Genomic DNA, 61,199 nt, shown 5'->3' with positions numbered 1-61,199 from the left:
AGGGAGCACCCAGAGCATATAAAGGATGAGAACCAGGAAAAGGATGTGTGTCTCCTGGGACAAGGGTGGCTCAGCAGGTATGTATGCCTTGGCTTTGCTTCAGCAAGAGCTGTGGTACAAAACTATGGAAGTGGCTGAAGTGGTGCTGCTGAGGAAGGGGTGGAAATAGAGGTGAGGTTTTGTACCTGGAAAACTACTTCAGAGCTAAATCAGAGCATGCCGGGTGCTGCTGACAGGCATCTTGACAGAAGTGTGCAGCAGAGGTAAAGGACAGCAGCTTTTTCACTGTATTGTTCGTTTGTGCACATGTACACGTGCCTATACACAACAAAATTCTGCTTTATGACCTTGGTTATCGGTGAAATGTGGCCGCATGCACCTCAAGATCCATTTTGTTCCTGTCAGCCGTTCCAACACCGCTGGTGGTGGCATGGAGCTGTAGATTTTGGGGCACTCGGGATCCCTATGGATGGGTTTCGGCATGGCACACACTGCCATGCCCCTGCCACATGCTGCTGGTGGTTTCTCACATCTCTCCGAGCCCGATGCCTCCAGGAACAACCTCCTACCCTCCCCAGGCATCTCTGCTCACCTGCCCCACACAGACATGGGCCCGGATCACTCTTGAGACAGGACTGGTGTCCTCCAGCATGCTGCTGCCCGCTGGCTTCTGTGGAGAGCTGGGACCATGTGGGTCAAGGGTTCCTGCAGGGGAAGGGACCAGCTTTCCTCCCAGAGGATTCGAAGCCCCTGCTCCCATCACATACACATATTAGCTCGAAAACCAGCTCCTCGCACAGTAAGAAGTGGAACAGGCATCTGGGTCTGTCTTTGGGCCACCACCACCTAGGTGCCTTTCAAGGGCTCCGATATCAAGGGACAACCGTGGGCACCTCAGCTGGGAGTGCAGAAGCAGGGTCTCACTGCACGGAGAGGTCTCGCTGGCGGAGCTTAAGTGTTGGGCACAGCTGTATGGGTTACCTGGACCCAGCCAGCCGTTGTAGCGTTTCTCATGTTTCTGCTGCACGCACTTACTGCAGCTTGTTAGGGCAAGGGCTCACTTCACCCACACTCCCACGCGGAAGGCACAGAAGACCTCGTTGCTGCAAAGTGCTCTAATGCCAAGGATGGTCTCACCCACGGAGGGACGTACAAAGCCACCATAATACAGCCAGGAAAAGCCCATGTCTGGTGTCCTCCCACATCGTGGCAGCTCAGCTCTCCACTGCCCACCATGAGGTTTCACCTCCCTGCCTCTGCCTCCACCTCCCCAAACACCTCTTTGTCTCCTGCTGAGGGAAGAGGCTGTTCCTTGGATGGCTCCATGTGCCCCGTGCTCTGCATGCTCACCCTTCCCCAAGGCAGGTGAGAAGGATGAGGCCTTCCAGACCCAGCTCTCCATTCTCACCTCTCACCAGAGCCAGGACACCACGCTCTGGCTGTCCCAGCTGTGACTGCGGATGGGTCTGACCATGCTTTTCTCTATTGTCACACTGGAGCATCCTTTCCCCTGGTAGAGCTAATGCTCTTTTTGACTGATCCAATGAAGTGTGATTTTGCTCAGGTCAGTTGTACTCTGCCTTGCACCAAAATACTGACATGAGCTTTCCAGAACACAGGCTGCACCTTGAGTAGACAATAAGCATAATAAAAAGGCAGCTGGGGGTGAAAAGCAAAGCAACTCACTCTTTCACTTCACTGCCAGGAGAGGGCCTGCAGGGAGCTTTCCTCTGACACTCCAACCCAGCGGCTAAACTTAAAATATATTGAGCCAACAAGCAGCCTCTGGTAGTTGTTTAATAATGACCACTTAAACCCTACAGTGCAGATAAAACACACCTCTTCCTCCCCACGCACCATGCAGTGGCAAGACAAATCTCTGTAGGACATGTGCCTGCTGCAGCTCCTTCTCCTCCAGAGCTTGCAGCTCTGCTTCGCGTGCAGCCCAACGTCCTTCCCAAACACACCTCCCGGCTGCACAACCTCTGGCTGCCGGGACGGCAGCGTGGAAGACAGGCAGCACAGCCCACCCTCCCAGGCCAGAATGTCCCCTGCAGTCACATCAGGAGAATAACGCTGTGTCCCCAGTTCGTCACAAGCACTGGGATGGGACCAAGCCAAAGAGGTGTTTGAGGTTTGCTGGCAAGGCTCTAGTTTGAAGTTACCACAGCCCAAATCTTCCCCAGTTGAGAGCGAAACCCATTCCTGGGGTCTGACTTCTTTGGTGGAAAGCTGCTCCCCCAGTGACGTGAATGACTCATTTCTAGGTCTTCTTTTTCTGATACATTTACACTGGAATTTCTAATGGCTGCTGATTTGTGTCATGCCCTGTGCCCACAGCCTTTTCGTCCACCAAGCCAACATTTCTGCAATTACCCTTTGTTTGCACAGTTTATTTAATGAGATGCCTGGAAGGCCCCTAGGGACTTTCAGCTGGTTCCTGCCCCCATGCAGACCACATCACTGGTAAGGCTGCAGGATTCCAGCCCGTTCAGCTGGAAGTTCAGCTGGCACTCAAAAAAACATCACAAGCTCCAGTCTGCCCCAACAGAGCTCAAGAGAACCCAGCTACGTTGCTGCAGCTGATGTAGCCAGAGCTGGGGGGCTGCTGGCCATGCCCCAGGGACAGCACCAACCTCTGACTCTCACTGCTAGACCTGCTCTGGTCCCCCCGAGAGTCTGAAGCACTGCCTAGCCTGCACCTGCTGCAGGCTCCTCCTGCCCTCCAGCCTCCCTCCATCTTCAGTTCATGGCATCGCCCAGTCTGCCAGGCTCCCCTGTCCTATTAACTAGTGCCCTCCCATCCCAAGCTCTTTTGCACCCGCAACTGCCCCTTCCTCTCCCTTCTCCTGTTGAGCTTCAATGCAAAGGCACCCCTCTGGTGCAAAGTGTAGGGACACTTTTGCACAGGGGAAATCCTCACAACTCCCAGGACATCACTGGCCTCCCCTTCTGCCAGTCCCCATGGGCCACCTCCTATTTCATCTGTGCATACCTGGTCGATGCATAACCCCCATTCCAGCTGGCCAGGCTCCTCAGCAAGTTCAGAGCACAAGCCCTGCACCAAATGCCAGTTTTTATTAAAAGATCAGTGACATTTTCATACATGTACATGTATATGGAAATTTGCTAGTTTCATTTATAAAAGGGCATATTCAAAGAACATTTGCTGAAGGCTTTCGCCAAAACACCTTTTACGATCACCATTTTGTTCTGTCAGGCCAAGGAGGCTGCAAGTATGAAGGCGAAAAACTGCTAACAATATCTTACTTTGGAAGAATTACTTCTTTGGTTATGATAATTTTTTATTTTCAAATTTTGCTCTCTGTAAGAGTTTCTGTAAGATTTTACACTATTCAGAGGTTTAACTAGCAAAACTAGTATCATTATGTAAACCTTACTGTGCCTCTGTGTCATCTCAACACTCAATACACCAAATCCTGCCATAAAAATGTGCTAAGCAATGAGCATGAGTTGGGAACCTGATCTTATAATCAGAAGAGTCCACTCTCTAACAGGATCTGCCTTTGGCATCATCTCAATCAGAAAGGTGTTTTGTTACTTTATTGATAAAAAGAATATTCTCTTGATCTTGTAACTCAATCCTGAAAAGGGTTTCAGAGACATGCAATTCAGCTATTAGTGATAAGCACAACAGAAACACCCAGAAGGAAATTAAGTATTGCTTAGATAGCATGCAATAAACATACAGGGCCATGACATGAATTATGATAAAAAAAAAGAGATAGCAAGTGCTACATACTCAGTGAATGCTTTTCATCCTGGGCACTGAGTGGGTCAATCCCTGGTGAAACGTGACTAGATTACTAAAGACCATGATAGTGCACACACCTGAAATCTGGTCCTCCAGAACTGGGCCTGTGCCTTCACAGCCATCACATCAAAAGCCTAAGTGGAGAACTGACTCATGCACAAGACACAACATCCAGCTCGAGGCCAAGGACACTGTGCTCTGCTTAACAGGCCATGCTATCTAATACACACTCTTCCATCAAAAAGGAGGGGTAGCAGGGGAGGAAGGTGAGCAAAAATCCTTTTACAATTGAAACTGCCAGACACATTCAAGCTGTCAAACAGATCTAGGAATTACAACAAAGGTGAAGGAGGAACAAAGCTAGGAGTTTGGTTTTCCCAGTGAAGGCTGGGACAGGATCAAAATGGCAAGAAGGGAGTGAGGAAGACAACGGAGCAGCAGGGAAGAGGTGGATGTTGTAACAATCACACACATTGCTGCAGCCATGAGTCTCATGCTCCCTGTGAAGGAGGAACGTGCAGAGCAAAAGGAGGAAGGCCAATTCCTATTTCATATTCTGCGTGTGAATTCTAACTTTACAGACACATTCAGACCTGCATGATCTCAGCCCGAGACTTTTCTTCCTATCCCTTGTGTTAGGAGCAGAGGAGAACATATGGAAATATGACTCGTGCACAAATCAACACAGTAGCACTGTCAGTCTGCAGGTAGCCTCGCTTCTGTGAACTTGAGGCAGGAACAAAAACAGGAAAGAAAAAAAAAGTCTGAGAAAAGAACAGAAGAAACTGGGTAAAAACCAGGTACACACATGCTTCCCCAGGAAGCAATGCAGTATACTGCAATCAGAGATGGAACAATGAACCGTAGCTCAAAGGAACAGCTTGAACAGTTCAAAGTTCGGCTGATGTGCAAATGTTATAATCTGCTCTCGTTGTCTGCAAATTGTCCAGCTCCAGCCAAAGTTCTGCTATGAACTAAGGGGAATGTGTGTTTTCAGTTGTATTCTTGAACAAAGAATCCTCCTGCTCATCACTGCAGAGCCAGAAATGTTATGAGCACACACAAGGCAATACAGAATGTAACCCTTTTCTCCAGTTCTCAATCTGTCAAACGTCACTCCTTTGCTTTGCTTTCGTATATTACATGTAGCAGAGAGCTTTCTCTCTAGGAATGAATCAATCTTAAGGCACAGGTGGAACAGATTCATTTTAGTATTGACTGACCCATAGCTACAAATGCTGACAATGATTATCAGCACTTCTCGAGAAGTTATCTACTCATTTCATTAAATCTCAAACAGCATTCATGCCTTGACCTTCAACATCACCCTTTTCTTTAGGAAGAAAACTAAATCTACCAAGTTATGTAGACTTGAATTTTTTCTAATCATTTACTATTCAATTCCTGAAAAGGTGTTAAAGGGTTCACAGGTCCCATGTCAGTATTTTAGTCTGCTCAGCAAAAACGTGGATAATTGGCTGTGTTGTTAGGGCCTGGTAACAAAATACCTTGAAGAAATGGTGCTCCTTCCACAGGTTCCTGTGGAAATGCAAAGATTCTGGGTCTGGATGTGTTACAGACTCCTTCCCCCACCCAAGGAAAATGACAAAGGAAAGGCTTCGAAAGCTTCCAGGCACCAGCACTGTGACTCCTACTGAACAACGGCAGCTCGTGTCAGAGAGAAGATGCTAAATGCTCCCAGGCAGTGGAGGTGGTCAGTCATGGCTCCTGCGACTGGTGCACAGTGGAGGCAGAGGTGCTGATGAGGTCCTGAGGAAGGCTCTCGCGTGCTTCCTGCATCCGGCGCCGTGCCCTCTGGAAAGCCTCTACAACACAGCAGATGACAGAATGCATCAGACAGCCTCAGGGAAGGGATGAGTCTGTCCACTGAACATCAGCTCTCCTGGAGCAGGAGTCTCACTTCCTATTACTAAGTTCCACCAACAAAGCACTTGGTCCTTGCTGCTCTCTTCACTTATTTCTAGCACTGTCTTTGCTCTGTGCATAATGGAATCAGACACAGAGCCTGTGCATCAGTGCTACAAGCTATGCTCAGTGCCAGGCGAGACTGGGCAGCCCAGCCTAGGCTTTGCCCTCACAGCACGGTTATCGCTCCTGCCTGCTGAGGGCTGATGCCTCCTGAAGTTTCCAGCTCAGGTCTGAACATTTAACCTCTGCTATGGACTCAGAGAGCTCATGGGGGGACAATTATCCCCATGGTAATGGATTCTCTTGAAATATCCTGTCCACTCTGTAAAAAGGGGGCAAAAGTGAGCCAAAGGCTCGCCAAGGAGAATGACACTGAAAGCCCTACCCAAAACGTTGTAGACAGAGCTCTGCTGGCTGAAGCCTCCAAGCCGGTCCAGTACACTCTGCACGCGCTGCCTCAGAGCACTGGTTTCCAGAAAGGCTCTGCACAGAAGTACAATAGGAGGTCAGGCCTACTAAAGCACAGCACACAAGATGGAGCTCGTACTCACTTTGCTGCACTTACTTAGACTGCTGCAGGCAGTAAAGCCGGAACGTGACACTCCCTGTTGTCTCTGTGCGAAAACCAAAGCGGCTCAGACGCTCTCCCTGCAAAGATGGTACAAATTAGAGTAACCACAGCCTGCAACCGGCTGCAGCAAGCTGACCCTAGCAAAAATGAGCATGCCCCACCAAGAGCATGCACTCCTGTGAGGACAGTCTCTACCTTTCCCGCTGCACATAGAAAGCGAGATCAGAAAGAAGGGCAGATGGTTCCAGGCTGTGCTGAGGGCAGGAGTAAACACTAGCAAGCTGATAGTGCAGCGCTGGAGGAAGGTTTCAACAACTGCACCATTCCCACAAAAAGCTGCTACTACGATCAACTTGCTCGTTACACCAGCAAGCACCTCTGCAGCTTTCTTAAGAACATAGAATTTCTGCCTGCCTTATACCTATCAGCTTCTGGCTTCAGGAAACTGTTCCAGCCACAGTACAGCCCAGATTCCTTACAAAAACACAGGAAGAAGTCTATAGCTGGTAACAAATGCTGACCTGACAGACACTTCCTGGACAGGGCCAGCACAGGCAACGGTAAGTCAAGGCTTTGGTCCGCATTCACCCACTTCTCTAAGTTGCACACACCTCAGAAGGCAGAGGGCTCTGCCTCAGCGTTTGCCCATTCCTCTGTTCATGATCACAAGTCTCACAAAGGAGACATTTCTTTAGTCAGAGGGACAGGACCACCAGCTCATCCTTGTTCAAATCTGGTCCAGGCTGTCCACAGACACCTGAAGCCAAGAGCATAATCTACCATTTCCCAGCAAGAGCAATGCCCTGCAGCTAAGCCCACCTTGAAGGTTGATGGTATCCTGACGTAGGTTATGTCCTCCAGCTCAGGAGATCCACCAATGAAAAATCTCCTCAGCTCAGCAACTGTCCCCAGCTCCACAGGGCGCCAGGTAGGGATGGTGAGCATGTGGAGACCTGACCCAGGATAATAGGACAGTTTAGCAGCTATGACCAACAATCTATTCAGAGTCACAGAGGACAGCATAGTAGATGGATACCTGCTGACCCAAACCACAGTAGAATGGAAATGGAAACTCTGCATGGTATCTCTGTAACATTTTCCCAATGAGTCAGCCCCATACAGTCACACAGCCAGCGTTGAAAGTACCCATGAGGAGCATCTCCTTACTACATATGGGTGTCAGAATAGTTGTGACCCTCAGATTCCACGTGGGACAGACAGGGCTACAGCTACTGTAAAGATGGATATACAGCATCATCCCAGAGCTTTATCACGTGAGATCTTGTGACGGAACCACTGAAGGAGCAAGGAGAGCAACACATGATGCGTCTCAACAAGGCAGAATGGTACAGGATGCATCAAATCCTTCTTTGCTGCCCCACAGACAGCTAACTATCCCCTCCAGCATGCAAAGGCAAAGCCTCCCCATGACCAGCTGAATCCATTCCCAAGAGAATCACTCAACTCATTCTCCCAGACAATTAATATAACAGCCCAAGTATGTTTTACCTGGAGATGCTGGCAGCACCAAGGAACCATATCCTTCAACGCGATACCTCTGCCAGAAATCCAGGGAGAGGACCTCAAAGTAGAGAACAGGCCACTGAGGGAGACTGTCTGCAAGGAAGGGCAGCAGATCACAGCTTTGTGAGGGAGACTATCACAGAGAAAAAAAAAAAAGCTAAACACCCAACTCCACTAGTAGGAAGTCCTTTCTGTATTTCTTCTACAATGACTAACCTAGATGTATGGGTGATTATTTTCCCTTGTAAAAGCTGAACCCTCAGATTTGAGAATTATTGAAAAGATGTTAAACATTCGGGAAAATGTTTTGAGAGCAAGTCCAAACTGGTTCCTCAATTATCTTTGAGCAGACAAGACAATCTTTTGTGAATGATCTGCTGCCAAACAGGGGAACCTTTTTATCTGTGACCTTTCCCACCATTACTGGAGGATTATTAACTTGGATTCTCCTACAGGTCTCCAAGCATTTCTTTTTTCCACGGTGAAACAAACTCATTGTGTTTATTCTAGGCTGAAAATCCATTAGTATTGGTCGAATACTCAAATCCAATGCATACATTGGATTCAAGTGGCAAGGCATGCTGCAAAGCTGTCCCTAGCAATTGCAATCCAAAGAGCAATGGGGTCGGTGAGGAAGCAGCAGTAGCATAGTAAAGCAGCAGGAACAGGCAGCAGAGAAGCCCAGCTTGAAACAGAGCTGGAAGTTTCAAAGTGACATTAACTATAAAAAGAGTACACAGGTCACTGAGTGTGTCTACAAACGTAAGACTCAGCAGAGAGTTTTAGCTGTGTACAAAAAAAGCTGCCTGTTTCTTTTGCTGCAGTGTCCCAGGGCTCTACGCAGTACACCACGCATGGCAACACAGACCAGCATGCCAGGCATTTTGAGACAGACAAGCTAAGATCCAAGCAGTTTTGCAATTGGATAAAGCTGGCTACAGCCTGGAAGCAGGGCAACATCAATGATTCCATACAAATGCTATTGCACTGCTGGGCAGGGCAAATACAGTATGTGCCCAGAGGTTGTGTGGTGACAGGGTGAACATTTGCTGAATGAGCAACTTTTCCCTTTGTTTAGATCTGTCTTTTCATATTGGTGAGGGACCAACAACATGCCAGACAGCATGATGCCTACACTGCAATCAAAAGATTTCAGTTTTTCACGTTTCAGAAGAACAAGGGAACACACCTTCCAATTCGTCTCCTTGGGTGAAAAACATTTCCAAAGTGAAGGGGTAGCAGAAGTATGCCACGTTATCCTAGAAAAGGAACAGGACAGAGATCAGATTCCTGGACAAGAGAATTCACCACTAGCATTGCAGGGGGCACAGAGAGCAGGGAGAAAAGAACTAATGGTGGAAAACAGGTAATGATGCCCAAACAAGATCAATTACACCACACTAACAAACACCTGACTGCATGATGGACCTGCATACACTCCCAAGTGCCATGTTGATGGAACAGGCTGTTAAAAAGAATGAAAAAGGGGAAAGAGTAACACACCTCAAATGACAATTCAGCCAGTTGTGTAACTACTACACCACCACAGTCTTTACAGGAGTCAAGCAAAATACCTCAAACAATGGTATTACTGCAATGTTTTACGATAATTATTTTTGTAATATGCAAAATATCTCACACAAAAGACATTAAAAAGTTGATAAAATTTGGATTTTGTAAGAGAGGAGTTGGAGACAGCAATGGAACCAACCTCCCGATAGGAGGGGTTCATTTTGAGAAATCAATTTAGAGACTGTGTGCATTCCTGTCCCAGGCAAGTGAGAACAATGCTTCATTAACTCTGAGCATTTGAGAACACAAAAATCAAAGCCCCAAAGGCAATCAATCAGCCAGAAGGAAGAAAAAAGTGAGGTTCCAGAAACTGCTTTGAAGCAGTTTTGGTTTGCCTAGTTTTATTTGGACACAGTGGCACCCTGAAAAATGGCAAGTATAACTAGAATGAGGAGAATCCTAAACAGGCTCTGCCCTTGAAAGGAGCTCTCAAGTCAGGACCTTTGCTGAATATATCTGTAGCTTGTTACACATGTTCCATTTCAGAGAATGCCTGTTCAAACTGCTCTGCAGGTCTGAAAGCATCCTTACCCAGCCCACTGTCTTGGTGGCACAGGTCTGTGTCACTCCTGATAGCTGCTGGAATGCAGGGCTTGACCACTCTGGGAGAAAAGGACAACATGAGCACAGTGGTGAATGCTTTGGGTAAGAGGGAGGACTCACAAACCAGAGCAGCTCAGAGTCAGTCCCAGATGACTGGGATGACAGATAACATCACCCACACTGAATTTCCCTAGGTGTGTCCCACCGTGACTTGTTCCAGGCAATGGCTGCTCCTCAGAATGCCCTGAACTGTTGATGAAAAGCAGCAACTCCATCTTAAAAGTAGAACCTTATCTAAATGTACTGAGTAGCACAAGTGGTACCTCTTCGGACAAACATCAGGATATAATCAGAGGGGAGCCAGAGCCATAGCTTCAGGGGAATTAAACATGCAGCAGGATGTGCATGTTAGTGTTGGGAACCTTATTTATTGGTCAAAATTTAAAATGCTAGTGTCAGCACAAAACATGAGAACATGATGGTGAGCACTGAAATCAGACAGGGTCATTGCTGAGATGGAGAACACAGGAAGGGTATTCTCCACAGTATAAGGAAAGAACTTTGGGTAGACTGCTGGACATCATCACCACTGGTTGAGAAGTCAATGGACCTCTCCCAGCCTGATTTGGAAGAGACGAGAGGGGAAGATACTACTTTCTCCCAGATATGAGATTAGTTCAAGCAACTGAGTTCTACAATTTTAGCTCTGAAGACCTCTGACTAGATCCCAGCGCCGACATTAACTTTTACTGACTTTCAGCAAAGCTGATCTGACGGACCATGCTTCATTCCTTAAACTGCTGTGATATGGCTGGAAACGCGAACACTTACGGTTAGGTAGCTCCAGGAAGAAATGGACATAGAGGTTGTCATACTCATAGCCTTGAGCTGAAACTGAGAAGAAGAGATAATGAACTTCAGCTGCTCACTTCCACACAAACTCCTCCAGTACCCACTGTAGACTTTTGGAAGAGCCAGCACCAGTAACCTCATGGACAACCAGTTACTGCTGGAAGCTGGGAAAGCCAGGATCTTCAAAGTAACAGAATATGACCCTCAGAGAAGATTCCTTCTCTAGACTAGCCCTGTTATCATATCACTAACCAGATTAGGGAGGTCACACATTTAATTTCTTTCTTTGCTATAATCTCTATTAACTTCCCAATCTGCTCTCCTTTTTTCAGATCTCTATGTCTTCCTGGAACAGCTGCAGTATTTGTAACCTCCAATCTGTAAATGCCACTCAAGGGGTTAGTCCACTGTCCTGGTTTCAGCTGGGATAGTTAATTTTCTTCCTAGTAGCTGGTACAGTGCTATGTTTTTGAGTTTGGTATGAGAAGAATGTTGATAACACACTGATGTTTTCAGTTGTTGCTAAGTCTTACGAGGAGCGGCTGAGGGAACTGGGGCTGTTTAGTCTAGAAAAGAGGAGGCTGAGGGGAGACCCTATCACTCTCTAGAACTACCTGAAAGGGGGTTGTAGTGAAGCGGGCGTTGGTCTCTTCTGTCAGGTGGCTGGAGATAGGGCAAGAGGAAATGGCCTCAAGTTGAGGCAAGGAAGATTTAGGTTAGATATTAGGAAAATTTTTTTTACTGAGAGGGTTGTCAAACATTGGAATGGACTGCCCAGGGAAGTGGTTGAGTCACCATCCCTGGAGATATTCAAAAAGCAAGTGGACAGGGTACTTCAGGACCTAGTTTAGTGGGCATGGTTAATGGTTGGACTCAATGATCTTGAAGGTCTTTTCCAACCTAAATGATCCTATGATTCTATGACCCTTCATAGCCTCAGCCATCCCAGCAGAACCAGATTTGCCCCTATAGTCACTGTTTACAATGAGGACTCACCTATTTCTCCATTCACAAAAAGCCGCAGTGTACCAGGAAGAGTCTGTAAGAACAAGCAGATAAACAAGATAAAGAGCTCAATGACCACTGGTGGAACCTCATACATCCCCTCCCAACAAGGCCTCACATGGATACTTCAGAGATGTTTGTACATGAATGACTCACTCTGCTGGCCATGTAGGAGTCATGACTTCTCATATCACTTTCCAGAAGTGAACAGTGACTCTGGAGACAGGCTCTCTAGAGAAACCAAATTCCTAGACCACAGAGGTTTACTATTCTGTAACACAGTCTCTTACAGACTTCAAGATGGTTATAAAATGTAGTGAGAAGTCACTTGCAGAAATCATAGTCCTGTTTCTTCTGTAGTGTTCCTGCACTTGTCTGAGGTGGGGGAAGCAGGGGGAAGCATAGGATGAGCTGAGACACTCTATCCAAGTACTTCCTTTCTTCTTAAAATATTCTAGTCAAAGGCCTTCAGACAATTCATGCAGTCTCACAGAGACTGCAGCATTCAGCACACTCTGCTGCTGGTCCAACAGATGCAGGATGGATCTCTGCAGGTCCCATATCCATTGCAACCTGTCCCTTTTGAAACCAATTTTCCGTTGGAAGCCACAAGGTAAAAGTTGCCAACACCCAGAATGAAACAGTCTTTGGAGACTGTGGTACAAATGGCAGTCGTGCTAAACAGGTCAACAGTCTCCAAAGGCAGCAGGGCTCTAGGTCCCTGCCGAGTGCCGTGGGTACTTACTGTAAAGGGAACTAGGCCTTAAGCCTCATTGTTTCTAAGACTATTCATATCAGACATATAACTAATGATTACAGATTACTTTAGATGTGATTAATAGAATGCAGGTGCTTATAAAACAATATGCATAAGCATCATTTGTCCTATGTGTAGCCCCCACCATAGCTGGCTAAAAACCCAGTCAAGCTGAATCAACAGAAGAAGGATCATACATCTTAGACCTAAAACATGGGAGTAAGTGATTAACTTTAGAACAAGATAAATTAATAGAATAGCCTAAGTGATTTTCAGAAATTCAAAGGTGATCTTTGATGTGTAAGAAGATAAGTGACTGTGGTGACCCAAGACCTTCTGCCTACGACCACTAACTTCAGAATAACCAGGACACAAGAATTGATGAGATAAATTGATGAATGACAATGACATGGGAACCGAGATCAGCTGGAGAATTACAAAGATTTTGGACTGGGATAATGGGTGGTAAAAGGTATATAAGACTGAGAAATTTTTGGAAGTTTGCCATTTACTGTGGTGGTGGCCCAACTCTGAGTTGTTAATAAAGCAAACCTAGAGAAATCCATGGCTGAAAATCCTTTAACACTCACCGTTTCAAATTCGGAGCCTACGAGACCGCTGAGGTATTCCTTGTGCCGACTGTACAGCTGGAAACACAGAACAAGCAGATTAGAAAAAGTGTATTTTTGATTATGTCTTTACTTATGGCGAAAATTGAAATGGGCATAACTTAAAACCAGTTTAAATTGTTGACAGGCTTAGCATACCAGTTTTTTTTAATTGTTATAGCAGATATAGAGAATTGTATTGGGTTTGCGTGGCAAGGTTTTGGTAGTGGTGGGGCTACAGGGGTGGCTTCTGTGAGAAGCTGCTGGAAGCTTCCCCTATGTCCGACAGAGCCAATGCCAGCCGGCTCCAAGATGGACCCACTACTGGCCAAGGCTAAGCCCATCAGTGATGGTGGTAGTGCCTCTGGGGTAACATATTTAAGAAGGGGATAAAGTTGATGCACTACAGCAATTGCAGCTGGAAAGAGGAGTAAGAATATGTGAGAGAAACAACTCTGCAGACACCAAGGTCAGTGAAGGAGGAGGGGGAGGAGGTGCTCCAGGCACCAGAGCAGAGATTCCCCTGCAGACCGTGGTAAAGACCATGGTGAGGCAGGCTGTCCCCCTGCAGCCCATGGAGGTCCACGGTGGAGCAGATATCCACCTTCGGCTGGGGAGGACCCCACGCCAGAGCAGGTGGATGCCCAAAGGAGGCTGTGACCCCATGGGAAGCCTGCGCTGGAGCAGGCTCCTGGCAGGACCTGTGGACCCATGGAGAGAGGAGCCCACGCTGGAGCAGGTTTTCTGGCAGGACTTGTGACCCCATGGGGGACCCATGCTGGAGCAGTCTGTGCCTGAAGGACTGCAACCCATGGAAGGGACCCACTCTGGAGCAGTTCGTGAAGAATGGCAGCCCGCGGAAAGGACTCATGGAGAAGTTTGTGAAGGACTGTCTCCTGTGGGAGGGACCCCACACATTTTGTCAACTTTAGGTGTCTACAGCACTAACAATTACATCTACATGAGGGTCTGAGCTCCCTCTGTCAAATCAGGAGAACTAGTCAATATGATCAGTGGAGGCCAGTCCTTACATCTCTGAACACGTGCTGCTCGCGTTCCTCCTCCTCTGGCTGCACTTGGAGAGACGCATTCTCAATGGTGTATTTCCACACCTCTCGCTTCTCTCCATCCAGCTCGATCCTGCAGAGCCCCAAAACACATGGGCAAAACTCCCCCATTATGCAGAGAATAGGCACAGGCAGCAAGAGCATCAACTGTGCCATCCTGACACAGCAGTCCCCCCTCCACCAGGCCTGTGCAGTAACACAGGGGCGCTAACAGCCCTCTCCTCGCTCCCAAGTGCCTGCCGGCATCAAGGACTCAAAAAGGAAGACTTGCTTGTGTCCAGCATATGCATAACCTGTAGCCCTAGGGACTGGCACCAAAGCCCCACACATCACACACAGAGTGACACCACACACAAGTACATGATAATCTTGTCTTAGGAATCTCTGGAATAAAACTAAAAAATATCCCTCGATTTAAGTGCTGATCTACTGCCTGAAGGGTGACCAGGAAACAGCCATTTCAGCACTCTGTATCAGCCCCACAACAGGTATCAGCCCTGTCCCACTCACCGGTAGGCTCCTTTGGTGCCAGTAAAGTCAGGCTTCACTGTGATCACCCCATTGCCATCCACCTTGATTGTGCAAAGAACATGTTCATACTCCCTGTGACCAAGCCTAATGGAAGACATCAAGAAGCACAGTCTAAATAGACAACACGGACACTCTTGCTCTGGAACAGCAGAGCTGGTAAAGGCACATGGGGGTACAGAAGGGAACAAATACACCCATACTTTCCTACATTAGTTTAAGAAGCCTTTTGGAGGGATACACTCAGTTACCTCCCAACGGAGGAAAGAGGCAGAAAGAAACGCAGCCCAAGCTAGTGAGCTCTTGGAATTCTCCCCCCTTAACTAATGAAAGAAACAGGAGATTTGAGTAAGGAGAGAAGATGGGTTTCCTTCTAGGAAATAAAGATTACTTCAAGATTTTACTTACTTCCCATAAGGTCCCAAGTCCCCCATGATGTACATAGTCTGGACAGGAGTGTTAATCACATGATTGTTCTTTATAAATTCTTCTGAGGGTTCCCAGGTGATGATTTTTGACTTCAGAGAACTTGCTTCGCTGTCAACAATAGAGCAGCACAAGTCACAGCTCACCTCAGTAGCCCAGCACAGGCAGAACTGAACCCCCATGTCCTGGTTTCAGCTGGGATAGAGTTAATTTCTGTCTAGTAGGTGGCATTGTGTTATGATTTGGGTTCAGTATGAGAAGAATGTTGATAACACACTGATGTTTTCAGTTGTTGCTAAGTAACGTTTAGTCTAAAGTCAAGGATTTTTCAGCTTCTCATGCTCAGCCAACAAGGCTGGAGGGGCACAAGAAGTTGGGAGGGGACACAGCCAGGACACCTGACCCAAAGTGGCCAACGGGGTATTCCATACCATAGGATGTCACATCTAGTATAGGAATTGGGGTGAGTGGGGGTGGGGCGATTGCTGCTCGGGGACTAACTGGGTGTCGGTCGGTGGGTTGTGAGCAATTGCATTGTGCATCACTTGTATATTCCAATCCTTTTATTACTACTGTTGTCATTTTATTAGTGTTGCCATTATCATTATTAGTTTCTTCTTTTCTGTTCTATTAAACCATTCTTATCTCAACTCATGAGTTTTACTTTTTTTTTCCAATTCTCTCCCCCATCCCACTGGGTGGGGGGGAAGTGAGCAAGCAGCTGTGTGGTGCTTAGTTGCTGGCTGGGGTTAAACCATGACACCCCTACAATGAGGAGTCAAACTGCCAGATTCCAAGTGCAACACAGCTCAAGCCACCAACTTCCACATACCAGGCTGCTCCGCAGCTGGGGCACCAGCACCAGGAAACCTGCACTAGCAAGCTCCGAGCCTCAATTGGCACTCACACTGGCCTATGGTCTTGTCTTCTCCTTCTCACATTGGCCATCCTCTCTGCCAGATACGATGGTACCTCATGATCTGAGTCAGTTACCTTCTGACAGTGCTGGAAGAGAGAAACAGACAGGAACTACCTTAATGATAACAGGACATTTTTCCCAAACACAGCTCCACTCTTGGAGAAGAACAGGTATGTATGCACCCACATGAAAGAACAAACTGCTAAAAGACTGCAGAACTTATTCACTGTTCTTGTGGCAAAGTACAGCGGAACTCCACCCAGCAAGTTACCTACAGAGCAATGCTAAAAAGCCAAGTGCCTCCAAGCTGCCCCTGGCCATCATTCTGAAATAAGATCTCATCCCAGGTCTGGGGCACCAGGTGAAGCTGCTTTGCAGAAGCAGTGCGTCCTCCTGCATACAGGATACCTGGCTTGCGTCTGCATTGCCAAGAACCAACAAATGTTCCTAACAAATGCAGTAGGCCTGGTGGTTTTGACAGTCGCCGCTGTATAGATTATGCGTAACTAAGAGCTGGTACCTCCTCTAGGTTGGTGAACCGGTCATGATCCGTGTAGGTGAAGATGCGATAGTTCTTCCGACCTCCAGCCTTCTCCAGTTTCAAGATCTCCTCATGGTACTGCCGGTCCAGGGGAGTCTGGCAGGCTGACTCATTTTGGTACAGATCCACCTCAAACTGAGAGCACCACAGGTAAAGCGCAAAAGCTGCCTTTCCCCAGCCTTGTCTGAGCCACAAACGCTTTTCAGATGAGATTTCCAAAGCCACCACCGAGAGAGGCAATATCCGTCGGGAATCCCTGCAAACCTGAGCTCCGGAGCGGCTCCGGCCCTACTCAGGCGTGCGACGGCCGACAGCACCCGCCGATGCCCACCCAGAGGGGCTCGGGCACAGCAGCTCACCCCGAAGCAGGAGACCCTACAGGGAAGCGGGGAGGGGGGCCGCCGGGGGGCACAACGAGAAGGAGCTCCCGCAAGTCCCCCCGCCCCCCCCCCCGCGGCCCGCCGCCGCCGCCCCACCTGGCTGAAGAGCTTCTCCTGCCACGCCACCTCGGCCTCCTCTTCCTCCTCGTCCGGGGGCCGCCGGGCAGCTGCGGGAGAGGGCCCGGTCACCTCCGGCGACGCTACCGCCGCCCTCCCGCCCTCCCTCCCTCCCTCCCTCCCCGGGCGCCCCACGTACCGGTCGCGGCGCGGTCGGCCAGGCCCAGCAGCTCGGGGCCGCGCGGGCCGGCGAGCGGCGGCGGGGCCTGCGGCAGGAGGGGCCCGGCCGAGGTGACCCGCCGGACGCGGACCCTGCGGGGAAGGAAGGAAGGAAGGAGGGAGGGCAGGGGAGGGCAGAGGAGGGAGGGAGCGTCAGGGCGGGCCGCGGGCGAGGCGCGGGGGGGGCGAGGGCGGCCGCTCACCGGACGCGCAGGTTGCGGACGGGGTCGCGGGAGCGGTACACGGCGCCGCCCGCGCGCCACAGCGGCTCCGCCATGGCGGGCCGCGCCGCCGCCTCACCACGGAGACGGGGCGGCGCGGCGGGCACGGCGCCCCCCCCGCGGCCGCGCCCGGCACAGCGCCCCCCGCGGCCGCGCCCGGCACAGCGCCCCCCGCGGCCGCGCCCGGCACAGCGCCCCCCGCGGCCGCGCCCGGCACAGCGCCCCCCGCGGCCGCGCCCGGCACAGCGCCCCCCGCGGCCGCGCCCCGCTGCCAGCCCGGGCGGAGGCCGGGGCGGCTCCCCCCGCCGGGCGGCGGCGCCCGAGGCCGCGGCGAGGCCTCCGGCTCGGCCCTTTGCCTCCCGGCGGGGCGGCTGCCGCGGCACGGAGCCCCCCGGCCTCCGCGGGAGGGGGCGTCACCCTAAGCCGGCGCTTCAGAAGCGCTCTCAGGCTCGGGTTTGGGGTGGGAGAAAGCAGGCGTTCTTTACGGCAGCCGGGATCGCTCCGCCTGTCGCGCGTAGCGGTCCTGTCAGCAGGGGAGACTGGGTACAGAACGGTGTGCACGTCCGCGATTTCTGGTGGGAATAAGGAACACGTTCACCTGAGTTCCGGGAGCGCGTTAAGGGATGTAAATGGCCTTGGCGCGGGCGCACTCCAGGTCTTTGGGGGTCTTCTCTGGTGGCCTTCGATAGTCTTCCTCGCTTGTCTGCTGGTTGGCCCTGTTCTGGTGACTCTGTGCGGTGGGACACTTTACATGTTCGATACAACTTAGCCGAAAGGATGTCCGGTAGTAACTGTCCTCTCTTGATTTACCTTCTTTTGTCGCAAACGACATTGACGCTCTAAGCTAAGTTATCTGGAGAGGGCCTAAGGTGTTTCTCTTCTCAGGGAATTTGCGAGGTCGGCCAGAAGTGACTTTCTCTGGTATCTTATACATTTTGCAACGTACAGGATTTCTTATCCACCACTAGTCAGTATAACAAAGCCACCGTCTTCTTTCCTTGTATCAATCCTCACGCGTAAACCTGTCGTTACTCTCACTCCCTGTGCGGTATGTTGTTGACTATATTCTTGGCGATGGTGCAGTCTCACCAGGAGGTTTGGAATGGATCTAAAAAAAAAGCCTCATCATTCTTTTTGAAGTAAATTGGGCACAGACAGGTTCCCCCTTAGCACCTGGGTTCGTCACAGCTCTTGGCCGTTCACTCCTGGGTGCTGTAACACGCCGGTAACACCCTTCTGGTAATGCCTCCTGAGGTGGTGGGATGCCCAGCCGGTCAAGGAGTGACCTACGCTTGTTGTATTTGGAGGCAAATATGCTGGGAAACAGAGGTGAGGTCAGCATCACGGATGACGCGGGCAGTGCAGGAGTAGGGCCAACGCTGGGAAAAGCGTCAAGGGGGCTGATGAGCCTTAGGTCTGTGATGACACGGAGCCCTGCAGCCGGGTTTGCAGGGGAGGATTTCAGCCAATATACGTGCCCCACTTGTGGCAGTACATTCCCCCCACTCCTTCCTGCCAGCAGGAAACAAAACTTCTCCAGGAAGTGTGATGGGTTGACCCTGGCTAAATGCCAGGTGCCCACCAGAGCCGTTCTATCACTCCCCCATCCTCAGCTGGACAGGGGAGAGAAAAATATAACAAAAACTTGCGGGTCGAGATAAGGACAGGAGAGATCATTCACTAATTACCGTCACGGGCAAAACAGACTCAGCTTAGGGAAAATTAACTCAATTTATTACAAATCAGCCAGAGTAAGGTAATGAGAAATAAAACGAAATCTCAGAACACCTTCCCACCACCCCTCCCTTCTTCCCGGGCACAACTTCACTCCCGGATTTCTCCACCAAACCCCCCCAGCGGCACAAGGGGGACAGGGATGGGGTTTACGGTCATCACACGTTATTTTCTGCCGCTTCACCTCCTCAGGGTGAGGGCTGATCACACTCTTCCCCCGCTCCAGCGTGGGGTCCCACCCACGGGGTCAGTCCTCCACGAACTTCTCCAACGTGGGCCATTCCCACGGGCTGCAGTTCTTCACGAACTGCTCCAGCATGGGTCCTTTCCACGGTGTGCAGTCCCTCAGGAGCAGACTGCTCCAGCGCGGGTCCCCCACGGGGTCACAAGTCCTGCCAGAAAACCTGCTCCACGGGCTCCTCTCTCCGCAGATCCGCAGGTCCTGCCAGGAGCCTGCTCCAGCGCGGGGTTCCCACGGGGTCACAGCCTCCTTCGGGAACCCACCTGCTCCGGCGTGGGGTCCTCCACGGGCTGCAGGTGGAGATCTGCTCCACCGTGGACCTCCCTGGACTGCAGGGGGACAGCCTGCCTCACCAGGGTCTTCACCACGGGCTGCAGGGGAATCTCCGCTCCGGCGCCTGGAGCATCTCCTCCCCCTCCTTCTTCACTGACCTTGGTGTCCGCAGGCTTGTTTCTCTTACATGTTCTCACTCCTCTCTCCTGCGGCTGTTTCTCACTCTCCCAACTTTTTTCCTTCTTAAAAATGTTATCACAGAGGCGTTACCACTATCACTGATTGGCTCGGCCTTGGCCGGCGGCGGGTCCGTCTCAGAGCTGACTGGTATGGGCTCGCTCTCTCTCGAACACAGGGGAAGCTTCCAGCAGCTTCTTACAGAAGCCACCCCTGTAACCCCCCCCGCTACCAAAACCTTGCCACATAAAACCAATACATTCCACCCCTCGCCTCTGTGTATCACATTTTTAAGAATTATCATTAAAATCTACATTCATCACACAAAATCTTCACTCACATGAACAAAAAGAATTCCCCACACCAAAATCAAAATAATATCATCACAAAACCAACAAAAAGTGGACAATTTACACACAATCCACCCCTCGTCCCTTCACCACAATTACAACAATAAAAATTCCCCGGTTTCTAGCGAGGGATCCCAGTTGTTGGGCTTCCTTGCCTTCCAGTTGCTGACTATCAGCCCCGTTATCCCAGCATCGGAGCAGCCAGGCAGCAATCCGCTCACCTGGCTGGCGGCTGTAATCTTTCCGCAAGTCCCGAAGTTCTGAGGACGTCAGGGACCGGGTAGTTTCCGCTTCCTGTTTAAGCTCCCTCACTCCTTCCTCCAATTTCTTTGTTGAAGGACCAGCTTCTAGATCAAACCCTTCCTCTTCTTCTTCTTCCCTCACTAATCGATGGTATGGACCCGTTGATCTCCTTGTCCACTGCTTCCTTTTCACTACTGGGGCAATTACTGTAGTTGTTGTTGTTTGGGTCCCTATCTCGAGCATGGTGTCCTCAGATACAGTCTGGGTCCCTGCCTCAACCATGGTCCTCTGACAGTGTTGAACTATGGCTCGGTAGGCATAGGCTAGGCCCCAGTACAGTGCAAGAAGCTGCTGGTTTTCATTGGGATAAGCAAGGCACCCTTCTATCAGGTGGCGTGTCAGTTTGCCAGGGTTACTTGCCTGTTCAGATGTAAAGTCCCAGGTTATGGGAGGTGATAACCGTCCTAGGAATCTGCCCAAATCCTTCCATATACCCTGCCACCCAGGGACCGGTCGCTTGAGGGCACATTTCAGTATTGCCTCACCTAAAACTTGCCTTTTCTTATACCAGGATGAGACCAGATTCCACAATACCCATAATATGCCACCAGTATTAATTATTAGTATTAAACAGCTCACATAAGGGTGAACAAGGACCTCGGGAGCCTGCATAATAAAACCATTCACATCAATGCCTGGTAGGGAGAGGGAGATGTGTTCTCTTATCTCCTCCACAAGATAGCTCCCACAACACAGCAAAGCCATCAGCGCCAGGACAAAACACATAGACATTATTTGTATTAGCACGTTCCCGCGTTCCTTCGTTCTCCCCACAAGATAGCTCCCACAGCACAACAGAGCCATCAGTGCCAGGACAAAGCACGCAGCCATTATTTGCATTAACATGTTCCCAAACTCAGCAAGCTAGAGATAAGCAAGCAGCTAACAAGCTCGGTGACCTGCACAGGAGCTTGCCACTTAATAACTAGCTATAGAACGCTTAATGCAAAACTGCCGTTGTCGTGCCCCACGTTGGGCGCCAAAAAGGACTGTGGTGGGTTGACCCTGGTTGGATGCCAGGTGCCCACCAAAGCCGCTCTATCACTCCCCCTCCTCAGCTGGGGGGGAAGAAAATATAACAGAAGGCTCGTGGGTCAAGATAAGGACAGTTTAATACAGTGATAGCAAAGGTCGCGCGTGCGAAAGCAAAGAAAAAAAAACAGATGATGTTATTCTCTACTTCCCATCAGCAGGCGATGTCTAGCCACTTCTCGGGAAGCAGGGCTTCAGTACGCGTAGTGGTTGCTCCGGAAGACAAAATGCCCCCCCCCTGTCTCCCTTTACTTAGTTAATACTCCCCACAGCAGCCCTCATAGCACTGTGCCCTGCATCAGTAGCTAGAAAGGTGTTGATAGCACACCAGTGTTTTGGCTACTGCTGAGCAGTGCTGGCACAGCATCAAGGCTGTCTCCCCAACATTTTTGCCCTCCCCTCAATGGCAGGCTGGGGCAGGGCAAGATCTTGGGAGGGGACACAATCAGGACAGCTGACCTAAACTAACCAAACAGATATTCCATACCATATGACGTCAGCTCAGATATAAAAGCTAAGTAAAGGGAGACAGGGGGGGGGCATTTTGTCTTCCGGAGCAACCACTACGCGTACTGAAGCCCTGCTTCCCGAGAAGTGGCTAGACATCGCCTGCTGATGGGAAGTAGAGAATAACATCATCTGTTTTTTTTTCTTTGCTTTCGCACGCGCGACCTTTGCTATCACTGTATTAAACTGTCCTTATCTTGACCCACGAGCCTTCTGTTATATTTTCTTCCCCCCCAGCTGAGGAGGGGGAGTGATAGAGCGGCTTTGGTGGGCACCTGGCATCCAACCAGGGTCAACCCACCACAGGAAGAGAGAAGGGGAAGGAAACCCTGGAGGCTGCAGGTTGAGATTTGAACTGGTCAATCGAGATGCGCCAGGTACACCGAGGTGACCCTCCTGGCCAATAGATTTAAATGACCACAGGTCAGATTCGACAGGGGTACAAACGGGGTCCTGCCGGAGGACATGTGGGAATCAGTCCTCCTCGGAGCAGCGGGTCTGCAGTCGGGGACTCCCCCTCGAGCCATCGCTTTAAATCTTGGGGATTCTTAAGTCGGCCGTGTAGTATTAATTCTCTTTACATCATCGAGCCTGTGGTTTTAGAAAATGTTACCGGACTTCTAACTGACTTTTGCTGAAGAAGAAATCTCAGTTCTAACTCCTGTTGGATTTGGTTAGTCGTGCACCCGTAACACCACTGTTAGGAGTAACCCCTGTGGTCTGCTCTGAGGGCAGAGGGGTGCAGCTCATTTCCACTGTGAGGATGCTAAAGGCAGCGTCTATGATGGATGCATGTCCCAAGGGTCCTTAAAAGACGTGGTTTGCGGTGGCAAGGGTGCTCTGTGCTGGGCGTGGGTGCGTGCAGCCCCTCTGTGACACAGCCTGGTGTCACAGTGGGACAGCCCCGCATCACAGTGGGGACAGCCCCTCTTTCCCCATCGGGACCGGCATCCACCCCACACACCCCGGCAAGGCCGAGGGGACGCCAGGCGCTGGGAGCTGTTCTTGCCTCCGCTCTGCTCTGCTCTAGAAGAGCTGCTCTGCAGCGAGGAGGAGAAGGCGGAGAGAGGCAGCACACCAGCACTGGAGGCGGTGAAGGGCGGCGGCGGAGGAGAGCAGAGAGGAGGAGTAGGCTTTTTGCAGGGAGCAAGAAAGCCATCGGCCAGCCACCTGCTGCGGTTCTTGGCCTGGAGCAAGGGTGGAACTAAGATGGCAAGAGACCTCTTCTTGCAGCCTCACTTGTCGCCAACAACTGAGAAGCTCAAGAGTACTGGTAAGGCCCTCAGACCCAATTTCATGAGTGCTGCCAGGTCAAGGATGTCTCTGAAAACAGGCATGGAAACCCTGAGGGCTGTGGGGGTGGCTGCTCGGGACTGGTGACTGCAAGGAGGGACCTGCTTGACCATCCCTGAGGGCCGAGGGGCTGATTCGACAGCCAGGGCTCCTGGTTCTCTTCCTGACGTGGTCCCTGCTTTCCGGGGGCACCCCAGTCAGAAGGCCCTGGCCCCGAAGGGCTGCTCCTTGCCTGGTGGTGGGCATTGCCCACCCTGAGCTCATGTCTGAGTGGAGGAGCTGAAGGTGCTCGTGGGCTGTGCAGAGTCGGTGTGTTTGGAGATGCAACGCAGGGAAACCGGCTGGGGAGACACCGGGGCCTGCCCTGACCCTCTGAGACTTCCGCGGAAGCCAGCACCGTGCCCTCGCTGGCGTGGCAATCCACTGCCGCTTTCCCATGGGAGCGAGTCACACCCTGGAGAACTGCACCTGCAAGGAAAGGAGCCCTCCTGGAGGCCAGCCAAGGGGTCCTTTAGTTCTTGCCGGGCTCTAGAGAGACCATCTGAAACGCTTGTGTTAGAAATACATTGGTCCTTGGGCAGGAGTGGGCTGAATGGTTTTGCGGTCGCTGCCTCAGAGCATGACATGTTCTTCCCTTGTTTTTCCAGAGTTCGTCAAGGTTTGGGCCAGCATATCATACTACCTCAGCCAACAGCTGGCTCTGCACCAGGTGGGACTCACCTCCTTCTCCTCCCCTCACATCCTGACGAAGGTTGATGAAGTCCTGACAGACCTTGGCCATGGAATGCAATTGGTTTGCCCCTCCTTTGCAAGACGGAACAATGCCCCAGCACGACCCTGCAATGCACAGATGTGCGACGGACCACCTCCTCTGTCCGTTCAGATGTACAATAAGGTCCAGGCCTGGTGTCATAAAAAGGGTTGGTGCTTCTGGAGTCCCCATGGTCAGAGTTGCATGACAAAACTTGGGAGCCTGGGACACTTCAGGGTTTATTCCAAGTGTGGGAACCACACACACACACCCCCACCACCCCCACCACCCCCATCTTTTATCTTATGGAGCCAAAGGATGTTTGTCAGCGTTTCCTGAACTACCTGGCTCTTCATGAATGAAGGGGAGGGAGAGGGAGAAGCGTGGGCCCTGTTTGTCTTCTCCCAAGATTTCCAAAGAGCCCATCTTGCTCCTTTGTACCTCAGGCGTGGGCAGGGCACTCAGCGCCATCACCATTCTCTGACAAGTCATCCATCTGTCCCTCCAAGACTTCTGATCCACCACCTCATCCGTTTCAGGCTGTCCGCATTCCTGGACTTGGGACTTTTGTGGTTGTCAGAGAGCGAGTAGTCAGCAAGGAGAAGGGTCTGGTGGTTGTGGAGAGACCCGTCTTTCATCTTGCCAACGCTCTTGCGCGGGATCATGACCTCCGATATGGTTGCATAGACGTTCCTGGTAAGCAGACAGACTGGAAGCGGCGCTTGCCTTTTTGAGCAGAGTGGGGAGGTGTGCTCTGTTGTCCAGAGGTGACTGAGCGGAGTACCAAACTCCCACCGCAGTCCTGAGAACAGCTTCAGCTGGAGAAAACCAGCCTGCTGTGCAAAGGAGCCTGCCTACCTACTCGTTTAAATAATCACCAGAGGACAATACAGCGTAACAGCACACTCTCTCTGACCTGCCTCAGCAACAGGTTCCTTCCAGTTGTATTGGTGCTGTGTCTTCTCGTTACATGGTATTTCAACTCTCGCTCCCTCTTTCTGCTGCGCTGGACCTAATACAGGCAAATGCCAGGCTCTTCCCGGCTGTCACAGCCTCTTTGCAAGGGGGAAACCCGGGGGGGAAAGACGGCTCGTTCCAAACCCCAGTGAGCGCAATGCCTGCGCTTCCTAGTTGCTGCTGCCATTGCAGCAGCTGCCGCAGGACCCTGGGGGGCACCAAGAGCTTGGGACTGTGTTTGGGGTGCATTTCTGCGGAACAACAAAGAGAGCACAGAGTGTGGGCACAGCTCCAGTGGCCTGGCACCCGCCAGCTTGCCGTGGGACCTGGCGCCTTTCTCCCCACCTTGTCCTGCAGTCATGGTTCTTCTTCCTGCCAAGCGCCTAAGACTCTTTCCTTCCCTTTCTGTATCCGAGAAACCATAGCTGTTGGCTCCACACCTCACTTTCCACCTCTGGCAGGAAGGGATGACCGGAGCTTCTCCTCAGAGGCGCTGTACCAGCGAGACAACTCAGTAGCAACGTATTGCACGAGAGCCTGGCAGCTGCAGACTTCTGACTGTAGCCTGCTTAGCAGCTCTGCAAGTTCATGTGTTTCTCTTCTCTTGTTTTTCAGGTCATCAACATTTTGAGCAACTGCCATACGCTCGGATAGCCTCAGACAACGCTGTCTCTGAGGGCACGGTGCAGCTCTGCGTGGAAAGGACCATGCGTCTTTTCCGTGTTTGCCTCGAGAACAGGGAGAACGTTGCCCTCGTTTGGAGGGACGTGGGCATGCTGATCATCCAGGGAAGAGACGTCAAAATGAGGTTTTACACAGACTTTCTGAAAAGGCTGAATGGGACTGACCAGAGTTTGCAAGCTGTTCTCAAGGTAGGCTTTTTATTTTCCCAGTGCCACTCCTGGTTCTTCTGAAATGCATTCTGGGGGCTGGGGTCTGCTTTCTCCTGGCCTGCCATGCCTTTTGTTCAGCCCCTTGGGCTCCTTGCGGTCTACAGTACCGCAGGCGCTCTGTAGAGCGCTTGCCTTGCGTGCAATGGTCCGGCTTTGCAAGAGGTACCACCAGAGGGGCCTGGCTTTGTGACAAAAGGCCAGCGTTGACGGTGGGCAGCACTCCTGGCCTCCCTCTTGGGGTAGGGAGCAGAGGCACAGGCAGAGCAAGGCGTGCTGAGGCCAGAGCCCTTTGGCCGCTCTGGCTTTTTGCTTGCGTTGGTCTAAGGCGGACTGAGCAGCCAGCCCTCCCCAGTGTCCCCACGTCCCATCATCTGTCTCCATCCTTGTTGCAGATGCCAGAGATGAGGGACTCGGTCATCTCACGCCATGACACTGCTGCTTCCCAGACCTCTTCTGGGCGTGTTGTCGTCCTACCAGGGTATGTTTGCTCCTGCAGCCCTTGGCCGAGCAAGCGAGCAGCTTCTCAGCTCGTGCTTGGGAGGGCTGCCTTGCCAGGCGCCGAGAACTACACTCGTGATGGCACTGAGGACTGAGTGTTTGAGAGGCCTGTTGGCAGGGAAATCCCTGCTTGCTCTTGTTCAGTTTGACTTCATTTGGAGGAACGTGGGACAGCGACAATGCTTCATGTGCCTGTCCTACCGTGGACCTAGAGAGGCATTTAGGCAACATTTTCCATCGGGTTTCTCCTGCTCTTTTCCTTTCCTGTGGGTGAGACTGCCTTCTGCTTGGGGCCAAGTGGTAGAGGGGTGGGTTCTTGTCCAAACAGGACCTTGCAGCTGGTGGGCTTCTGCAGAGCTCTGTCTCGTGCCAACATTGCTGTGCAGTGCCATCAATGACTCAGAGGAGTGAGGTAACTCCTTATAGCTGCAATGGCATTAATCTGCAAGGCTCGACAAGAAACTCGGAGGACTAGATAATGGTATTGCATCATCAGAGCACTAGAGATTAGTCTGCCCTCCACGTGCACTATGAGTAAAGAGCGGAACCGTTTTCCCCAGAAGCAGCAACGGGAGTTCCTGCTGTGGTCCTCCGGGATGGGCTGCCTTGGGAAACAAAGCGGTGTCCTTTATTCAGCCTGGTGCCTACTTCCTCTTTCCAGGTACAAGCTTGAGACCATGCCTAAAATGCCAACAGTGAAAGCAGACCTGACAGGACATGTGAAGGCCACCCCAGAGAAGGGCTGGGGAAAAGGTGATGGCAGTGGAAAGAAAGGTAAGGGACCAGCGGGTTGCTGGCAGGGGGCTGGAGGTTTTCCTTCCTCTGCTCCTGGAGGGGCTTAGAGCTGAGGTTCCCCTAGGATGCCTGGAAGAGGCAGAGGCACCTCCTGTGACTCTCTGTAGCCATTATGGTAAAGCTCCAGTGGCCCATTGTGGAACAAGGTCTCGGGACAGCCCTGCACCACAAATGGCCACTGGGACTGCTGAAGGACACCTTCCCAGCGGCCTCCACTCCCCAGCCTGTGCTGCAAACAGTGCCAGGCTCTGACCCTGCTTCTTTCCATCATATTCTCCGATGTCTCAGAAGCTGTGCCTTTGGTGCGAACCTGCCCCAGCAGCAAATCTGTGTGCAGGGGACCAATGCAGAAATCCCAGAGCTGGCTCCTCTTGTGCTAAATGATTCCCTTCCCCAGAATGGCTCTTGGAGACCACCAGCATCTCCCAAGGAGCCCCCCATTACAGCACAGGGATGAGAGAAAGCTGTCAAAACAGTTTTCCCCAGGGAAATAATAATGGTGCACTGCAGGCCTGAGGAGCTGGGCAAAACACCCAGTGTCAGAAAAGGCCTAAGACCTCCCAGGAGACATGGCTTTCATCCAAAGGGGTGAAAAGGAGCACCTTCAGCAGTGTTACCACAGGCCTGAGCAGACCTGCACATCACTCTTCCTGGAAATGGGACATGATAGGCACCCAGTTCCCAGAACAACACCAAGATGCTGTTCTGAAGATTTGTCTCATTTCCTGTTTCTAGAGGATCTTGCCGAGCAGCGCCTCCTTCGTCGAGCAAGGCTTTCTCCAAAGCGGTTACCTGCAGCGACTGTAAAGTCAGAGCAGGGTCAGAAAGCTGAGGGGAGGGAGCCTCGTGCCAGGTAAGACACTTGCCTAAGTGGTGAGGGTGACCCCGTGCTCTCTCGTCTGCGTGGGAGCGGGATGTTTCTCCTGGACACAGGGGCTAGACAAACTCAAAGTGCAGTTATCCCACGTCCCACTAACTAACGGTTCCTTGGTGCACGGCAAGCGTCTTTTAGCTTCTTGGGAGACCCTGCCAGCAGCATCATTTCTTTCTTTGCTCCTGGTGTGCGTATCCGTTGAGTAACTAACTGCAAGTGCTCCTTCCAGGAGCGGAAGGTCTGTTTGGCTTTCCCTTCAGATTGACATGACCCCGACCTTTCTGTTTGCCGAGAACAGTGTTCTGCACTTAGGTACTGCAGAGGGTTCCTCCGATTAACCAGAAGCCTCTTCTATCTCTTATGGCCTGCAAAAGAGAAGGGCCAAGGAGAGCTCACTGGCAGGATTGCTTTTCTCATGGGGTCGTGTCCTCCTCCTTTTGACACCGCGTCCCCAGTGCCCAACCTCCTCGTACAGCGCGTGCGCACTCTTTTATTTCGGACCGCTGAGCAGACTTCGGTGCACTGACCCGAAGGATGTAGCGGTATCTCTGGGCGTAGGACCCCATTCCTCTCGTTGCTCCAGCAAGAGAGGGCCTAGACCTGGGCATCCTGAGTTTTAGTGGGGCTGTTGGGCACATCTGAGTCTGACAGCTTGGGGTCTTCTCTGTCTCTGTGGACTTGATCGCAAGGAGGCAAGTAGAGCGCATTCTGCTGCAGAAGCAGGTGCACCACTTGGAAGCGCGAGGTGCAGAACCAGCTCCTCCTGCACTCCTGCCAACACACCCTGTTGTGTCTTTGCAGGCAGCTACCAGCCATCCAGGGGAGCTCCTTGAAGGAAAAGGAGGAGAAAGAGAAACAGAAGCTAATTCTGGTCGAACCCCGGACAGTAGACTTCATTGCCAGAGCTATTGAGAGGAGAGAAAAGGTACCCGACACGGGCTGCTGCAGCGAGCGTGTCGTACCGGACTGTAGAGAAGCGTCACTCCATGCGTGCCGATTCTCACAAGATTCTTCAGTGTGTGTGCACAGGACCCCTGACTAGTTGCTTTGGTGTTTACTTGAAGAGAGGCGGGTGACTCTGCCATTTGAGACTATATTCTTCACTTCCATTAGCCTCACGAAACACACCCAAAGACCTTACTTGGGAATGTTTCTGTTGGCAACATGACTGCAAGGCTTGTCTGGGACAGCCAGCTGCCAGGTGGTTTTTAGCCTGGTGGTCGCTCATCTTCCTGGTCATTACAGACGGGCTCTTTGGTGGAGCCTGCAGGAACCTGGGAGCAAAGCAGTGTGGGCAGAAAGGCGGGAGAGAAGGGGCAGAAGGGAGGGTAGGAATGAAAACAGACCAGCCCTCTGCAGGGCAGACTAATGCAGCCTGCTGTTGCATTTTTGTCCCCTCCAGAATAATCACTTGAAGAAGAAGGAGAAGCTTCCAAAACACATCCAGAAATACTTGGATGCAGAGGAAAAGAAGAAAACAGAGCTGGCGGAGGAGAAAAAAAGTAAACTGCAAACCCGGCCAGGGACCAGAAAGAAGGCTAAGAGCGAAAAGGAGACGCTGAAAGCGAAAGCGAAGGGAGAAAAGGAGACACAGAGGAGCCAGGTACTTTGAATTCCTGCAGAAAAAGAGCACTTTCTCTTCCGGGGGGCTGAGATTGCAGGGTACCTCTAGCACCCCAGCCGTCCCAGCAGCATTGCTGCAGCAGAGCTGGGCGGGTGACTGCTGCCTTTCCTGAGCAAGAGGGGCGACCGGGAGTTAGTTGTAGTGGAACTCTGGTGACACTCAGGCATCACCCCAAGGGTATGCTGAGGTCCTTCTCCTGGTTTTCCCCATCCTGCTGGGGTCCCTGCCAGAAGTGACCCGGGGGTGTGCATGCTGGGAAGCAGCACCCTCCGGGTGCGGGGCTGTTGTATGAGCATCTCTTCCTGTGCAGGAATCTGTTACCTCTGAGCAAGCATCAGGCAGCCCCTCAACTAGCACGGAGATGACGGACTCCAGCCCCGCCCTCCTGGAGACGACGGACTCCAGCCCCGACCTCCTGGAGACGACGGACTCCAGCCCCGACCTCCTGGAGACGATGATGGGGGAGTGGGAAGAGGCCGGAGAAGAGCCACCCACAGTCTGCGAGGACGACACTGTCCCCCCTAAGCGGTAAGAGTGCGCCAGCTCCAGCCGAGCCCTGGAGCACTGGAGTGGTGGTGAGCCACTGGTGGTGGGTCAAGGAAGCCAAGCCCTGAGCCATGGGGCCTCACAGAGCGCCCGGGGATTTCTCCAGCCATGGGAATGAGCTGGGCTAGAGCCCGCTGGCAGGGGCCAAAGCAGGTGCTTGAAACTCCTCCTGCCTTGAAGGGGTTGTGGGGCTGAATGGGGCCACATAGGTGTGGGGCTGGGTGCAGGAAGAGGCAGGAGAGTCGCAGCTGAAGGGTCAGAGAGACTTTGTCCTTGCTGTTGCAGGAGCCTTTCCCCACGGACACACCAGGCCCTGCGGCAGGTGGTGCCGTGCATCCTGGGGCAGGTCACCCGCAAGCGCAGGGGGCAGAGGGATGACCAGAGGGATCTGCAGGACAAGCTCAAGTGGTAAATCTCTCCAGACACGGGCAGTGTCTCTTCTCCCGCGCTGCCCTTCCTCCCGCTCCCCGCAGCACCGGGGGAGACAGGCGCTTTTCCTGGTGCTGGCCTCTCGGCAGAGCCGCCTTCTGCGGCTGCGGCGGGCACCCAGGTTGGGAGCCCCGGCTGGCGAGCGGTCTCCCTGTGCTCACGCCACCTCCTCCCACTGTGTGTCTGCAGCGAGCTGGCAGTGCTGCAGTGGCGTCGGCTGGGGCAAGAGGCATGCAGCAGCCCACAACTGCGGGAAGCTGGACCCCAACCTGCACCCCCTGCTAGGGCAGGGAAGAGGAGGGCAGGACCGGTACGTGGCATGGGCTCCTGGAGGGACTGTGTCGTAGCCACCTGTAGAAAAGCATAGTGATACGGATGTCATGTCTTGCAAGACCCCATATGGTGTGCTTAGCTGAAGGCTGAAGCACTTCTCCCGAGGCTTTCTCGAGAGGCAGCAGGTTGTTCTGTCCATTTAGAAGGCAGCAGGTTGTTCTGTCCATTTGCAAGACAGCCTTCACTGCTGTCATCTCCAGCAACACCCGAAGAAATGATCTGGTGGTGTTTGCAATGGCGACAGCACTGCCAGGCTTGTCTGGGGTAGCAAGCAGCTGGGTTGCTTTCAGCCCCATGGTCACTTGGCTCAGGGGTCATTGCAGAAAGGCTCTGCAGTCGGGCCTGTGAGGACTGACTGTGAACAAACCAGGGCTGACAGAGAGGCTGAGAAGAAGGGGTAGGAGGGAGGGAGAGAGCTAAAATCCCCTCAGCCCTCCGCCGGGGAGACTAACACTGCCTGCTGCTGCATTGCCGTGGCCCTGCAGGCGCAGCCCCGTGTGTGCACGGAGGAGGAAGGACGCAAGCTCTGGGACTCCTTGCGCAAGAAGTGCCAGCAGAAGACAAAGGCAAAAGCGGAAGCCCCGAAGGCTTGGAAAGAGAAGCGAGAGCAATGGGAGGCCCAGGTGCTGCCGGCAGTGAAAACTAATGAGGAAAAGAGTATTCCTGTCCTGCGGGGAGCCAAGGTGGGAAGGTCCCTAAGCCCTAGGAGCTGACTGTCCTGTGTGGGGCTGTACCAGTTCCCTGCTGCCCAGTGACACCTCCTGTGCTCACCCCTCTCTCTCTGTGCAGGGCTCCTACGTTCGTGGCACTCCAGACTGGTGGGGAGAGGGCAGAAAAGGGCCATCCGCGGAGGATGAGGAGAGCCCAGAGGACAAGCTGCGTCTTTGCCTTTTGGAGTCCTCACCTCTGAAAAGGTGAGTGTGGGCCAGCTTCAGGCCAGACCTGGGCCAGCTGGGGGCTGGTGACCCAGCTGTGGGCGGGGGAAGCAAATCCCAGAGCCACGGGGCTGGACATGGACAGCATCCTCTCCTTTGTCACACCGTGGGAATGGCACGGGTCAGTCCCTGATGCCAGGTGCCTCTCTGCAGCCCCAAGCACAGCCGGCACTGAGGGGGCTGTGGGGTTGAATGGGACCATGGCAGCGAGGGCGACTGGGAAAGGGGAGAGGTGGGAGGGTCCTGGTCGAGACGTGAGACGTTTGCCCTTGCTGCGGTAGCAGCCTTTCCCCACGACCCAGTGGGCTTTGCGAGGAGCAGCGACCCGCCTCCTCGAGAAGGTAGAGGGAAAAGCCCACTGCTGTGGTGGCGAGGAGGTAAGGATCTCCAATCATGCCCGGCGTTTGCCGCTGCCCGGCAGTGCCCTTCCTTCCTTTGAGTTCCCACAGCCCCCGGGCAAAGAGGGTCTTTTCCCAACAGCCCTCGTGGCGTGGAGAGCAGCAGGCTGGGATTGCATTGCACGGACCGTAGGCCTGCTCTCTCCAGACAGAAGCAGAACCCACCACATGTGTCCTGACTAGACTTGCAGTGGTGCTCTGCACCTCCCTGTGACTCCCTACAAGACCACAGAGCTTTGTATTCAACTCCTCAGCCCTGCGGAGCAGATCTGGTCCACGTCGGCGAGTGCCAGGAGAGCCTCTCGGGCACAGGGGCTCCCGAGAGAGATGTCCAGCCAGAGCCTCCTCCAGCAGGACGAGCGCCAGTGCCGACCAACCAGGCTTCCGTCTGTTCAGTAAAGCCCCATCTGCAAAGCACTGGGTCTGACGATGTGGGTCTTTCCTTGGTGGCTGTGAAATCTGCACTCGGCAGTGGGTGAGCTTTGGTGGGGCAGGGAAAGGCCACTGCAGGAAGCAGGGCTGGAGCTTCGCTCCTGCTCCAAGGGCAGCCCTCTCCCAAGGCTTTGCTGTACCAGCTCGGCTGGAGCCCTGCTCTTCGTGGCCCTTGCACCTCCTGGTCTCTGGCAGTGTGCCCTGCTGTGGCTGCACATCCCTGCCGAGGAGGGGATTTTCCACAGCGGGGGAGGAGGAGGAGCAGTGCTGGGCACCCAGGGGAGCAGAGCTGCAGGGGGGAGCATCCGGGGGCTCGCACAGCCAGGGCGCTGCGGGGTGCCCAGGGCAGCGCTGTCAGGGGTACCCAGAGCTGTGCAGCCACCACCCTGTGCCACGGGGACAAGGAAATCCCAGGCAGGAACCGTGCCTGGGGAGAGGGGAGCTACAGGGGGCTGCTTTTCAGCTGGGCGGCTTGACTCTGCCAAAGCTCTGCTTGGGCTCCAGAGCCTTTTGTTTGACACCTCCTGGCTAGGAAGGCAAGGGGGAGCTGAGGTGAGGTGGGGACACCTCCGAAAGCTTCTCTCCAGACACCTGGGTGGGCATAATGCGTGCAACAGGGGGCTGTGCAGGAGGAGGGAAGGAAGCCCGTAGCGGCTGGCTGTTGGGCACCCACACCCTGCGCGGGCTCCAAGGGGACTCCATGCAGGCGGTGGCGGTGACGCTTCCAGAGCCCAGGCAGGCTTAACGGCGCTACGTGAGGCTGGCTCAGTCTGTTAAGCCTCTGCGGGCTACTTTTCTCCTGAAAAGCCCTGGATTTGTGGGGACCTGACTTTGCCGACATAGAAATACACCCTTTCCTTTTCACACTGCGGGATTGCTGTGCCTTTCTCCTGGCACCCAGGGACCTCCCTGTGCCTTTCTGTGCGTCCCAGGGCCTCCCAGGGCTGGCAGCAGGCAGCCAATGGCCTCTCCTTGGGCACTGCCACCCCTGAGGAGCAGCAGGGTCTCCCGACGGGCAGGGGAGGATCAGGCCCCTTCGGGCGTGCTGATTCCTGCCTGGGGGCTGCCAGCACCGACCTCGACAGCATCTCTGTGCCCACCATTGCCCCCACCAGGGAAGCTCTTTCCCCTGGTCCCCCTCTACGGATGCACCAGCAGGGCTGGGGAGAGGGTAGCTGGGCCACAAGGAGAAAGAAAGGCTGGGTGAGAGGCCGAGCCCCTGCTGTGCCATGCCCCTCGCCACGCCAGATGCCCCAGTGCAGGGCTGAAGGCCTACCCCGGCTATAGGCCTATAGGCTGAAGGCCTACACGGGCTATAGGCCTATAGGCTGAAGGCCTACACGGGCTATAGGCCTATAGGCTGAAGGCCTACCCCGGCTATAGGCCTATAGGCTGAAGGCCTACACGGGCTATAGGTCTATAGGCTGAAGGCCTACCCCGGCTATAGGCCTATAGGCTGAAGGCCTACCCCGGCTATAGGCCTATAGGCTGAAGGCCTCTACCTCAGCACCGACCGTGGGCTCCCCCAGATGAAGGAAGCTGCGGCACGGCCAGGAGCCAGCCCTCCGGTTCCCCAGGAGAGAGCCTGGAGCAGGAGACCAAGTGATGATCCCTGGCGGGCTGAGGTGAGCCTCAGGGCACAGCCCCACTGGTTAGGCCCAGCGGCCCCAGGTCAGGGCCTTTGTGTGGGGGTGACACTGGCGAGGGGTAACCCCACAGGCAGCTGCAGGGAATGGTCCCCATCTTGCTTTTGTTGAAGCGTGGCTTTCTGGTGACCAGGGCTTCTGCCTAACAGCTCAGGGTTTAGTTAGCTCCGTGCCCCAGCAAAGAAGAACAAACCACCCAGAGAAGCCAGGAGTTTGGGCCTGCCCCTTGAACTAGACTGCCCTGGACAGGACCAGGAGCTGCGCTGAGTTCCAGGAGCTGCGCTGAGTTCCAGGAGCTGCGCTGAGTGAATTCCAGGAAAGCGGGAAGACCCAGGAAGGCCATGGCCAAAGAGGTTCGAGCCCTGGCCGGACGTCCGTTGTGAAGGGAACACTGGTCGCGCGGTCGGGACGGTCTCTGTGCAGCCCAGGGTACTTTTGGGACGTCGCCTCTGAGCTACTGTGGCTGCCCTGTCCTCCCTGCAGCTCCCCTCAGCAGAGCCCAGCTCCCCCTAGGCTGCTGCTCAGCAGGCGCGTGAGGCACAGAGGCTTGGCCGTGCTGTTGGCCTCTTTTGGGATCTTTCTTTTGGGGCTGGCAGCAACTTCGCAGGCTGAATCCCAAAGGTGCTTTATCTGTCCCGTCCTCCTGCCGGGCTCACTTGGCTGATGGGGATGCCATGGGTCTGTGGCCAGTGGGCTGGGTGCCCCGTGGGGGGTGCAGGGGTCTTTGGGAGTGCCAAGACACCTCAGTGCCTCTTCCTCCGTGTCCCCCGGCAGCCGACGTGAGCTGTGCTTCAAAATGCCCTGCAGGCCGGGACCGTGCCAGGGAGCAGTGGTGGGGTTGGTGGGGTTTTGCGAACAGTCACGTCCCAAGCAGAAGAGGCGTGCGTTGAAAGTGGGTAAGGGGAAAGGCCCCTGAAAAGCTGAGGCTGGGTGACCAAGAACGGTAAGGATGCAATTTTCCCCAGTGGAGCGTATCAGCCTGGAGAAGGGGAGGCTCGGGGGGGACCTCATCAATGTGTATCAATACCCAAAGGGAGGGTGCAAAGAGGATGGAGACAGGCTCTTTCCAGTGGTCCCCAGTGCAGGACCAGAGGCAATGGGCACAAACTGAAACACAGGAGGGTCCCCCCGAACATCACAAAACACTCTTTTACTGCGTGGGTGACTGAGCCCTGGCAGAGCTTGCCCGGGGAGGCTGTGGAGCCTCCACCTTTGGAGACACTCAAAAGCCGTCTGGACGTGGTCCTGGGCAACCAGCTCTGGGAGTCCCTGCTTGAGCAGGGGGTTGGACCAGATGACCTCCAGAGGTCCCCTCCGGCCTCAACCATTCTGTGATTCTGTGACTGCAGACATCATCAAATAGCGTTTGTCCTCTCTGCTGCCTACCTTACAAATCTCTAAAGGCACAAATAAGGAGCAGCTTAGGTGCTGTTCAAATCAGCCAACTTTTATTTGGATCCCAGTGAGTTCTGTACGTTTAAAGAAGACTTTCTGAACCATCCTTCAAGCTCTCAGTCTCTTAGACTGTAGATGAGGGGACTGGTTCAGCATGTTGAGACAGTTTAGAAAAAAGAGCGTATTTTGCTCAGGTTTCCTACTCTGATAGCATCTGGCAAGCAATACACCACGTTAAAGTTCCATTGACAGTTGTAACACCAAACAACGATCAGACGAGAGGAGCAGGTGTAAACATCATTTTGCCGAAAGAGCTTTTCAGAGCGGAGGAAAGGATGTGAATTGTAAGATGCCAGAAATTGTAGCAACGTGAAGAGAGCATCTCGTCACATCTGTGGTGAACTCCGCACTGTGGCCAGTGTAGTATCATCGCAGGAATGATTAAAGATTAGCGTGAGATTACAAAAGAATTGGTAAATTTCATTAGTAACGTACCAAGTGAGTTGGGATAGAAACACTCGGTTAGGATACTGAGCTTACATTTTCTTATCCTGCTCCAAGCTCAAAGCAGAAAGTGGTATTCCTACTGTGCTGCAGGGGAGAAGTTTCCGTATTGCTAAAAAGCAAGCATAAGACACCCCTGCCTGGGGATAACATTCCCCACAGACCAAAACACTCAAATGGTAGAACTTCTGTGCAGCCCCCGCAGAAACGGGCTTCCCGCCATTCTGAAAGCTGGGAGGGAGCGCAGGCCATCAGGCAGGAGGAGTGTCCCAGAAGATGGCCGTGGAGGGTTGCAGGTGGTGGTCAGCCAGCCCCAGCGCAATGATGAGGGGTTCTTGGTCACCGTCAAAAAAACCAGAACAAGCTAACACCAGCAAGACAGCAACCTCCATTTCTGCAAGGTTCCCAAATCCTAAAAGGGCCAACTCAGTAGAAGATGCTTCATTTTCTTTTCCCTCTTTTCTGCATGAGCTCTTCCTGCTTGGTAGGAGGAAGAGAAGAGATGAAGCGACAAAGAAATACAACTTGCGTTAAGCTTGAACAAATCTCAGACATCTAACATAACCTTGCCAAAGGAGAGAGGCAGGGCTCTGGAGAGCACTGAAGGGAATGAAAGGTCCCGGGGGCGTCCACGCTGGGACGTGAGAACATGGGGCTCTGGGCCAGCTGGAGAGCAACAGGGAGATGCCCAGGGAATATGAGGGCAAATGTGGGGCTTGGGGCACCCCAAGAGGACCCGAGTGCCCGGGGTGAGTGGGCCTTGTGCCGCCCACAGGGGACACCCTGCCCCTCCCGGCCTGGGTGGCGGGTCACAGTGGTGCCTTTATGACCTGACCTGTCTCCGTGACACCCTGTGCTGCTGCATACGGTCAACGCAGCCGTGGCCCCCACCCCGCAGTGTCCGGCAGGACGGCGACGGGACAGGGCGAGAGCGTGGAGCTGGCGAGGAGCCCCCGAGCGCAGCCCACGTCTTTCATCACCACCCCCGCGGTGCCGAGGCATTTTGCCGAAGCTTACCCCTTCCCCATCCCTACCCCTTTCCTCTGTCCCGCAGGATGGCGGAGAGACCCCCCAGCCGCCCCAGGGTGGCCTGGGAGGAGAACGGGTCTTCCCAGGAGAGCAGCTCTCCAGCGGAGCCCCACACGGTGTGCGTGCCCAAGCTGCTGCAGACCGGTAAGTGAGGGGCCCTGCTGGGCTGGGCAGGGCTGGGGCCAGCGAACGCACCCCGACGGACGCCAGGGTCCTGTTTCCCCGGCACGTCGGCAGTGGCGGTCCCACGGGCGGGGAGCACGGCACTGCCGGAATGCTGCTTAGGGCTGGGAGACTGCCCCAGCACAGCCTCCCGCAGGGTGGGAGACAGCAGAGGGGACCCGGCTCCTGCTGCGGGCTATGGGCAGCAAGAGGCAGCTGGCCTGGCACTAGGCAGCCGTAGTGGGGGACGGGGACCTTTCCAGCCCATCTGCAAGCGAGTTCCTAAGCTCGGTGCCCTCGTGGCTTTCTGTGCTGTGCCGCGCTCCAGCATCACGGCCCGCCTGCCGGGCATCCTCCAGCCCGGACGCCCGTGGGGAGACCGCGCCGGGGGAGCGGGAACGGGGCTGGACGGAGGGCAGAGCTCCTTCCTCTCCCCACGTTTGCCTTCGGCCTCTCCCTACAGCCCTCCCTGCTCTCCTCCTTTACTAGGTGCCCGCTCTGCCGCTTCCACCTGGCTGGCTCTGTACAGAAAGGAAAAAAAATCCATGCGGTTCATCCAGGATTTTCTGAAGAGCTCCGAAAAGGTAACCACGGCCATTCCCACGGTAGCTGTGCCTGCGTCTCCCGATGGAGCCACGGGCTCTGCTGCCTGCTGCCAGGGCTGCTGGGCGACCGCTGGCTGGGCAGAGCCGCTCCCGCCGGCTCTCCTGCCCAGCACTGCAGCCCCAGTGCTCCGGTCCTGCTGGCCGCGTGTCTACGTTCTCACGCTCCCCGTTTGTCTCCCTGGCTGCCAGGAGAAGGCCCAGCAGATGCAGTTCCTAGAGACCATCTGCACCCTCTGCAAAGCTGCCAGGCACGAGGGCTTGTCACGGGGCCTGAATGCGTTCTGCCACAAATTTGAGCTGGCAGAGAATATCAAGGTGAGGGGACACCCGGCGGGTCTGGGGAGGGCGGCAAGGTCCCCGGGCACCGGCACAACGTGAGGACAGCGCATGGGCAGGGGAAGGCAGGGACAAGCGTGTGTGGACACCGAGCTGCCCCGAGGGGACTCGGATGCCGCTGAGAAGCCCTGCCAGCAGAGACCCCAGCACCGGGGCGGGAGGCACTCTGGGGGCCGGTGCTGGGGCAGGGGCAGAGGGTCTCCGCCAGCCCTGCCACCTGGTGCTGGGTCTGCTGGCACTGGGTGCTGGCAGCTGCCAGGTCCCATCCCAGATATGCTCTGCAGGTGCTGCTGGAAGAGGAGCCCAGGGACCAGCTGCACACAGCGGTGCGGCAGCAAGCAATGCTTGCCATCGCTGCCTTGAGGTACGTGCCAGGCCCCTGGTTTGGCTGGAACCTTTCCACCACCCGTGGCCCTGGGCCTGGCCGGGGCCACCCCCCACCCAGGCACAGTCCACTGGTGCCATCAGAGGGCCTCTGCTTTGCCCTGCTGGCAGCTTGTTGGGAGGGCGCAGGGGAGGGCAGAGGGATCCTGCAGCTCCCCGCCACGTCTCGGCTCTTCCCCAGAGTGGGAAGCGGGAGGCTTGCCTGCCAGGACTGTCCTTTGGCCCAGGCCATATCGAGGACGGAGGAGGTGCCTCCTGGCAGCACTCCCCACACACCCTCCATCCCTCTTGGGGACGCCCTGCTCCAGAGCTCCGTGTCCACCTGCCCAAGGCATCGAGGCACCGCTCCCAGCACCAGCGTCCAACAGGACCCCCCCCCTCTCTTTTTGCAGCAAAGCGGAGGTGGAGCTAGCGGGCAAAAAGAAGAGCCTCTTAGAAGCCTGCTTCAAGAGTGTCTTCCTGCTTCCTCCAAAAGCAGACATGCAGGGCCTGGACACTACTCTCTACTTCGAGGTAAGTGCTGGCTGAGCTACAGGAGCCCCCAGTCCTCTGGGCTGCTCCCCGGCCACCGCGTGCTGAGAGACAACCGGAGATCCAAGGCAGGGCAGGGTATCGACTTTGCTTTGCCACCCTCATCCCTTTGTCCCCTTCCCGTGGGCCTGGCCACGTCCAGTGCCGCAGGCTGCTCTGCCCACAGCAGCTTGCCTGCTCCGAGGCTTCCCCCGGGCACCGCGAGGCAGCGCAGGCATCCTCTCTTGGTGTGGGGAGTTCAGATCCATCTCCAGGGTTGAGAGGGACTGCAGAAAGACTGCCACAACCCTTTGTCCTCCTTGCAGACCCTGGACGCCATGGACACCATGCTGCGGACGTTGGTGCTCAGCTCTTCTGCCCCTGGCTTCACAGAGCTGCAGACAATCTTACAGGTCTGGTGTTGGCAAAGAGTAGGGTTCGCAGGGGCTGTTCCTCACCCTGCAAGGGAGTGTCCGCTCTTGACTGGACAGTTCCCACCCCAGTGCCATGCACAGAGCACACTGCAGGGAGGGTGCCCAGCTCCCCTGGGGGAGGCAGGGGTGGCCCACCGTGGTCTTCCGGAGCCCAGTGCCCCCTGCCTGCAGTCAATGTGACTTCCCCTCTGCAGCCTCCTCCTGCGTCACGGCAGAGCCTTGCCCGTGGCAAGTCTGGGCCAGCTCTGTCCCCAGAGCTTTCCTTGCACCAAAGCTGTGGGAGGCACTTGACCCCTCTCCTTAGGCACCACAGTGGCGGCAGCTGGTGCTGCTCTTCCCCTGCCTCGCAGTCCCTTGTGCTTTCCTCCCCAGGTCTGACCGGGGCAGAGACCCCCTGGGACCTGCCTGTCCTGCACAGGGAGCCCAGCCCTGAAGCTCTGTACTCCTGCCTTCCCAGGGGGCTGTATCCCCATTCCCACCTTGCAGACCCCCCGGGCAGGCTCCTGCCCAAAAGCCCAGCCTTCGTGGAGAGGGGACACAGGGCTGTGTTCTGGGGGAGGGCACGGAAAGGAGCAGACGCTGCCCTGGGTGTGGTGTCTGCCTACCTGCCTGGCCACAGGGACTGCACGTGTCCAGCCAGGACTCCAGCAGTGCTGCTTCTGCTGCTGCGGGCGCCGGCTCGCAGGCCACATCGGCAGTTTCTCTCCTCCCAGATGCTGCTGACCTTCACCAGCTGCCAGAGCGCAGTTGTGTGCGAGAGGGCCGTGGGGAGGATTGGGAGGCTGAGCGATTTGCTGGCCAGCTGTTCCTCCGTGGAGGTAAGGAGCCAGGCAGCCTCCAGCCAGGCTCTCTCCCCTTCCCTGCACACGGGAGCAGCCTGCAGCTCAGAGATGCCTGCGCGGCAAGCCTGGGCACCGGCTGAGGCGTTCAGCAAGGCTCTGCCCTGGAGCGAGGGTCTTGGTTTCTTTCTTTTTTCTTTTTCCCACGGTCTTCTCTCCCCAGTTCCCTCTCTGCCAGGAGCCGTCTCGGCCCCCAGTCCTGTGCAGGACGGGACTGCCCAAGGGACATGGTGGGAGCCCAGGCCTGGCAGCTCTCCCTGCCCTGCTGCCCAGCTAGCTGCTTTGGGAGGGCCCTCCAAAGCTCCAGCTCACCGGGGATCCTTCCCCTGGGCAGAGTCTGGGGTTCGGGGCTTTGGTCGCAGCTGCTGGACAGCCCTTCTTCCTGTCCTCCCTCCCCCGCCCAGGTCTGGAGCACCTTTGTAGGAGAGGATGCCAGCCCTGCCTGCCACACAGAGATCCATATGCCCATCCTGGGACAGCTGCTGGGGCATCTCATCCTCTGCCGCGCTCGCAAGAGCTGGGAGATCAGCTGGGCTGCTTTGGATGCTCTTCATCACCTCTTCAGATTCATCCTGCAGCAAAAATGTAAGAGAAGCTGTGGTGGACCGCATCCCCCCCCACACATCTCCTCATACGCCTGCTTGTTTCTCTGGCTCTTGCGACAGACCGTTCTTGTGCTTTCTGGAGGCTGTCCATCAAAGTCTGCTTCCCTGACCTCCTTTGCCCCTCACAGCTGCTTCCCGTAGCATCCCAGCTATCGTTTTGCTGCAGAAGCTGAATGCTCGCCATAACCTCCCTCCTCAGCCATTCCTAGTTCAAAGCTCTTTTCACCATTTGGTAAGCTTGTTGGCAAAGACGCCGTGTCCTACCGACTCTTCTGTGATTCCCTCCTGTTTAGGCACGGCACTGCCAGAGGATAATGCAGAGCATCCACAGCGTCAAAGGGAACGGGAAGCTGCCATCACCTCCTGGCTTTCTTTGCCCAGCACCAGCAACATTACAATGGTAATGAGCTCCTCGCTTGCTGCGCCTCTTGTCCGTGGCATCAGCAGGAGGCTCGTGTGAGCAAAGGGATCCGGAATCGGCACGGTTGGCATGGCCTCACTGTCACTGGTGAGAGGGTTGCTGCTGTCGCTGAGCAGGGACTACAAAGGGCTGCACTCCAGTGTCCCAGCAGCAGCTCCAGCCCTCCTGTCCACCAGCAAGCCCTGATTCTCTCTAGGGCCAGCACACTGTGCCCACGACCCCAGCCCTCCTCTCTCACCCTCAGGGCCCTCTCTTCTCATCCTCCACCGCGCAGTGACTGCAGCCCCTGCTTCCAGCTGTCCTGTGGGCACTGCTGTCAGCACCGCCAGGCCATCGCTTGCCAGAGCTGCTCTCGCCGCTCAGCTAAGCAGCACCACCAGGACACTCGGTGTGACGTGTCTTCCCTGCCTTCCTCCCTCCCATAGGCATTTGGAAAATACCTCCAGCCTTCTGAGAGGACAGACATCGTCCTTGTGGCCATCGAGGCCATGAGAGACTCAAGCGTCTATGACAAGGAGGAGGCGAGCAGCATCCTGGATATGGCTGTGAGAGAACCTGCCTGCTGGCTGACGGAGGTAAGCGGCCTGTGGCTGCCCTGCCCTTGAGCCCTTTCAGGCGTTGTTCCTCCTTCCATCCCTCCCTCCCTCCCTCCCTCCCTCCCTAATGCAGGTGCCTCAGGCACCTTGCAGCCGTTTTAAGCCAGGAGAGTAGGACGGATAGGGCAGCAGTTTCAGAGGCAGCTGAGGAAAGGGCTGCACTCCAGTGGCAGCACCATCCTCACCCGTGTGCCATCCAGGTGCCAAACATCGTGAGGTGCATCTATGAAAACGTGGAGCACATCCACACGGCGTCAGCCCGGCACAGCCTGGACCTCCTTCTCCTGCTGATGACTGAGCAGTGCCCCATGGAAGTGGTCACGAGCCTGTTGAAGCTCTCTCCATCTTGTGATAGGTACTGACCCCAACAGCTCCTCTGGGCTTGTCCATGTGGGGAGAGGGGACTGGAGACTTTCAGGCTGCTAGAGCCACTGAAAACCACAGGACACCCCTGAGGAGAAGGGCCCTCCACCGCACCACGCTCTCCAGCCCTGGTGGATCGGCCAGGCCTGCAGTAGCCAAACCCGGCCAAGCCAGCCCAGAGCCCCGCCACAAGGTTCCTCCCTGCCCCATGGGGAACACTATCTCAGCCCCGTCCTGCTTGCCCAGGCGGGGACCCAGGCACTCAAGCGAGGGCGTTGAGAATGGCCAGGGCTGCAGGACAAGCCTGGGACCTGCCGCGCTGGCCCGGGCACAGTGTGGTGGCCAAGGCAGCTCTGCTGACAGAGTGCTCTGGGCTTGCAGTGCTGCTCTGGCCATGTGGGATGTGATGCTTTCCCAGACCCACACGTTGGAGAAGGTCTTGAGGGAGCTACTCAGCAAGCTCCAGGACCAGCAGCTGCGCAAGGTGTTCGGCTCCAGCACAGAGGACGCCTGCATCCATCACTTGGCTGTGAGTGATCAGACCGGTCCTTGCTCGCCCTCTGGGCTGTGCCTGCCTCTCCAGGAAAACAGGCACGGCCCTCTCCCCTCCCATCTGCCCCGACACGGTCACCTCCTCCAGGACATACGGACACAGCCCCTTAGGGCCAGCAGGGACCTGCCCAGCACCAGGTTCCCCTGCGCCAGCCGTGCAGGGCCACTCCGCGCTGCTTGCATCTCCGGCGCACAAGCACGAAGCCCAGGCAGCCCCTGCCTGCCCGGGCAGCCCTCTGCTTCCTGCCCTGCCCGCATCCATCCCTCTGCGCTGCTCTGCAGGCTGGAAACCTGGGGCAGGGCAAGGGCTCGGTCAGGGGCAGAGACACGGCCTCTGCACAGGCTGAGCGGGCTGCAGGGCTGGGGCCAGGAGACACTCGTCACCACTCGCGTGTCATGCCTCCTTTGTGCCAGCTCTTGCTGCTCCATCGCTCCTCAGAGGCGTGAGAGCAAGCGGCTGCCGACGCTCAGCGGACAGGAGGAGCTGCCACACACAACCCTGTGGTGTGCGGTGGGGTGTAGGGCGCTGGGGTGCCAAGCGGCTGTCCACGGGCAGAGCTGCCCCCAGGACAGGCTGCCTGGCTCTGGTGCCCTGGCCCGGAGCTGCCAGTGGGAACCAGGAGCTGCGCGGTGTTGGGAGCCCCGCAGGCTCTGCCAGGCTCTCACTGCCATCTTTGTTTCAGCTGCTGGCCTCCAGCGACATTAAATCAGAGGAGTTTGCTGGCCTGTACAAAGTCCACAGGTACCTGAGGCGTCCAAGCCTGGCGCTGCTCTCCCTGGCGCTCAGAGGCCTCGTCACGCTGTCGCAAAGACCTCAGACGGTGAGCGGGGCATAGTCAAGCGAAGCCACGTTGGCAGGCTGGGGCTGCGGCAGTGGGTAACGCGGTGCCTTGGCCTGGGCTGGGAGTCAGGAGGTGGGGTGACAGCTCCAAATGCCCTTGCTGTCCCCTTCGCGGGCCCCGGGGTCCCTCAGGCTCAGACCTTGCCCCTGCAGCGCCAGGAGAACAGCTCCCGCACACCCACGTGCAGGAGCTCTCGCTCCTGGCGCATCCCCGTGGTGCTGGGCAGGAGTTTCTGCTCTGCACCGAGGCAGCCGGTGCCAAACTGCCTCAGTCGAGGGATTACCGTCCACAGAAGAAGCTTCCTGCTGAGAGGGGGAGGATGAGCCAGAGCCTCGGGGACAGCTGATGTTACGGGCTGACTCTGGGGCCTGGGGCAGCGGGTCTCTGTCATGAGGGGTCACAGCCCACTCATTGCCAGCTTAGAGATCTCTGCCCTTCCCCGCGCCCTGCCGTGGGGCCAACAGAGCGCTGCATGGGGGGGCCTGGTGGCTGTCTGGGGAGCTTCCCAGGCCCGGAGGGTTACCAACCCACCTGCCCGTTTGGGCCCGTCGGAAAAGGGGGTGGCTGAGCAGGGGACACGGAGCCTTTGTTCTCCTGCCCTAACTTCCCTATCCCCTGCTGTCCTCACGTCCCCAACGGTGCGCCCATGGCCACCACCTGCCACCACAGGGATTCCTGTGCCACCTGCCAGGAATCTGGACGGGAGGCTGGTGCTTAGTGGGCAGAGCGTTTTTGCCAGGGTGGTCTTTCACCGCCGGACAAAAAGGAAATTCTGTGCTTCATGCAGGCAAGAAAAATGTTGGTGCTGCTGCCAGACATCATGGAGACCCAGCAGAATGCCAGCAGTGACAACAAGATGAAGGCCCTGCTTGTCTTCAGAAATGTGATGGGTCACATGAAGAGGAAGGAGGCCAGCCCCACCGCTCTGCAGCTGGTGGACAAGCTCCCGCCGCTCTTTGATGATGTAAGGCTGCTTGCGGGAGCCTGAGCCCCACTGACGGGCCCTCTGCAAGGACAACTGCCCCTCAGCCCGGCCCTGCGGCAGCACGTGCCCAGGGCTGTTCCCCTCCTCACGCCCCTGGGCTCTCGTGGAGATGGCTTCTGGGCTCTGCAGCCCAGCACGGCTTCTCCCTGACAACCTGATGCCTCCAGGCGACCTAAGCCCCCGGTGCCGAGGCCCAGCCTAGCCCCTGTGCAAAGCACCTGCGAGCCAAGAGCCGCTCTCAGATCTGCGAGGCCTCCCCCGGCTGCACTGCCAGGGAGGAGCAGGCCATCTCCCCAAGTGCCGTGGTGAGGGGCTGAGGCTTAGGTGGCCACGTGTGCCCCGGAGGCGTTGCCGAGGGCCAGCCCGGTCTCCTCCTCAGGCCATCCCTGGGGAGCTCTGCACTGGTGCGGCTGGCGTGGCTGGTGGTGAATGCCGGGGGGCTGGCACAGGCACTGCCCGATGGAAACCTCTTGCATGGCCTCTCGTGGGCCTGGGGCCATTCAGCCACGGCTGCAGATCTGGCCCACAGCTCCAGATCTGGCCCACAGCTCCAGATCTGGCCCACAGCTCCAGATCTGGCCCACAGCTCCTGTGGGCAGAGCCTGGCTCCAAAGCATCTCCGCTCACATCAGCCACGCCAACGCCCTGGCTCAGGGAGCGGCTGTTGCTGAAGTCTTCCTGTCCTCCTCCCTACCAGCAATCCAGCCAGCTGCGAGAGCTCTCCATCTGCCTCTTCAAAGATGTGATGCAGACAGTGGTGGGGAACGACAAGCGGCAGATGAGGAAGAACGTGCGGAGAAGCCTGCTCCCGCTGTTCTTCCACATGAGTGACCAGACCGAGAGCGTGGCCAAGGTACAGGTTTCCAACCTGACCAGTGATGCGGGCAAGGGCGTGCTGACACCACGGGGGTGGCCTGGGCATCAGGGAGGGGCAAGGGCTGCTGGCAGTTGGACGCTTGGAGCCTGTGTCACCTCAGGGTCCAACTGCCTGAGTCACTGAGGGCAGGGCAGAGCTCCCCTCCTTCCCTGCACCCGTCCCACCACTGCCTTCCCGTCCTCCCGCTGTGCCTCCTGCTGCAGAGGGGGACGGGAAGGTGGGGGGCCCCTCCCACCCCTGCTCCCCCCATTCAGGTGGCCTCCAGTGCACCCCAGAGGAAGGGTCCCAGCATACCCAGCGTGAGGAGGGCTGGAGAAGCTGGCACGGACGTTTCCCACCCCTGCCCTATCTGGTCCAGCAGGGCTCAGCAGCAGCCCATGGCCACCAAGGCCTGAACACAAGAGTCCCTAGAAGCTTCCCAGCTGCCCCTGCAAGTGTTGGAGGCCAGGGCTTTGAGCCCCATTCCCTGCCCACAACCCCCCCAATCCCCGTCTTCCTCTGCAGGCCTCTCAGGAAGCCCTCGTCGTCGCTGCAAAGCTGCTCAAGTGGAAACGGCTCAAGCACCTGGCCCAGACACAGCAGACAGGCAGAATCGGGGAGTGCTTGGTGAGGACAACCCCCAAGCCCCAGGGCCTGGGCTGGACAAGGGCTGCCCCCTGTGCAGCTGTGCCTCCCTGCCCTGCTCCAGCCCAGAGCCCGCAGCCTGGAGCTGCATCCTCCTTCCCTGCCCTCAGGCACAGAGCCCCCAGGGGCTCTTCTCCAGGCCCCTCTCCCCTCCCCGCCCCCAGGATGTTGAAGGAGACCCCAGCCCATCTGGGCGCTGGCAGTGGGACGGACAGAGGGGTCTCAGGACCTCCAGACCCCCCCTCTGCCTGCAGCTGACCCCACAGGGCTCCTGGCTGGGAGTTGGGAATGGCCTGAGGTGGAAGGGGGACAGGGGGTGCCGGGAGGAGGGACCGCTTCGGCCCACTGGGGAGGGTCTGTGTCAGCCCCATGCCCTTGTGCTCTCTCCAGCTGGCGCAGGACAGGAGCAGAGTTGAAGAATATCTGAGTCAGAGCCTGCCATACTTGAAGGATGCTCAGGTCACCTTGCGAGAAGCAGCCCTGGGGTTCATTGGTGAGCCACAGCAGCCCCTGGGGTCCCCATTTTGGCAGCCTGGTCCCAGTCCCAGCCGCTGCACTGGCAGCAAGGGGCAGCCCTGTGGCTGCCAGAGCCCCGGCTGCCCCATGCAGGGCCTGGGCAGCCAGGGTCTCCGCGCGTCCCTCTCCCACCCCTGCCCGCGCAGGTGGGCTTAGTGGCAGCCTTGCTCGGTCCCACCCCCCCCTCGGGTACTGTCCTTCCCTGGGGTCACCCTGCTGAGGGGGAGGAGGGTGTGCAGCCAAACCAGCAGAGCCACGAGCTGCGCTGCTGGGAGCACGCTGGGGAGCAGGAGGTCTGACAGAGCTCTGTGCCTAGGGCTTGCCGCACAGCACCTGGGGGACGAAAGCGAGGAGAAGCTGTCTGAGATCTGCAACGGTGAGCAGGGGCAGTGCTGCGTGCGCCAGGACTGGCGGGGCAGGGGGCAGAGCCTGGGCAGCGTGTTGCTATGCCTCGCCCTGCTCCAGGGAGACGCTGCAAGGGCAGAGGAACGTCTCGCGGGCATTTGGGGCATTGCTGAGCAGCAGCTTCCAGCTGAGGCATTTGTCCCACCTGCTCCATCTGGCCAGGGAAAGGGATGGGTGGGGCTGGCGTGGTCTGGAGGGGGTGCCTGGGTGTCTCTGCAGATAGGTGGGTTTCAGCGCTCTTCTCTTTCCTCCTGCTGCAGCCCTCCAGCTTTTGCAGAAAGATGCCGAACTCTCAGTCTCATCCCTGGCAGCTCAGACCATGCTGACCCTGAGATCTGCGAGGGAGCAGCCAACAGCGGGGTGGACCCTGTGGGCGCTGTGCTGCTGGCCCTGCAAAGCCGGGCAGAAATGAAGCTCTCTTCAAGGAAATGGCTCTTTTTGATTAAAGCTGGAACCACAAGCCCAAGGCCATGGTGTCCTTCGTGCAGGAACCACCCTGAGCATGCCGAGCAGCCGCCGTTATTCGGGCCTCTACCGCCGTGTGCAGGACAGCTCACCCCTCGGCACACCCTGGCCCCGGTGTTGTTTTAGAACGTCCTCCCTCTGTTAGGCTTGCCCCCAAAAGAAGTCGTGCTTGTTCACCTCCTGTGGAAGTCTTTTCTCTGGGGAGGCAGAGGGCAAAAGGGAGAAGGCAGACCCCAAAGGAGCCAGGATTGCCCCGAGAGCTGCCTCAACGCCCGGGCTTTCCAGCAGCCCGTGGCAGCACAGCACACACTGACCCCAGGGTGTCCTTGCAACAGAGGCCCCGCTGCCCTGCTGGACTGCAAAACCTGGAGGTTTCATCCTGGTGTTCAGGCGTGGCCACCTCTGGCACGCTCCGGTCTTGCACATCCTCGCCCGTGAGCCAGGGGAGAAGTTTCCCTGTGGAGCTCCCTCTGGCCTTCTTCCGCCACAGCAGCAGCACCCGTCCCCTGCCCCTGGCACGGCCCTCTCGCCAGTGCAGCAGCATCGGCCAGACCCCAAATCCCGCCGTTATCCCAGCAGCTGTTGCTGTCGCATCCCACCCCCACCCCCCCGGTGCCGCTGCCGCCAGGGCCCTCGGGCCTCCCCATCCGTCCTCGGGGCTAAGGGGGGATGGGGGAGAGAATCGGAACAAAAAATTTTCGATGAGGGCTTGGCTGCCAAAGAACAAACTTTTCGACAAGGGCTCGGTTGCCGGGGACCTTATTTTGATGAGGGCTCGGCTGCCGAAGAAAAAATTTTCGACGAGGGCTCGGCTGCCGAACAAAATATTTTTGACGAGCGCTCAGCTGCCGGGGAACTTGTTTTCGATGAGGAGTCGGCTGCCGAACAAAAAAGTTTAGACGACAGCTCGGCTGCCGGGGAACTTCTTTTCGATGAGGGCTCGGCTGCCGGGGACCTGTTTTTTTTGATGAGGGCTTGGCTGCCGAAGAAAAAATTTTCGATGAGGGCTCGGCTGCCGGGGACCTTTTTTTCAAGGAGTGCTCCGCTGCCGAAGACAAAATTTCAGACGAGGGTTCGGCTTTGGGGGAACTTGTTTGCGACGAGTGCTCAGCTGCCAGGAAACTTCTTTTCGACGAGGGCTCGGCTGCCGGAGAACTTCCTTTCGACGAGGGCTCGGCTGCCGGGGAACTTCCTTTCGACGAGGGCTCGGCTGCCGGGGAACTTCCTTTCGACGAGGGCTCGGCTGCCGGGGAACTTCTTTTCGACGAGGGCTCGGCTGCCGGGGAACTTCCTTTCGACGAGGGCTCGGCTGCTGGGGAACTTCCTTTCGACGAGGGCTTGGCTGCCAGGGATCTTTTTTTTGATGAGGGCTCGGCTGCTGAAGATAAAAGTTTTGGCAAGTGCTCAGCTACCGGGGAACTTCTTTTCGATGATGGCTCGGCTGCCGGAGAACTTCGTTTCGACGAGGGCTCGGCTGCCGGGGAACTTCCTTTCGACGAGGGCTCGGCTGCCGGGGAACTTCTTTTCGACGAGGGCTCGGCTGCCGGGGAACTTCTTTTCGACGAGGGCTCGGCTGCCGGGGAACTTCCTTTCGACGAGGGCTCGGCTGCTGGGGAACTTCCTTTCGATGAGGGCTTGGCTGCCAGGGATCTTTTTTTTGATGAGGGCTCGGCTGCTGAAGATAAAAGTTTTGGCAAGTGCTCAGCTACCGGGGAACTTCTTTTCGATGATGGCTCGGCTGCCGGAGAACTTCGTTTCGACGAGGGCTCGGCTGCCGGGGAACTTCCTTTCGACGAGGGCTCAGCTGCCAAACAAAAAATTTTTGAAAAAGGCTCAGCTGCAGAGGACCTTTCTTTCAATGAGGGCTCAGCTGCCGAAGAAAAACTCTTTGACGAGGGCTCGGCTGCTAAAGAAAAAATTTTCTATGAGGGCTCGGCTGCAGGCGACCTTATTTTTGATGAGGGCTTGGCTGCCGAAGATAAAATTTTTGACGTGCACTCAGCTGCCGGGGAACTTGTTTTCGATGAGGGTTCAGCAGCCAGGGAACTTCGTTTCGACGAGGGCTCGGCTGCCAAGGAACTTCTTTTCGATGAGTGCTCAGCTACCGGGGAACTTCTTTTCGATGATGGCTCGGCTGCCGGAGAACTTCGTTTCGACGAGGGCTCGGCTGCCGCCGCCCCACCTGGCTGAAGAGCTTCTCCTGCCACCCCACCTCGGCCTCCTCTTCCTCCTCGTCCGGGGGCCGCTGGGCAGCTGCGGGAGAGGGCCCGGTCACCTCCGGCGACGCTACCGCCGCCCTCCCGCCCTCCCTCCCTCCCCGGGCGCCCCACGTACCGGTCGCGGCGCGGTCAGCCAGGCCCAGGAGCTCGGGGCCGCGCGGGCCGGCGAGCGGCGGCGGGGCCTGCGGCAGGAGGGGCCCGGCCGAGGTGACCCGCCGGACGCGGACCCTGCGGGGAAGGAAGGAAGGAGGGAGGGCAGGGGAGGGCAGAGGAGGGAGGGAGCGTCAGGGCGGGCCGCGGGCGAGGCGCGGGGGGGGCGAGGGCGGCCGCTCACCGGACGCGCAGGTTGCGGACGGGGTCGCGGGAGCGGTACACGGCGCCGCCCGCGCGCCACAGCGAGGTCGGCCAGAAGTGACTTTCTCTGGTATCTTATACATTTTGCAACGTACAGGATTTCTTATCCACCACTAGTCAGTATAACAAAGCCACCGTCTTCTTTCCTTGTATCAATCCTCACGCGTAAACCTGTCGTTACTCTCACTCTCTGTGCGGTATGTTGTTGACTATATTCTTGGCGATGGTGCAGTCTCACCAGGAGGTTTGGAATGGATCTAAAAAAAAAGCCTCATCATTCTTTTTGAAGTAAATTGGGCACAGACAGGTTCCCCCTTAGCACCTGGGTTCGTCACAGCTCTTGGCCGTTCACTCCTGGGTGCTGTAACACGCCGGTAACACCCTTCTGGTAATGCCTCCTGAGGTGGTGGGATGCCCAGCCGGTCAAGGAGTGACCTACGCTTGTTGTATTTGGAGGCAAATATGCTGGGAAACAGAGGTGAGGTCAGCATCACGGATGACGCGGGCAGTGCAGGAGTAGGGCCAACGCTGGGAAAAGCGTCAAGGGGGCTGATGAGCCTTAGGTCTGTGATGACACGGAGCCCTGCAGCCGGGTTTGCAGGGGAGGATTTCAGCCAATATACGTGCCCCACTTGTGGCAGTACATTCCCCCCACTCCTTCCTGCCAGCAGGGAACAAAACTTCTCCAGGAAGGGAGAAGGGGAAGGAAACTCTGGAGGCTGCAGGTTGAGATTTGAAGTGGTCAATCGAGATGCGCCAGGTACACCGAGGTGACCCTCCTGGCCAATAGATTTAAATGGCCACAGGTCAGATTCGACAGGGGTACAAACGGGGTCCTGCCGGAGGACATGTGGGAATCAGTCCTCCTCGGAGCAGCGGGTCTGCAGTCGGGGACTCCCCCTCGAGCCATCGCTTTAAATCTTGGGGATTCTTAAGTCGGCCGTGTAGTATTAATTCTCTTTACATCATCGAGCCTGTGGTTTTAGAAAATGTTACCGGACTTCTAACTGACTTTTGCTGAAGAAGAAATCTCAGTTCTAACTCCTGTTGGATTTGGTTAGTCGTGCACCCGTAACACCACTGTTAGGAGTAACCCCTGTGGTCTGCTCTGAGGGCAGAGGGGTGCAGCTCATTTCCACTGTGAGGATGCTAAAGGCAGCGTCTATGATGGATGCATGTCCCAAGGGTCCTTAAAAGACGTGGTTTGCGGTGGCAAGGGTGCTCTGTGCTGGGCGTGGGTGCGTGCAGCCCCTCTGTGACACAGCCTGGTGTCACAGTGGGACAGCCCCGCATCACAGTGGGGACAGCCCCTCTTTCCCCATCGGGACCGGCATCCACCCCACACACCCCGGCAAGGCCGGGGGGACGCCAGGCGCTGGGAGCTGTTCTTGCCTCCGCTCTGCTTTGCTCTAGAAGAGCTGCTCTGCAGCGAGGAGGAGAAGGCGGAGAGAGGCAGCACACCAGCACTGGAGGCGGTGAAGGGCGGCGGCGGAGGAGAGCAGAGAGGAGGAGTAGGCTTTTTGCAGGGAGCAAGAAAGCCATCGGCCAGCCACCTGCTGCGGTTCTTGGCCTGGAGCAAGGGTGGAACTAAGATGGCAAGAGACCTCTTCTTGCAGCCTCACTTGTCGCCAACAACTGAGAAGCTCAAGAGTACTGGTAAGGCCCTCAGACCCAATTTCATGAGTGCTGCCAGGTCAAGGATGTCTCTGAAAACAGGCATGGAAACCCTGAGGGCTGTGGGGGTGGCTGCTCGGGACTGGTGACTGCAAGGAGGGACCTGCTTGACCATCCCTGAGGGCCGAGGGGCTGATTCGACAGCCAGGGCTCCTGGTTCTCTTCCTGACGTGGTCCCTGCTTTCCGGGGGCACCCCAGGCAGAAGACCCTGGCCCCGAAGGGCTGCTCCTTGCCTGGTGGTGGGCATTGCCCACCCTGAGCTCATGTCTGAGTGGAGGAGCTGAAGGTGCTCGTGGGCTGTGCAGAGTCGGTGTGTTTGGAGATGCAACGCAGGGAAACCGGCTGGGGAGACACCGGGGCCTGCCCTGACCCTCTGAGACTTCCGCGGAACCCAGCACCGTGCCCTCGCTGGCGTGGCAGTCCACTGCCGCTTTCCCATGGGAGCGAGTCACACCCTGGAGAACTGCACCTGCAAGGAAAGGAGCCCTCCTGGAGGCCAGCCGAGGGGTCCTTTGGTTCTTGCCGGGCTCTAGAGAGACCATCTCAAACGCCTGCGTTAGAACTACATTGGTCCTTGGACAGGAGTGGGCTGAATGGTTTTGCGGTCGCTGCCTCAGAGCATGACATGTTCTTCCCTTGTTTTTCCAGAGTTCGTCAAGGTTTGGGCCAGCATATCATACTACCTCAGCCAACAGCTGGCTCTGCACCAGGTGGGACTCACCTCCTTCTCCTCCCCTCACATCCTGACGAAGGTTGATGAAGTCCTGACAGACCTTGGCCATGGAATGCAATTGGTTTGCCCCTCCTTTGCAAGACGGAACAATGCCCCAGCACGACCCTGCAATGCACAGATGTGCGACGGACCACCTCCTCTGTCCGTTCAGATGTACAATAAGGTCCAGGCCTGGTGTCATAAAAAGGGTTGGTGCTCCTGGAGTCCCCATGGTCAGAGTTGCATGACAAAACTCGGGAGCCTGGGACACTTCAGGGTTTATTCCAAGTGTGGGAACCACACACACACACCCCCACCACCCCCACCACCCCCATCTTTTATCTTATGGAGCCAAAGGATGTTTGTCAGCGTTTCCTGAACTACCTGGCTCTTCATGAATGAAGGGGAGGGAGAGGGAGAAGCGTGGGCCCTGTTTGTCTTCTCCCAAGATTTCCAAAGAGCCCATCTTGCTCCTTTGTACCTCAGGCGTGGGCAGGGCACTCAGCGCCATCACCATTCTCTGATAAGTCATCCATCTGTCCCTCCAAGACTTCTGATCCACCACCTCATCTGTTTCAGGCTGTCCGCATTCCTGGACTTGGGACTTTTGTGGTTGTCAGAGAGCGAGTAGTCAGCAAGGAGAAGGGTCTGGTGGTTGTGGAGAGACCCGTCTTTCATCTTGCCAACGCTCTTGCGCGGGATCATGACCTCCGATATGGTTGCATAGACGTTCCTGGTAAGCAGACAGACTGGAAGCGGCGCTTGCCTTTTTGAGCAGAGTGGGGAGGTGTGCTCTGTTGTCCAGAGGTGACTGAGCGGAGTACCAAACTCCCACCGCAGTCCTGAGAACAGCTTCAGCTGGAGAAAACCAGCCTGCTGTGCAAAGGAGCCTGCCTACCTACTCGTTTAAATAATCACCAGAGGACAATACAGCATAACAGCACACTCTCTCTGACCTGCCTCAGCAACAGGTTCCTTCCAGTTGTATTGGTGCTGTGTCTTCTCGTTACATGGTATTTCAACTCTCGCTCCCTCTTTCTGCTGCGCTGGACCTAATACAGGCAAATGCCAGGCTCTTCCCGGCTGTCACAGCCTCTTTGCAAGGGGGAAACCCGGGGGGGAAAGACGGCTCGTTCCAAACCCCAGTGAGCGCAATGCCTGCGCTTCCTAGTTGCTGCTGCCATTGCAGCAGCTGCCGCAGGACCCTGGGGGGCACCAAGAGCTTGGGACTGTGTTTGGGGTGCATTTCTGCGGAACAACAAAGAGAGCACAGAGTGTGGGCACAGCTCCAGTGGCCTGGCACCCGCCAGCTTGCCGTGGGACCTGGCGCCTTTCTCCCCACCTTGTCCTGCAGTCATGGTTCTTCTTCCTGCCAAGCGCCTAAGACTCTTTCCTTCCCTTTCTGTATCCGAGAAACCATAGCTGTTGGCTCCACACCTCACTTTCCACCTCTGGCAGGAAGGGATGACCGGAGCTTCTCCTCAGAGGCGCTGTACCAGCGAGACAACTCAGTAGCAACGTATTGCACGAGAGCCTGGCAGCTGCAGACTTCTGACTGTAGCCTGCTTAGCAGCTCTGCAAGTTCATGTGTTTCTCTTCTCTTGTTTTTCAGGTCATCAACATTTTGAGCAACTGCCATACGCTCGGATAGCCTCAGACAACGCTGTCTCTGAGGGCACGGTGCAGCTCTGCGTGGAAAGGACCATGCATCTTTTCCGTGTTTGCCTCGAGAACAGGGAGAACGTTGCCCTCGTTTGGAGGGACGTGGGCATGCTGATCATCCAGGGAAGAGACGTCAAAATGAGGTTTTACACAGACTTTCTGAAAAGGCTGAATGGGACTGACCAGAGTTTGCAAGCTGTTCTCAAGGTAGGCTTTTTATTTTCCCAGTGCCACTCCTGGTTCTTCTGAAATGCATTCTGGGGTCTGGGGTCTGCTTTCTCCTGGCCTGCCATGCCTTTTGTTCAGCCCCTTGGGCTCCTTGCGGTCTACAGTACCGCAGGCGCTCTGTAGAGCGCTTGCCTTGCGTGCAATGGTCTGGCTTTGCAAGAGGTACCGCCAGAGGGGCCTGGCTTTGTGACAAAAGGCCAGCGTTGACGGTGGGCAGCACTCCTGGCCTCCCTCTTGGGGTAGGGAGCAGAGGCACAGGCAGAGCAAGGCGTGCTGAGGCCAGAGCCCTTTGGCCGCTCTGGCTTTTTGCTTGCGTTGGTCTAAGGCGGACTGAGCAGCCAGCCCTCCCCAGTGTCCCCACGTCCCATCATCTGTCTCCATCCTTGTTGCAGATGCCAGAGATGAGGGACTCGGTCATCTCACGCCATGACACTGCTGCTTCCCAGACCTCTTCTGGGCGTGTTGTCGTCCTACCAGGGTATGTTTGCTCCTGCAGCCCTTGGCCGAGCAAGCGAGCAGCTTCTCAGCTCGTGCTTGGGAGGGCTGCCTTGCCAGGCGCCGAGAACTACACTCGTGATGGCACTGAGGACTGAGTGTTTGAGAGGCCTGTTGGCAGGGAAATCCCTGCTTGCTCTTGTTCAGTTTCACTTCATTTGGAGGAATGTGGGACAGCGACAATGCTTCATGTGCCTGTCCTACCGTGGACCTAGAGAGGCATTTAGGCAACATTTTCCATCGGGTTTCTCCTGCTCTTTTCCTTTCCTGTGGGTGAGACTGCCTTCTGCTTGGGGCCAAGTGGTAGAGGGGTGGGTTCTTGTCCAAACAGGACCTTGCAGCTGGTGGGCTTCTGCAGAGCTCTGTCTCGTGCCAACATTGCTGTGCAGTGCCATCGACGACTCAGGGGAGGGAGGTGACTCCTTATAGCTGCAATGGCATTAATCTGCAAGGCTCGACAAGAAACTTGGAGGACTAGATAATGGTATTGCATCATCAGAGCACTAGAGATTAGTCTGCCCTCCACGTGCAGTATGAGTAAAGAGCGGAACCGTTTTCCCCAGAAGCAGCAACGGGAGTTCCTGCTGTGGTCCTCTGGGATGGGCTGCCTTGGGAAACAAAGCGGTGTCCTTTATTCAGCCTGGTGCCTACTTCCTCTTTCCAGGTACAAGCTTGAGACCATGCCTAAAATGCCAACAGTGAAAGCAGACCTGACAGGACATGTGAAGGCCACCCCAGAGAAGGGCTGGGGAAAAGGTGATGGCAGTGGAAAGAAAGGTAAGGGACCGGTGGGTTGCTGGCAGGGGGCTGGAGGTTTTCCTTCCTCTGCTCCTGGAGGGGCTTAGAGCTGAGGTTCCCCCAGGATGCCTGGAAGAGGCAGAGGCACCTCCTGTGACTCTCTGTAGCCATTATGGTAAAGCTCCAGTGGCCCATTGTGGAACAAGGTCTCGGGACAGCCCTGCACCACAAATGGCCACTGGGACTGCTGAAGGACACCTTCCCAGCGGCCTCCACTCCCCAGCCTGTGCTGCGAACAGTGCCAGGCTCTGACCCTGCTTCTTTCCATCATATTCTCCGATGTCTCAGAAGCCGTGCCTTTGGTGCAAACCTGCCCCAGCAGCAAATCTGTGTGCAGGGGACCAATGCAGAAATCCCAGAGCTGGCTCCTCTTGTGCTAAATGATTCCCTTCCCCAGAATGGCTCTTGGAGACCACCAGCATCTCCCAGGGAGCCCCCCATTACAGCACAGGGATGAGAGAAAGCTGTCAAAACAGTTTTCCCCAGGGAAATAATAATGGTGCACTGCAGGCCTGAGGAGCTGGGCAAAACACCCAGTGTCAGAAAAGGCCTAAGACCTCCCAGGAGACATGGCTTTCATCCAAAGGGGTGAAAAGGAGCACCTTCAGCAGTGTTACCACAGGCCTGAGCAGACCTGCACATCACTCTTCCTGGAAATGGGACATGATAGGCACCCAGTTCCCAGAACAACACCAAGATGATATTCTGAAGATTTGTCTCATTTCCTGTTTCTAGAGGATCTTGCCGAGCAGCGCCTCCTTCGTCGAGCAAGGCTTTCTCCAAAGCGGTTACCTGCAGCGACTGTAAAGGCAGAGCAGGGTCAGAAAGCTGAGGGGAGGGAGCCTCGTGCCAGGTGAGACACTTGCCTAAGTGGTGAGGGTGACCCCGTGCTCTCTCGTCTGCGTGGGAGCGGGATGTTTCTCCTGGACACAGGGGCTAGACAAACTCAAAGTGCAGTTATCCCACGTCCCACTAACTAACGGTTCCTTGGTGCACGGCAAGCGTCTTTTAGCTTCTTGGGAGACCCTGCCAGCAGCATCATTTCTTTCTTTGCTCCTGGTGTGCGTATCCGTTGAGTAACTAACTGCAAGTGCTCCTTCCAGGAGCGGAAGGTCTGTTTGGCTTTCCCTTCAGATTGACATGACCCCGACCTTTCTGTTTGCCGAGAACAGTGTTCTGCACTTAGGTACTGCAGAGGGTTCCTCCGATTAACCAGAAGCCTCTTCTATCTCTTATGGCCTGCAAAAGAGAAGGGCCAAGGAGAGCTCACTGGCAGGATTGCTTTTCTCATGGGGTCGTGTCCTCCTCCTTTTGACACCGCGTCCCCAGTGCCCAACCTCCTCGTACAGCCCGTGCGCACTCTTTTATTTCGGACCGCTGAGCAGACTTCGGTGCACTGACCCGAAGGATGTAGCGGTATCTCTGGGCGTAGGACCCCGTTCCTCTCGTTGCTCCAGCAATAGAGGGCCTAGACCTGGGCATCCTGAGTTTTAGTGGGGCTGTTGGGCACATCTGAGTCTGACAGCTTGGGGTCTTCTCTGTCTCTGTGGACTTGATCGCAAGGAGGCAAGTAGAGCGCATTCTGCTGCAGAAGCAGGTGCACCACTTGGAAGCGCGAGGTGCAGAACCAGCTCCTCCTGCACTCCTGCCAACACACCCTGTTGTGTCTTTGCAGGCAGCTACCAGCCATCCAGGGGAGCTCCTTGAAGGAAAAGGAGGAGAAAGAGAAACAGAAGCTAATTCTGGTCGAACCCCGGACAGTAGACTTCATTGCCAGAGCTATTGAGAGGAGAGAAAAGGTACCCGACACGGGCTGCTGCAGCGAGCGTGTCGTACCGGACTGTAGAGAAGCGTCACTCCACGCGTGCCGATTCTCACAAGATTCTTCAGTGTGTGTGCACAGGACCCCTGACTAGTTGCTTTGGTGTTTACTTGAAGAGAGGCGGGTGACTCTGCCATTTGAGACTATATTCTTCACTTCCATTAGCCTCATGAAACACACCCAAAGACCTTACTTGGGAATGTTTCTGTCGGCAACGTGACTACAAGGCTTGTCTGGGACAGCCAGCTGCCAGGTGGTTTTTAGCCTGGTGGTCGCTCATCTTCCTGGTCATTACAGACGGGCTCTTTGGTGGAGCCTGCAGGAACCTGGGAGCAAAGCAGTGTGGGCAGAAAGGCGGGAGAGAAGGGGCAGAAGGGAGGGTAGGAATGAAAACAGCCCAGCCCTCTGCAGGGCAGACTAATGCAGCCTGCTGTTGCATTTTTGTCCCCCTCCAGAATAATCACTTGAAGAAGAAGGAGAAGCTTCCAGAACACATCCAGAAATACTTGGATGCAGAGGAAAAGGAGAAAACAGAGCTGGCGGAGGAGAAAAAAAGTAAACTGCAAACCCGGCCAGGGACCAGAAAGAAGTCTAAGAGCGAAAAGGAGACGCTGAAAGCGAAAGCGAAGAGAGAAAAGGAGACACAGAGGAGCCAGGTACTTTGAATTCCTGCAGAAAAAGAGCACTTTCTCTTCCGGGGGGCTGAGATTGCAGGGTACCTCTAGCACCCCAGCCGTCCCAGCAGCATTGCTGCAGCAGAGCTGGGCGCGTGACTGCTGCCTTTCCTGAGCAAGAGGGGCGACCGGGAGTTAGTCGTAGTGGAACTCTGGTGACACTCAGGCATCACCCCAAGGGTATGCTGAGGTCCTTCTCCTGGTTTTCCCCATCCTGCTGGGGTCCCTGCCAGAAGTGACCCGGGGGTGTGCATGCTGGGAAGCAGCACCCTCCGGGTGCGGGGCTGTTGTATGAGCATCTCTTCCTGTGCAGGAATCTGTTACCTCTGAGCAAGCATCAGGCAGCCCCTCAACTAGCACGGAGACGGGGGACTCCAGCCCCGCCCTCCTGGAGACGACGGACTCCAGCCCCGACCTCCTGGAGACGACGGACTCCAGCCCCGACCTCCTGGAGACGATGATGGGGGAGTGGGAAGAGGCCGGAGAAGAGCCACCCACAGTCTGCGAGGACGACACTGTCCCCCCTAAGCGGTAAGAGTGCGCCAGCTCCAGCCGAGCCCTGGAGCACTGGGGTGGTGGTGAGCCACTGGTGGTGGGTCAAGGAAGCCAAGCCCTGAGCCGTGGGGCCTCACAGAGCGCCCGGGGATTTCTCCAGCCATGGGAATGAGCTGGGCTAGAGCCCGCTGGCAGGGGCCAAAGCAGGTGCTTGAAACTCCTCCTGCCTTGAAGGGGTTGTGGGGCCGAATGGGGCCACATAGGTGTGGGGCTGGGCGCAGGAAGAGGCAGGAGAGTCGCAGCTGAAGGGTCAGAGAGACTTTGTCCTTGCTGTTGCAGGAGCCTTTCCCCACGGACACACCAGGCCCTGCGGCAGGTGGTGACGTGCATCCTGGGGCAGGTCACCCGCAAGCGCAGGGGGCAGAGGGATGACCAGAGGGATCTGCAGGACAAGCTCAAGTGGTAAATCTCTCCAGACACGGGCAGTGTCTCTTCTCCCGCGCTGCCCTTCCTCCCGCTCCCCGCAGCACCGGGGGAGACAGGCGCTTTTCCTGGCGCTGGCCTCTCGGCAGAGCCGCCTTCTGCGGCTGCGGCGGGCACCCAGGTTGGGAGCCCCGGCTGGCGAGCGGTCTCCCTGTGCTCACGCCACCTCCTCCCACTGTGTGTCTGCAGCGAGCTGGCAGTGCTGCAGTGGCGTCGGCTGGGGCAAGAGGCATGCAGCAGCCCACAACTGCGGGAAGCTGGACCCCAACCTGCACCCCCTGCTAGGGCAGGGAAGAGGAGGGCAGGACCGGTACGTGGCGTGGGCTCCTGGAGGGACTGTGTCATAGCCACCTGTAGAAAAGCATAGTGATACGGATGTCATGTCTTGCAAGACCCCATATGGTGTGCTTAGTGGAAGGCTGAAGCACTTCTCCCGAGGTTTTCTCGAGAGGCAGCAGGTTGTTCTGTCCATTTAGAAGGCAGCAGGTTGTTCTGTCCATTTGCAAGACAGCCTTCACTGCTGTCATCTCCAGCAACACCCGAAGAAATGATCTGGTGGTGTTTGCAATGGCGACAGCACTGCCAGGCTTGTCTGGGGTAGCAAGCAGCTGGGTTGCTTTCAGCCCCATGGTCACTTGGCTCAGGGGTCATTGCAGAAAGGCTCTGCAGTCGGGCCTCTGAGGACTGACTGTGAACAAACCAGGGCTGACAGAGAGGCTGAGAAGAAGGGGTAGGAGGGAGGGAGAGAGCTAAAATCCCCTCAGCCCTCCGCCGGGGAGACTAACACTGCCTGCTGCTGCATTGCCGTGGCCCTGCAGGCGCAGCCCCGTGTGTGCACGGAGGAGGAAGGACGCAAGCTCTGGGACTCCTTGCGCAAGAAGTGCCAGCAGAAGACAAAGGCAAAAGTGGAAGCCCCGAAGGCTTGGAAAGACAAGCGAGAGCAATGGGAGGCCCAGGTGCTGCCGGCAGTGAAAAACAATGAGGAAAAGAGTATTCCTGTCCTGCGGGGAGCCAAGGTGGGAAGGTCCCTAAGCCCTAGGAGCTGACTGTCCTGTGTGGGGCTGTACCAGTTCCCTGCTGCCCAGTGACACCTCCTGTGCTCACCCCTCTCTCTCTGTGCAGGGCTCCTGCGTTCGTGGCACTCCAGAGTGGTGGAGAGAAGGCAGAAAAGGGCCATCCGCGGAGGATGAGGAGAGCCCAGAGGACAAGCTGCGTCTTTGCCTTTTGGAGTCCTCACCTCTGAAAAGGTGAGTGTGGGCCAGCTTCAGGCCAGACCTGGGCCAGCTGGGGGCTGGTGACCCAGCTGTGGGCGGGGGAAGCAAATCCCAGAGCCACGGGGCTGGACATGGACAGCATCCTCTCCTTTGTCACACCGTGGGAATGGCACGGGTCAGTCCCTGATGCCAGGTGCCTCTCTGCAGCCCCAAGCACAGCCGGCACTGAGGGGGCTGTGGGGTTGAATGGGACCATGGCAGCGAGGGCGACTGGGAAAGGGGAGAGGTGGGAGGGTCCTGGTCGAGACGTGAGACGTTTGCCCTTGCTGCGGTAGCAGCCTTTCCCCACGACCCAGTGGGCTTTGCGAGGAGCAGCGACCCGCCTCCTCGAGAAGGTAGAGGGA

General features: G+C 56.0%; 3 protein-coding genes across 7 annotated transcripts; 2 read left to right on the top strand and 1 right to left on the bottom strand.

The window, feature by feature from the left end:
- Positions 1-3,030: 3,030 nt before the first annotated feature.
- On the bottom strand, positions 3,031-50,394 carry MKS1 (MKS transition zone complex subunit 1). Of its 5 annotated transcripts, XM_075034657.1 has the most exons (18): positions 17,477-17,623; positions 17,254-17,366; positions 17,094-17,164; positions 16,597-16,752; positions 16,065-16,162; positions 15,140-15,268; positions 14,714-14,818; positions 14,168-14,276; positions 13,119-13,175; positions 11,763-11,805; positions 10,746-10,808; positions 9,903-9,973; positions 8,989-9,058; positions 7,785-7,892; positions 7,095-7,228; positions 6,270-6,352; positions 6,090-6,187; positions 3,035-5,601 (listed from the first exon to the last, which is right to left on the bottom strand). In XM_075034657.1, the coding sequence occupies exons 1-18, from the start codon at positions 17,548-17,550 to the stop codon at positions 5,495-5,497; spliced, it is 1,689 nt and encodes a 562-aa protein (XP_074890758.1). In that variant the 5' UTR covers positions 17,551-17,623; the 3' UTR covers positions 3,035-5,494. The 5 variants fall into 5 exon arrangements, 3 of the variants coding, with proteins under 3 accessions (XP_074890758.1, XP_074890779.1, XP_074890771.1); XR_012651419.1 differs by lacking the exon at positions 7,095-7,228 and having other exon boundaries at positions 3,031-5,601; XM_075034678.1 differs by lacking the exons at positions 17,094-17,164; positions 17,254-17,366; positions 17,477-17,623 and adding exons at positions 50,147-50,217; positions 50,299-50,394 and having other exon boundaries at positions 3,036-5,601.
- On the top strand, positions 25,854-29,504 carry LOC142036699 (uncharacterized). Its single transcript, XM_075040157.1, has 6 exons — positions 25,854-25,984; positions 26,398-26,483; positions 27,165-27,277; positions 28,034-28,151; positions 28,974-29,097; positions 29,418-29,504. Exons 1-6 carry the CDS (start codon positions 25,886-25,888, stop codon positions 29,502-29,504), a joined length of 627 nt encoding a protein of 208 aa, XP_074896258.1. The 5' UTR covers positions 25,854-25,885.
- On the top strand, positions 30,158-32,854 carry LOC142036693 (uncharacterized). The gene is made up of 6 exons (XM_075040145.1): positions 30,158-30,324; positions 30,628-30,750; positions 30,961-31,081; positions 31,590-31,787; positions 31,894-32,018; positions 32,692-32,854. Exons 1-6 carry the CDS (start codon positions 30,158-30,160, stop codon positions 32,834-32,836), a joined length of 879 nt encoding a protein of 292 aa, XP_074896246.1. The 3' UTR covers positions 32,837-32,854.
- Positions 50,395-61,199: the final 10,805 nt, after the last annotated feature.

Source organism: Buteo buteo, chromosome 1 (assembly GCF_964188355.1).
Source record: "Buteo buteo chromosome 1, bButBut1.hap1.1, whole genome shotgun sequence".
Classification (NCBI taxonomy): Eukaryota; Metazoa; Chordata; class Aves; order Accipitriformes; family Accipitridae; genus Buteo; species Buteo buteo.
The sequence above is the reverse complement of the archived record's forward strand: the minus strand, read 5'-3'. Positions and strand labels throughout refer to the sequence as shown.

What these genes read in the sequence shown, in the direction of transcription:
- LOC142036693 (XM_075040145.1), top strand. Translation starts at nt 30,158, where the DNA reads ATGACGGACTCCAGCCCCGCCCTCCTGGAGACGACGGACTCCAGCCCC. An exon ending in GACACTGTCCCCCCTAAGCG is followed by an intron (nt 30,325 to 30,627) that starts GTAAGAGTGCGC and finishes TTGCTGTTGCAG; the next exon opens with GAGCCTTTCCCCACGGACAC. An exon ending in CTGCAGGACAAGCTCAAGTG is followed by an intron (nt 30,751 to 30,960) that starts GTAAATCTCTCC and finishes GTGTGTCTGCAG; the next exon opens with CGAGCTGGCAGTGCTGCAGT.
- LOC142036699 (XM_075040157.1), top strand. Translation starts at nt 25,886, where the DNA reads ATGCTGATCATCCAGGGAAGAGACGTCAAAATGAGGTTTTACACAGAC. An exon ending in CGTGTTGTCGTCCTACCAGG is followed by an intron (nt 26,484 to 27,164) that starts GTATGTTTGCTC and finishes TCCTCTTTCCAG; the next exon opens with GTACAAGCTTGAGACCATGC. An exon ending in GGGAGGGAGCCTCGTGCCAG is followed by an intron (nt 28,152 to 28,973) that starts GTAAGACACTTG and finishes GTGTCTTTGCAG; the next exon opens with GCAGCTACCAGCCATCCAGG.
- MKS1 (XM_075034657.1), bottom strand. Translation starts at nt 17,550, where the DNA reads ATGGCGGAGCCGCTGTGGCGCGCGGGCGGCGCCGTGTACCGCTCCCGC. An exon ending in GGTTCACCAACCTAGAGGAG is followed by an intron (nt 16,163 to 16,596) that starts GTACCAGCTCTT and finishes TCTCTCTTCCAG; the next exon opens with CACTGTCAGAAGGTAACTGA. An exon ending in GACTTGGGACCTTATGGGAA is followed by an intron (nt 14,819 to 15,139) that starts GTAAGTAAAATC and finishes GTCTTCCATTAG; the next exon opens with GCTTGGTCACAGGGAGTATG.